This window comes from Natator depressus, chromosome 1 (assembly GCF_965152275.1).
Source record: "Natator depressus isolate rNatDep1 chromosome 1, rNatDep2.hap1, whole genome shotgun sequence".
Classification (NCBI taxonomy): Eukaryota; Metazoa; Chordata; order Testudines; family Cheloniidae; genus Natator; species Natator depressus.
The window spans coordinates 342,428,764-342,499,206 of record NC_134234.1 but is presented as its reverse complement, the minus strand read 5'-3'; the positions used below and the strand labels follow the sequence as shown (position 1 = coordinate 342,499,206).

Genomic DNA, 70,443 nt, shown 5'->3' with positions numbered 1-70,443 from the left:
CCTTGAGGGGGCCATTTAGAGGTCTGGGGCAAAAATAAGGGACGGTACTTAGTCCTGCTGTGAAAGCAGGGGACTGGACTCGATGACCTTTCAATGTCCTTCCAGCTCTGTGAAATAATAATAATCAGGAGATATACCTAGTATAATAAAGCAATTGGAAAAACACGGAAAGGAAAAGGGTGTATGAAAGTGGTTGCTGGGGGAGAAGGAAAGGGGGGGGAATCAAACCATCAGTTCTTAAGTTTTGGGGGAGGGATAGCTCAGTGGTTTGAGCATTGGCCTGCTAAACCCAGGGTTGTGAGTTCAATCCTTGAGGGGGCCATTTAGGGATCTGGGGCAAAAATTGGGGATTGGTCCTGCTTTGAGCAGGGGGTTGGACTAGATGACCTCCTGAGGTCCCTTCCAACCCTGATATTCTATGATTCTTTGGCAAGGAACGGGGACAGGAACAAACAGGTCTGCATCTTAGCAAACAAGAGCAGGGAACCTTTATCACCACCAGACTTTTTGCATCCATCCTCACAGCAGGAAAGAACTTTATCTAGGGGTAACCCTCAGGAAAATGCATTTCAAAAGGGGAATGAACTATAAAAGGGAGGGGCAACCCCCCCCAAGGGATCTCTCCCTGTCCATTTCGCTCTCGTTCAGGACAAAAGGAACAGCCTATACACTTTGGGAGCAGATCCTGGCCTAAAACGTAGTCAGCAATGTTCCTGGGAACCCGTGGTAGGGATTTCACCTTGAACCAAGTCTAGTTTGTTAAGCTTAGTACTAGGAAGCCTTTTATCTTTATTTTTCTTGTGACCATTTCTGACTTTCATGTCTTAATATGGGCGCTCCCTTAAAACCTCTCTCTCGGTAGTTAAATCAACGTGTTTTATTCTTTCACCAAAACTAATCCAATATGGTGAACTGTGTGGTTAGCTCCATTTAGGGTGGCAGACTGTTGTATCTTAATCTCCGTAGAGAGCAACGGACCTACTATATCTGGACTGTCCAGGAGAGGGCTGATCAGTGCAGAACACACTTTTGGGGGGAAATCCAGGACTAGGAGTGTGTTAGGGCCACCCTGCCGGTAGTAACCAAGGCTGGTGGAAGCCAGAGTGTGGCTGGTGTTTGCTGACAGGCAGCTGGGGTCACAGTTGCTGGACCAGGGCTGTGGCTAGACACAGACACTCAGGGTGTGACCTGCATGCTGTTTGGCTGCTTGTGTGGAGCCCAGGTTGGGAGCTATAGCCGCAAAGCATTGTGGGACACCCCAGGTGGCAGGGCAGGGATGACACAGCCCCTCACTGGTCTGGACTGCACCCCAGAATGTCATATCAAGGGCTTTAAAAGAAACCCAGGGGAAACCTGTGTGTGACTCACAAGCCAGGCAATTCAAGGGATCTCGGGGAGAGTCAAGGGCTGCAGCATTTTTTAATTAGCAGTGTTCAGCTAATGAATTAGCTGTTTGCTTCTCCCATTAGCAGTGGCGCTGGATTCTGAAAGTAACCGCAGCAGGTAGAAAGCTCCCTGCTGGACACAGAGAGAGCACACAGGCCATGACATTAATGCAGGATTCTTCTTAAGCCCTCCTCTCTTCAGTGCATGAGGGCCCCCACCCCAAGCCTCCCAAGAGCACCTAGGAGAAAGAGAAAGTCGCCTATACTCAAACCTCAGCCAGGATCGCAGGCCTCAGACTCAGATGAGTCACAATAATGCAAAGCTCCGGAGTCCTGCTGGGTTCCTTGCTGCATCTGGGTGCCCACTTCGCCCTAGGCTTGAGGAACACCTTCTGTATGTACCTGCCCAGAAGACCAGGGCCTTTTGTCTAGGACAAACACACAGCAACTTGGACCCACATTTCTACCATCTCCAGGGTTCGGCAAGACAACTCCCCCTGCCTGGAGCTGAACGCACCTGCTCCAGGTGACACGGCTGCAGAACTTCAGCACCGGGCCTCAGAAGAACCAAAGGCCGATGTCACTGTTTTCCATGCCAGCTCCACGGCACGCTGAATTCAGCGCTCTGGGTTCAAAGGATGTGGAAAAATTGGAAAACATCCAGTGGAGGGCAATAAAAATGATTAGGGGACTGGAACACATGACTTATGAGGAGAGGCTGAGGGAACTGGGATTGTTTAATCTGCGGAAGAGAAGAATGAGGGGGGATTTGATAGCTGCTTTCAGCTACCTGAAAGGGGGTTCCAAAGAGGATGGATCTAGACTGTTCTCAGTGGTAGCAGATGACAGAACAAGGAGTAATGGTCTCAAGTTGCAGTGGGGGAGGTTTAGGTTGGATATTAGGAAAAACTTTTTCACTAGGAGGGTGGTGAAACACTGGAATGCGTTACCTAGGGAGATGGTGGAATCTCCTTCCTTAGAAGTTTTTAAGGTCAGGCTTGACAAAGCCCTGGCTGGGATGATTTACTTGGGGATTGGTCCTGCTTTGAGCAGGGGGTTGGACTAGATGACCTCCTGATGTCCCTTCCAACCTTGATATTCTATGATTCTATGAAAGGCCCTAATGGATCAAAACCTGGCTACCTCAGCGCGCAGCTCATCCTCCATGGGGCAGGGCCAATGCAGATAGAGCCCTAAATACGGGGAACAGGGGTGCTCAGCAGCTGGTCACCTTGCCAAAGGTGGAAGCAAGGGAGGAATTCCTTGCCAGCGGAGATTGGACTCGGCTCAAACCTGCCGGTATGCAAATCCCACCTTCTCATTCTAGCCTGTCCCCAGGAAGCCCAGGAGAGACCAGCAGTGGATAAACCATAGTCCAGTTCTTGCTCTGGTGAATCGGCTCATGCACACGAGACGAACCGCAGCATCATCAGGAAGCCAGTCCCTAGGTGACGTTCCACCTTTCCGCGAGAGCGCGGCGTCTTGCCCCTTCCGAAGGCACCAAGACACTTTGCGCCTGACTGCGCCCTCACTGGTGCTGTGCTCTCCCACGGGCGTGGCTGGGTCTTCTGCGGGCACATCCCCTGGCTCTTCGCGCCACTGTGAGCTGAGCTGCTCTATGCTTCTTTCCCCCCATGAATTGTGGGACAACTTGTTCGTCCTGCTGGGCATGCAGGGGGCATGGTGGGAAGGCGCTGGAGGACCTCAGCGCTGGAGTGATTTACCTTTGCCCTCATTGCAAAGTGGGCGGGTTACCCATCCGAGTGGAAGCCACGCCCACGCTCTCACCCAGCCCCACCTGGGCCAGCTAGCCCGGTTTGAAAGCACCACTAAACTCAGGCAAGAGGGTCTTAGGTAGGGGTGGGAGGGCATCCCCCCAGGTAAGCGCTATTTCTGCAGAGACGACAAACCATGGAAACTCTTTGGGACAGGGGTTATGGCACTTTGCTCTGAGTTTGGCAGCACCCAGCAGGATGGGCCCCTCTAATCCATGACTGGGGCGCCCAGGTGCTACCACAACAGAAACAGATAAAACCATGGGGAGAGAAGCTGCACGTTAGCAAGAACTCCCCCGGCTCAGCAGAGAGGGTTTGCACCGGTGATGGTTTCCAAGCACTCTCGCCTCGGGCTCACCAGGACCAGCAAACAGGGTTTGGAGCCCCGCTGCTGTGTCTGCATGGGGAGCAACGGCCATTTTGGTCTGACCAAAAAAAAAAAAAGGCTTTTTAACCCAAACCAAATATTTTCAGTGACAATTTTCATTTTGATCAAAACTTTTTGTTTTTTTAAAAAAACGGGGTCGGGCAGCCAAACGTTTTGGAGTTTGGGGGATTTCCCCACCTTTTCCGGAGGGGGGAAACCAGAAAATGAAAGGAGGGGAAAGAAACGTTGTGGAATCCCCATCACTGGAGGTTTTTAAGATTAGATTAGACAAACCCACATCAGGGGTGGTCTTGGTGGACTCGATCTGGCCTTAGCATGGGAGGATGGACCAGATGACCTCTAGAGATCCCTTCCAGTGATGAAAAACTGGAAATTTGTCATTTTATTGAAGAAAAAACCACAAGGAATTCAGGGGAAAAAGTCAAATGAGATGATTTTTTTGGTTTATTTTGAAATGCCAGCCCCTGTGTTAATTAACATGCTTAACTAACATATTTGCGAAGGACACATCAATGTTCTAGTCTGGAGAGAGTCTCAGATCTGGGCATAGGTTAGCATCCCCTTGTTTCAAAGGTTCAGCAAGGCTAACTTGGCGCAATGCACATGACTGCAGGCGTTCTCCTGAGTTCAGTGCAAACAATACTGACAGGTCAGAGCGGCCGATCCCTACCTCTGACTGCAAAAAGAAAAAAAAAGAGTAACCCCGTTAAAAAAGTGAAATCCAGTGGTGAATGATTAACAAGCAGCTGGTGGGACAGCATGATGTGGATGTGGCAAGTCCAGCTCCCATCTGGGTGCATCAGAAAGGTTGAGACACTTAAAGATGGAACATTCTCCTGTGCTTAGGGTGGAGAGGAAGGCTGGTCTAATGATTAGGGTGCTTGGGAGACATGGGCCCAAGGGTCTCCTCCACCACAGATGCCTGGTGTGACCGTGGACAAGCCACTGAGGCTGCATTGTCTCAGGTTGCCATCTGTACAATGAGAATAACAGCACTGCCCTAACTCACAGGGGTGCTGCGAGAATAAATACACTAAAGAGGGAGAGGCCCTCAGACATGATGGTGATAAAGGTCAGACCTAAGATAGACAAATGAGGTATGACCAGGGGGCAGTTAGATTACTATGGAGCTTTGATGTTCAGTGAACATAAGAACGGCCACACTGGGTCAGACCAATGGTCCATCTAGCCCAGCATCCTGTCTCCAACAGCAGCCAATGCCAGGTGCTTCAGCGGGAATGAACAGATCAGGGCAATTATTGAGTGATCCATCCCCTGTTGTACACTCCCAGCTTCTGGCAGTCAGAGGTTCAGGGACGCCCAGAGCATGGGGTTGCATCCCTGAGCATTTTGGCTAATAACCATTGACGGACCTGTCCTCCAGGAACTTATCTCGTTCTTTTTTGAACCCTGTTATACTTTTGGCCTTCACACCACGCCCTGCTAACTAATTCCAGGGTGTGTCTGTGCTGCAATAAAAGACTAGTGGCTGGCCCGGGTCAGCTGACATGGCTCGCAGGGCTGGGGCTGCAGGGCCATAAAATGGCAGTGCAAATGCTTGGGCTGAAGCCCAAATGGCTACACTGCTATTTTTAGCCCTGCAGCCCGAGCCCCGTGAGTCCACGTCAGCTGATCCGAGCTCCAAGACTCGGTGCCACGGGTTTTTTTTATTGCATTATAAATGTAAGCAGTGTCAGGGTGAGCTCCACCCTGACATCTGGTGGTGAGGTGTGGCAAGTTGTGGAAAAAAAACTTTAGGGGCTGATCTCATTTGCATAGGCACACCCACCCCGCCTAGACTGAGGCCATAGCTGCCCAAATGGTCACTTCGGCTGCTGTGGGATCCTCAGTGTCTCTGTTATTGGGGCAGGAAGAATAAATTGTTATTACCCTGATTATGGGAACTGTGCTTGGAACTGTACTTGGCCTTTTGCTATGATGGAGGGACTCACCATCAACTAAGTAGCATTCGCTAGGCAAGGGTCATGGGTTCCAAAACTGTGTGAATTGAGAGAGACTTGAGATAGGTATTAGTACCTGGTGGTGTGGGCCCCTTTGTGAGGGCCTGAAGCACCAATTGCACCTCTGTCTCTCTCCACTGTGGAATGTCAGAGCTAATTTTGGGTCTATTAAGAGTCTTGCTACAGGTACTGTGCTGCATTCACTTTGGCCTTAAGGTGCACCAGCACTAAGGCCCCCACTACTATGAGCTGAAATCACTGAGCACTGTGTCAAGTAGTGGGGAGCCAGAAGATCTAGAGTGCAGCGGTGTGTTCGTGAGACGGCGAGCTGTGCGGAGTGGAGCCGGTCGTGGTGGAGCGGAGCCGTCTGTGAGACAGCGGTGTGTTCGTGAGACGGCGAGCTGAGCAGAGCTGTTCGTGAGACGGCGAGCGGTGCAGAGCGGAGCCGGTCGTGGTGGAGCAGAGCCGTTCGTGAGACAGCGTAGCAGAGCAGAGCCCTGTGGGGCAGTCAGCTTCAGGACACGTAAGGTGCCCCTTACCCCTTTCCCCCACACACAGGCACATTTTAGCCAGACTGGGGAGTAACACTATGCAGATGAACTTTTGAACTCTGGGGCTGGACTTTTTGGACTTTGGGTGATTTGTGGATTGCTGGACTCAAGAGACGTTTGGGTGCTGGGACTCAAGAACCCGAGGGAAAGGGGCATGCCCCAATTTGCTTGGGGTGGTTTTTTTTGCTCATGGGTTGTGTTATGAATCCTGTTGGTGGTGTTTCCCCAACATAATGCCACATTGTTTCTCCCTGTTATTAAAAGGCTTTTGCTACACTCAGACTATGTGCTTGCGAGAGGGGAAGTATTGCCTCTTGGAGGCACCCAGCGGGGGTGGTATATATTTGTCCCAGGTCACTGGGTGGGGGCTCGAGCCGGTTTGCATTGTGTTATTGGAATGGATCCCCTAGATATTGAACCCGGCCCTTGTTGCTGCCAACTCTGATGGGCAGAAGGGTTACATAAACATACCCTCAGTGCTTAAGGAGCTTGCCAGGGATCTGCTTTATTCTGTGGCTGGTTCCAACTGGCTGCAAGTAACAAGAGCTTCACAGCACCTTGGCAAGAGCCTGTGGGTGAAGCTCGGCTGTTAAAGGCCAGGCCCATCCGCGTGGTCGGAGCCTAGGAACAGAGGTGTGGGAGAGCTGCTGCCGTGCAGCTGAGGCAGGGGATCAGCGCCAGGGGCCGCACGGCCGGAACTGGGGGCCAGAGCCGGGGGTCAGCACCTGCTGACCTGCGACCAGAGCCAGGGGTGGGTGCCCAAAGCCCCGTGGTTGGAGCTCGATGCCGTGCGGCTGCGGGTCGCCACCGGGGGCCAGTGCCTGCCACTGCGCGGCCGGAGCTCGGGACTGGAGCCAGCGCCTGCTGCCACGCAGCTGGAACCAGGGGCTGGAGGCTGAAGCCTCGCAGCTGGAGGCCAGGGCTGTGTGGCCAGAGCCGGGGCGGGGGGTCAGTACCCACATGGCCAGTTCCTGACGTCCCGCTGCTGGGGCCTGCCGCCCAAAGCCCCTCCCCACAAGCTGGGTCAAGAACTCACCTTGCTCCTGCAGTGCTGTGCCCCACCTCTCCCCAGAGGCGGTGCCGGGGGCACATCCAGGAGCAACAAGGAGGGGGGGAGGGGCCGATGCTTCGCGCCCCCCATCATCGCCCAGAAGGCTGTCGGGATGGCACAAAAACCCCGTTGGGTGGCAGCGTGCGGCCGCATTTGAGAAACGTTGCATGGGAGCGTGTGCCAGGAAAGGGAACAGTGGCAGAGGCAGCCAGGGGTGCCATTCGGATGCATGGGCCTGGCACGGACTCTTTGTTTACATGCCAGGAAAGTAGGTGAAAGGGCCTCGCCGGTGGCCTGTATGTCAGTGCAGGAACTTGGGGGAAGGCTGGGTGCTTTGTGTGGGGGAGAGCGGGGTGCACGGGGGTGGGGGAGAGCCATCTATCACTTTGCTACAAAACAAATCGGAGCTGGCCCAGTCCAGGCTGCGGCCAGCCCCGTGCAGTCTGTCTCTGCTGCAGAGCTGGATTCAGTGGGTCTGAGCTGGGCTCTAGGGGGACTGGGGGCGCCAGTTCCCACCGACCAGTAACACTTTGCAGCTCCTTTCATCCCAGGAGTGCCCTCTCTCAGCTGCCTATCACCCTGGGGGTGTCGCAGAGCGTTCAGAGGCATTAATTAAGTCTCTCTGCCCACCGTGGGAGGTAGGCAACAAGCTGGGAGATTTGAAGGAACTTGCCCAAGATCATACAGTGAGTGAACGGCAGAACAAGGAACAGGAGTTGTGACTTCTCCTAGCTCTAACCACTAGACCCCACTCCATCCTCAGAGAGAGAAAAAGAACCCAGGAGTCCTGACTGCTATGCCCACGCTCTAACCACCAGCCCCCATTCCCTCTCCTGGAGGAATTGGTAAAATAGTTTCTCCCTCCTGGGATTTATTCCCCATCCACACCCCCAGCCCTACCATGCTGCCTAGTGCTAAAGAGAAGCCAGGCAGACAGGAAGTGGGACCAGGATTTCAACTGTATGGCAGGCTGCTCTGGTCCTGCTTAGTACAGACTGTTCTCTCTGTCATGCAGGGGCAGCCCTCTGTCCCGCTCGAGTGGCTAGACAACATATAGAGCAGAGGTGGTCCGCGGATAGTCCCCTCTAAGGTGCCTGCCTGGGGTGGCCGCACACGAGAGAATGAAGGGCCACCCACCTAATTAGTGAAGCCATGCAGGCTTGGCTCCACTAATTAGGTGCCTGGACCCTGGAGAAGATGCACATGTGAGGTGAGGTGGTGGCCTCGGAGGGAATGGGGGTAGGTGGGAGGGAGCAGTAGGGTGAGAAGAGGGGTGGGGGAATTTGGGATGTGCAGGGCTGCAGCAGCCAGAGAAAGAGGCGACTTTCCCCAGCTCCAGGGCTGCCCTCCTTCCCAGCCCCAGCTCTGTGGTGGGGGAGAGACCCCCCTCCTTCCCAACCCCAGCTCGGGGGCTGCTGCGGCGGGGGAGAAAGGGAGAGACCCCCCCTCCTTCCAAACCCCAGCACCGGGGCTGCCGCGGTGGGGGAGAGAAGGAGATAGACCCCCCTCCTTCCAAACCCCAGCTTGGGGGCTGCCGTGGTGGGGGAAAGAGGGAGAGACCCCCCCTCCTTCCAAACCCCAGCACCGGGCTGCCGCGGCGGGGGAGAGAGGGCACATCCATCGCATTAGAAAGGGGAGACTACTGATATTAAAATATGAGTTGTCTGCTTTTATTTGTAGAACAAAAAAGTGTTAATTATTATTAAGGGTTTTTTTATAGCCCTTTTACCCAAAGCACTTTACAACAGTTAGCCAATGGTACAAACAACATTGGGAAAGATCATTAAGCTGCCTGCCAAGACCCACAGCAATTTTCAAGTGTTCCGTGGAAAAAAAAAAGTTTGAGAACCACTGATGTAGAGGTCTGTGAGCCCACTGATGGCCCGGGATCTTTCGCTGTTAGATCCAAAGGTCCTGGGTTCAACTGCCACACATGCTCCAAACCCCGGGGTGTTGCTGCCCAGGCTGGATCTGCCGCCACAATGAAGCACGAAGAAAACTTCCCTGTAGGTTTGCCCATTGCTCACGCTCATCTGGCCCTCTCCCGGACAGGACATGCCATTACCCAGAGCCCAGTCCAGCACGGGGGCTCAGCTGCCACCGAGGCAGGTGGCTCCCAGTTACACATATCCCTGCACGGCCTGGGAGGGGGTTGCATGGGGATTTGGCTCCCCAGCCTGCCCTTTCTCGTCCCCACGCCGCTGAGCCAAGGGGCGGCCAGCCATGCTCCAAAGAGAAGAGGAGCTGCGCTGTCATGCGGCTCCATCTCGAGACCACCAGCCGTCTTCCAAAGTGGGCAGGTACTGGGCCACATTCCCCCGCCCAGCTCCGCTAGTTCACTTTACTTGTGCCCTGTGACCCTTTCCCTTTCCTTTCACCCCCTCCTGGCTCTTGTCACACAGCCAGAAAGCAGAAGATCGGACGTCCAAAGTGCAGGCAATGCCACGTTGATTGGGGTTAGTTTTAAGCAAGCGTCTCCATAGCTCTGACCCCGCAGAGCCTTGTTTCCCGGGTCCCAGTCCCCAGCTTCTTAGCAGGCATAATTATACCTGAAGTGCCTGCCCTGGGTCCCACCCCTTACCGTTTATGGTCATGTTCCGTCTTGGGGGGTTGCGAGTCTGGGAGCCACCTCTTTTGGATCCCATGGGAGGGGTGAGGAAGCAGGTTGTGTTTCGATCAGGGACAGGCATTTCTTTAGCTTTTAGTGTTTCTTATGCCTCCCCCACATCTCCCTGGCCCCTCCTAACTGGTTGCTTGACCTTGGCTTGAGAGAGGCGCCAGGCAGCCTTCCAGTGTACACTTGTAGATTACACTTCCACCATACCCAGTGATAACTTTTGTTCTGTTTCTTATTTTTACTCTGATTCTTGTTGGGCAGGGCCTCGAAGGACAATGGGCTACCTGCAGCCCTGGCAGCATGGCAATGAAAACGAATGGGTGACCAGCAGCAGGGTCAATAAATCATTGGAATGGGTATTTTCCGGCTCATTGTCCCTCTGGCCTGTGCTGCGCCTTTCCACGGCTTTCAGCACAGACACAAATAAGGAGCTCGTGTTTATATAGGACCACGAGCGTGCTGGCACGTCACAGACAACTGGGTAAGCAGGGCACAGGATTGGGACCCAGCAGAGACCTGGGCTCTGTTCCCTGCATAGGCAGAGAGCTGCTGTATGACCCTGGGGAAGACACTTCCCCCTCCCACCCCCAGTGCCTGTCTCCACTCCCACCCCGTGCCTGTCCTCTGTTTAGCTGGGGAGCTCTTCGGAGCAGGGCTGTACAGCACAAGGGGGCTCTGAGCTTGGGCGGGGTCTCGAGGAGCTTCGGGTCAGAAATCAACAGGACTACTCCAGGAGTAAGGCACGACTCAAGGTGAGCAAGGGTATCGGGCACAGGCTCAAACAGTCTGAATAGACAACGCAGGGAGACGGACGTCCCAGCATTTCGCTCCCCTCAAGCCACCCCGGCTACAGGAGAGCCAGGTGGATTCTCTTCCTCCTTGCACATCAGCAGCCCACACGCTTGCTGCATTCCAGTCTGGGAAGGCAACTTGATTCCTCGGGATGACGTGAGAAGGAAAGAGCCCAGCTTGGCTCTCAGCTTCAGGGGCAGGGCATGTTAGGAAAAGAATCTTTTGACTTGTCAAGTGACTATTGGAGACAAACATGGACTCGGACTCACTTCGGGGGCAGAGCCAGCCTTTAGAGGGGCTGGAGGCTCAGCGGACCGATCGGGGGCGGGTGCTCCAATCTAGCACCGGAGGCAACGTGGAAGGACACAGATGACAGCAATACCTGGCTACTTGTCTGCCAGCTCTAGGCCCTGATCCTGCTGTTGGCTTTGATAGTGAGCACCCCAGTGGGGCCCGGGCCATACCCATCGCACCATGGAAAGAAGCTGCGAGTGATTTAACAGGGAGCTTGAAAGGTTCACCTCCCTCCACGAGGGACACAGCAGAGGCGTGGCTGGGGAGTTCGCTATTAACAACCGTTAATTACACATTACAGTCCTCCTCCCATCTCCTCGGCTCAGAGGATCACGCATGGAAGGAAGCGTCCCCTACGGAGAAGCATCGGGGGAACAGTTACATGCCAAGTATCGGAGCAAGAGCTTGTTGCTGACAGAGCCCACAGCCTATGAATTTGCTGGAGGTTTTTTGAATAAAACAGCTGGTTCGCTTGGTGTTTGTGGTTTTGGCAAAATCCCAAGCCGAGCTCCCTTCCCCCTGCTGATTTATCACTGGAAGGCAGAGCCCTTGCAGATAAGACATCAGGCTTCGAAAGGTCAGACACACCCACTCACCATAGCGTGAACCTGCTCAGCTTTCGAATCCAGGAGGGTGCCAGGCGAGCCCAGCCCCAGGAAAGGGAGCTGAATTTGGATCACCCAAGCGAAGCTCGACCCCAGGAAGGAGCGAGAGGAGATGCTGTCAAGTGCAAAGGTCTAACATTAACAAAGCCAGTCTCCAGCGGGACAGGAGGTTAAAGTTCAACTCCCTGTTTCCGCTCAGTCCAAACTGCTGACCCCGAGGAAGTCACGCCTGATGGAATTTGTTAAGCGTTTTATTGTAACTTTACCCTCACAACAAGCTTTTATAAAAAAGTAGGTGACCTCAAATGCAGAGGGAAGAACAATATTAGTCTGAACCCGTCCCACGGAGTGGCTGGATCAGGTAGCTGGGAATCAGGACTCCTGGGTTCCAGGCCCGGCTCTGGGCAGGGGGTTGCTGGGGCCTGATTTTATTCACAGCTCGTGGGGGTTTGTTTTCGGTCCCTGGGCTAACCTTAACTTCTCTGGCTCAATTTCCACAACTGTAAAATGGAGATAATATAACATGACCTACCTGACAGGGGCATTATGGGTTTTAATCCACGTTGGTAAAGAGGCTAGAGGTGGACATAGGAATAGTCAACCTCAGCTTGTAGTTAACTGTGAAAAAATGTTGGCGACAGCGTCCCATTGGGGTGAGAGGAGAGGAATCCCCGATAGAAACGAAAGGGAGCACGGCACGGGTGGGGCGAGTTGCGGGGGATCCCCTAGAAGGGACACGCATGGCGGGACAGCGACAGTAAGTGGTGCTGGCGGGCACCAATCCTGCACGGATTGTGAGGCCTCTGCTGGGGTGGCAGCACCCAGGGAGATGTCATGTGGCCAGCGAGCCGGCTGTTTGATCATGAATCAGCCGGAGCCAGGTCTGTCTGTCACCACGCCCCTTCTTGTGAAAGAGGTTTCCGGGGGAGGGCGGTGTTTACTCTGCTGGCTCTTAGGATTTGTGGTTGGCTGCATTCAGGGGCTCGAACACAGGTAGTTTCCATCGTGTATTTTGGGGGGCCTGGGGGCTCTCGTGCCACCATTTGACCGCATATCACCTTGGCACCTAGCCATATTCCAGAGCTGGGTGGACCAAAGACCAGTGACGACAGGTGCAGTGGGCACCTGGGGCAGGCAGGAGATACATCAAGGGCACATGGACCCTTGGCCAAAAGGAGCTTGTCAATGGACTAGTCTATAAAAGTCTTTCAAGACAGCTGGACATGCCCAGATTCCCTAGAAGCAGGAGTTCAGATCCCAGCAGGGGCAGCTTAGTTTGTCGTCCTCCAAGGCAGAGTTCCATGTGGGGCAGATGTGAAATGCAGAGGTCCCATCTGTGCAGTGTGGCTATTAGAGAGCCTTACAACTTCCTTCTCAAGAGGGTTTGCTCAGTGTCCTTGAACAGCCTCTGCCAGCGCTGTGCATTGCACTGGCTGGCTGCCTTGCGCCACACCAGAGGTAGCTGCATTTTAGTAATGCCAGGGGTATAACAAGTGAAGCATCCTGGGATCTATGGGATGAGTGGCACCATATGAATTCAGAATTATTACCACTTGCCAGAGCGAAAGGAGCGGGGGTAGATTTAGGGAACCAGTTCTGGCTACAGAATGGCCTCCTCTTTCTCTGCATTGACCTGCTGGAGAGGGGTTAACCCAGCAGGGCTTGGGCAAGCTCCTGCACGTTCAGACGCTTCTTCAAACTTCTTGGGTTGGCCAAACTGGGCTGGATGCTCATGGTGCGATTCCCGGGTCACCGTGAGCACGGCGTGGGCCTCCCAGTCCCAGCAGAAGTGCGGTCAAGGCATCACAGGTTCCATGGGGCCTTGTAGAAAATGACCTGTGCAGCCATGATTGGATCCTCCCCCTCCTCTAAGCTCCCTCATGCCTGCCTGGAACCCCCAACCTGTGGACAAAGCCAGCCTGGCTCTTTCTGAGGTGCCAGAGCTTCTGGTGCGACACCCTGTGCCTGGTGGTGGAGCAGGAAAGGTACTGTGGGTCTGCAGGCAGGGAATTGGGGGAGGTGTTGTGCCCATGTGTGGGGAGCAGGGACCCCCGCAGAACAGAACTGTGTAACACTGCCCAGGCCTAAGACTGCGTGTCACTGGTCAGCCCCACCCCTGAAAGGAAGGAGTGCCAGACAGCTGAGGGGGAAAAGAAAAAAAAAAAAGTGAAAGATTTTATTACTACCTGTCATCACATCCCCAAGCCAGCAGGGCCCTGGCACATAGGCCCCTGTATGGTGTGCATAGAGGGACAGGCCTCGGCCCCTCTGCTGCACTCACCAATGAAATGGACGTAGTTCCTTGGCAGAAAAGATCCTCCCCGCATGGAGCCTGCTCTGGTTGGAGGTGGGGGAAATGCAGACCCGGTGGGGGGCTATCCAAAGCCGGTGGCTCCGAGAGCTGCAGTGGCAGCTTGCAAGAAGGGTGTAGGCTTCGGCAAACGTGCCCATATGCTCACCCGGGATTTCAAATCAAACTGCCGTCGGCTGCGGTTTACAGCCAGGGCCGAGTGTGGCCTTCACACCGTGCTTTGGCCACCCACAAATTACCTGCATCCCCAAGGAAAGGGCTCCCGCTGCTCGCTGGGCCTGGAGGAGCATCTCCAGGAGCTGCCTGGCAAGCAACTGCCAAGCAGCTCTCTCTCTAACCCAACCCAATGTCCCATGCTGCCCGTCTGGCAGGAATTCCCTGGCCAGGGCCAAGCGTCTTCAAGAGGAGCACGCGGCTTCCCACTGCCGGAATATCCGGAACACCTTGCAGGATTTTACCGAGAGGCTCTGCAACAAGAAGGAAACAAGGGGACAATCAGAGGTCAAGTCACTCCAGCAGGGAGTCGCACCCCAATGGCCCAGCTGGGGGGGTTCCCTCTAAAGCCACAGGAGAGAGGATAGACCGAGAAAGTGGTACAGGACGGAACCACCAGTCCTTTCATCCAAGGGTTGCACTTGCTGTACAGACACAAGCCCTTAGTAGATAACCCATTTTACTGAAGGGGAAACTGAGGCATGGAATGGGGCAGTGATAGAGTCGGCGCCACGAATAGAACTGAGATCTCCTGATTCCCAGGCCTGGGCACTAACCTCCAGCCTATGCTTGTTCCACCAGCCTGATAAAGTATCTGTCAAACTCTGTCCAGCTGTCATCTGGGCAAGCCGCTGAAAGCTCCTAGACACCCAGCAATTCTGCCCATGACACAAATCGCTTGAATCTTCAAAGACAAATGCTGAAACCCCAACCCCCCCGCCCCGCCCCAAGCTAGAACAAAGGCCATTCTCTAGCACAAGCGGTTTGTCAGTTTTACTCCCCCCGACGCCTCTCTTTTGGGGTAGCTCGGGCCGGTTTTGGCTAAGATAGAGGTAGATATGTCAAAAAACAGGCTTATAATGGGAAGCTAGATTCATCCTTCTCTACAGAGACTATCATCTCTCCATAGCTATGCCGACAGTCCCTCTCTGACATGGTGGATTTATATACGCATGTGTGCTGCGTACGGGGTTGCTGTAAATATCTTCAGCACCTTCTAAACTGTCCAGGCTCTGGTTCCACTTTCACTTTCCCCCTGGATAGACAGACTCACCTGACTCCATCTGTGTAAGTTACTAGCAGCTTCAGGCTCCTGCTAATTCTTCCCTTAGAGAGCTGGGGCAGTTTGAGTCAGTGAGTTTGTGGAGCTGGAAAGTGGATGACGCTCCAGCTGCTTCTGAATGGGCATGTAGATGCCAGCCAGCGTGCGTCAGTCAGGGCTACTAGAATCAAAACCCTTTCTGGCGGATCAGAACCAAGCTGCCCCAATTTTGTATGTAGGATCTCAGCCCAAAGTAGAATTTTAATGCCAAGTTTGGAGCAAACTGGAGTAGGCCTTTGGGAGATCGGGGGTGGGGGTTCAAAAGTTGAGGTGGGTTTCAGTTTTGGGATCTCAATTCATAGAATGTTAGGGTTGGAACAGACCTCAGGAGGTCATCTAGTCCAATCCCCTGCTCCCTTTGGGAGATTGGGGGGGTTCAAAGATTGAGGTGGGTTTCAGTTTTGGGATCTCAATTCATAAAATCATAGAAGATTAGGGTTGGAAGAGACCTCAGGAGGTCATCTAGTCCAATCCTCTGCTCAAAGCAGGACAAATCCCCAATTAAATCATCCCTGCAAGGGCTTTGCTAGAGCTCTCACCACAAGCTCTGCGTCAGCTGCTCTGTTTGATTTCCTGGCGGCCAGGAGAACATTCAGCACCACCTGCCAGCCAGGCTCCGCCTTCACAGACGTCAGCTCCAATTGGTTGCTGATGTCCCCTGAGACAGCCTTCTCCTGCACTGGGTTGACCCAAGGGCACCAGTCGCGGTGCTGAGAGCTGGGATCAAAGAAGTTTCTAGTGGGAGTGTCCTGCAGGGAGAGGAGTGACGACTTGTTTTAAAGAGACGTTATTAACAATAATACAGTCAGACACTGATTTAAAATCACCCCCAACTCCAGCCTCCAAAGCCATGCTGGGGAGCCCTCTCCAGGGCAGCAGAGAACAGCAGAGCACCACCACCTAGGACACGGGTGTCATTCAGCTCCAGGGATGTCTGGGGAAGGGTAGGTTCCACCCCACAGCCTGGGTGGAAAGTATTTGATAACTGCCAGTGAAAGAAGCACATTCAGTGGACCCTGCAGCAGCCCTCTCACATCTCCCATTCGTGCACCTGAGCACTGAGCTGGAGGGGCCGTCTTTAAGAGTGTTTCCATGGCCCCTCTGTTGAGGTTTAAGGGAGCAAATTCACTGCAATGATGGTGCTTTGATAAGATGACACCTGTCTCACCAGCAAGGATACCACTCCATGACCCCGATTCGTTACACAAAGGCCACCAAGCAGCCCCCAGAGGGAAGCGACTTCCCATCACAACCAGGCCTATCTGGATTCAAATCCACAACACAGAGGTATCTTCCTCCCAATCCCGCCTGGGCCTGCAAAAGGATCTGACTTTGCCAGATTTGAGAAGAGGCAGAAGGTTTAATTTCCCCAAGCTGGATAGAAACATAGAAACTAACTGGAAGGGATGGTGGTGATGTTCTCTCTGCTTCAGGGGATGTAGCCAGGACAGAGTAACACATGGAAGAGGAAGCCAGTTGCAAAGACATTGCCAGCAGCAGGGAAAACCTGACCTGGGTTCTTGAGAGAGTGGCAAATCCTCTTGGGCGCATGGCCAGGCACTCACCGAACTACTGGAAGAGCAGAGGCGTGCCCGCTTGGCTCTCCTTTGGGGGCTGGATGGCACCTCCACGCTGTCCCCCTGCCCCATGCTGCGGGTTACCGGGCGGCTCCTCGTTGACGGACTTGATGCCTCTGGCTCGGCCCGGTCCACGGGGCTCGAGCTATCCCAGCTCCGCATACGGGCTGTCACAGGGGATGGGCTCTTCTCGTGCTACCAGTGGGAAGGAGGGAGGGGAAAGTTAGCTCCTGATGGACAGCAGAGTTCCCATGGCCACCAGCACTTCCTCAGCTGCTGGAGGAAGGGACCTGCACTCGAAGCACAGGAGATCCTCGCGCCTAGTACTGCTCAGCCCAGCTCTAGAGCCTGGTTAGGTGCTGTAGGGAGCAGATCCGAGTGGCTGGCACATCACTTACCTCTCTTCCCCAGTCCAACCGATCCATACACAGCCAGCCTTACCCAAACGCAGCTTGACGCTTTCGGGGAGACCTTTGTTCGGAGAGCACATTTCCAGGGCTGGCCCCAGACAACCAGCCTGAAAAGACCCATGAGTGCGGGACGAAAGACGGCACAGGCCACTGCCCATAACAAACACGGCTTGCTGCCCCTCGCCTTCCACCTGCAAGGCCCTGCGGAGGCTTCCTGACCTCTGGCGCCAGCACCATTGCAGGAGAGGTGGACGTGCTGCACTGAGCCTAGCTGTCATACTTCCTCCCCCACAGGAGGTGGCGCTGTGCCCAGGGTAAGGGTTTTAGCACTTTCGGCAGAATCCACGCCCAATTAGCTTGCAGCGACGTGAGTGACGGATCCTAAGGCGTGCAACTGTAAAAATGCATCAAAATGCAACCACCACCCAGCCAGGAAATGAGCGTTTACACGGGCGCTACAGAACGCCCTGGGATTTATTCCGCACTCATCCCCAGGCATCTGAACGCGGCTAGCCTTCGACCTCCCTGCGCAAACGACAGCACTCGCATCCCCACTCCGCAAAAAAACCCGCTGGGGCTCTCGAACAAAGGGGATTCTCCCCACCCTCTAGGCTTTGCCCCAGCTACCTCACCAATGGCCTGGATACAACTTCAGTGCTATTCCCAAAGCGGGCAGACACAGCTAGACTGAATGAGCCTGCTCGCTGAATTTTCAGGGGTAGCTCTGGGATGACGGACAGAGCGCACGTTGGGGGCATTTTCCTCCTGACTCACTGGGAGATTTTGACCGTCCCAGAGAGGTCTATAAATAAAAACAGTCAGAGGCCAACATTTTCAAAAGCCGCATTGATGGAGGTGCCTGGATTTCAGAGACCCATGGGGGCGGATTCTCATTGGCGCTGAGCACCTACAGCTCTGAGTAAGTCACTGAGAGCTGAGGGTGCTCAGCGCTTCGGCAAACCTGGCCTAAGATGCAGGCAGTCGATGGCCACTTTGGAAAGTTTGGGCCGTAGAGAAAATTCCAGCCTGTGGGGCCCACAGTCAGGCACCTCCCACCAGCACTTTAAAAAGAGACAGAAGTAACCCCTTCCTCCTCTTCCCCAGTGGTCTCTCCCAGGGACCCGGCTTCAATCTGCACAGGCGAGAGGGACCGGTGCTCACAGCACACGATGCTCCCTGATTTATAATGAAATCCTTCAGTCCTGCTGTTTTTGCAGCTTCATCTCCCGTTACTCTGCAGCAGCAAAGCTGGGGCTGCTCTGTGAACTTGGCCTTGATAAACTTGGCCTGGATAATGGCACCAAAGCTCTCTTTCATGCCATCACACAAGAGAGGGATGAAAGGATGTAGGTCCCACAGGCCTGCAGGGGGTCGCCCCAGAAAAGCAGCGGGACTGGAAACACAGCAGCGCGACAGAGCCCAGGCTGGGGGAGAGCTGCCTTGGAGCCTTGAAGAAACTAATCCGACCCCGAGCGCAAAAGCGCCAGTGTATCAGTAACCTGCTTAAAGAGATGCCTGGTGCTTGGGCATCGGAACCAGATTCCACTGGAAAGAATGCTCATGTCTGCAGATCTGGATCAAACAAGGAGCCATCTTCACTGGGGGGCAATGGCAAAAGGAGGCTGCCAGCGACTGTGTTGTAAATCAGAAATCCACCCCAAGTACCCACCTGGGACCAGATCCTGACTCCAGTTAAAATGGTGCAAATCTGGAGTAGCCACAGAGCACGGTGCTGTAATATAGTCAGACACTTCTCTACCTGCAGAGTCCAGGCCAAAATTTAGGGAGACCCCCTGTGATTAAGCAGCACAGGCTAGGTTTAGTTTCTGGAGTTGGGAGCCAGAGAAAACCACTGGGTTTTGTCCACGTTCAGTGGCCTCTTTAAAGAGTCCCCGGCACGTTCATCACAACTGAGCCCAGCTTCTTGTCTAGCACAAGGGCCAGGACAGTGGCCATTTGGGGGGATTTATACTCTCAGCAGAATGCGTGATTCCCACAGCCTCCCCCCATCAGCCATCCCCACCAGGTGGCACTTGGAGGCTGCTTGCCAGCAGGATTACAGCAGTGCTAAGTTTCAGAGTAACAGCCGTGTTAGTCTGTATTCGCAAAAAGAAAAGGAGGACTTGTGGCACCTTAGAGACTAACCAATTTATTTGAGCATAAGCTTAAGTGAGCTGTAGCTCACGAAAGCTTATGCTCAAATACATTAGCAGTGCTAAGGGAAGTCCCTACCTGGCCTTAAACTACCTGATCATGTCGCTTTAACATTCCCAAGAGGGATGTTCTAATTTCAGATCTATGCAGGGAGCTCCACCCCAGCAAACCAACTCGCTGGTGGAGGGCTGCCTGAGCTCTTTGCAGTCAGGGACCTGGCTTCAGTTGGCCAAAGCAGAGGGGGGTCACTAGAGTGTGAGAAGCCCACTCGTCTTTTCTGCTGCAGCCGTCCCAACCCACCTGGCTCAGCAGCCATGAGCAGGACCCAAACCGAGATCCCATGAGTGGCAACACATGGGGCTGTCACTAGACCAGGGGCGGGCGAACTTTTTGGCCTGAGGGCCACATCGGGTTTCCAAAATTGTATGGAGGGTTGGTTGGGGAGGCTGTGTCCCCAAACAGCCAGGTGTGGCCTGACCCCTATCCGACCTCTCCTGCTTCTCGCTCCGTCGGGACTCCAACCCCATCCACCCTCCCTGTCCCCTGACCGCCCCCGGAGCCCCTGCCCCTGACTGCCCCCCACCACCCCATCTAACCCCTCCTCTCATTCCTGACTGCCCCCCCGGACCTCTGCCCCATCCAACCACCCCTTCTCCCTGACCACCCCCCACCGCCCCATCCAACCCCCCCCATGACTGCCCCCCCGGGACCCCTGCCCCCATTCAATCCCCCTGTTCCCTGCCCTCTGACCCCTATCCACACCCCCTCCCCCGACCACCACCTCGAACTCCCCTGCCCTCTATCCAACGCTTCCTGCCCCCTTACCGCGCTGCCTGGAGCGCCGGTGGCTGGCGGCTCTGCACCTGCGCTGCCCGGCAAGAGCTCACAGCCCCGCCGCCCAGAGCATTGTGCCAGCAGCGCAGTGAGCTGAGGCTGCGGGGGAGGGGGAACAGCGGGGGAGGGGCCGGGGGCAGCCTCCCAGACCAGGAGCTCAGGGGCCGGGCAGGAGGGTCCCGCTGGCCGGATGTGGCCCGTGGGCTGTAGTTTGCCCAGCTCTGCACTAGACCATCATGCTGGCCCAGACATTTTTCTCCTTCCCTAGGACATACATCTCACTCTATACAAACAGCACGTCTGAAGCTGGGATAGTAAATACACTGCCATGAAGGCCTTCGATACACATTGCAATCACAGGTCTTTTCACAAGGCCACAGGGCTTCAGCCCACACAGATTTGCTAGTTGTCTCCATCTCTTTCCAAACCTCCTTCCCAGAGAAACCTGGAGGGACCTCTCTGACCGAGAGAGGTGAAGCTTACCTGCTCTGAGCCCGGAGGAAACGTCGTGTCCTGGCTCCTCGTGATCATCCTGCGGGGAGACGTGGGCACCAGTGGGGCTCGGTCCGTGCGCGCCTCTGTGGGCGTGGTGGGAGTGCTGCCGAGTCCAAAGGAAGAGTCCAACTCGAGCATGGAAGACTCAATCTGATGGAAACCCCACAGCCCCACCTTCCTCATGCAGCGGGAACACGTGATCACCGGGAGGTGCATGGACCCTGACGAAGGGCTGTGGGTTGGAGGCAGGTAGAGCGGGGTGAGGAGAGAAAGTCAGGAACAAATCTAGGCACTCCCTCAAAATGGATACCGATTTTTAGAACAAGCAGCTGTATTTGATCGACTAAACATTTAGTCCAGTGGTCCCCAAACGTCTGAAAGCTGAGCTCCCACTTCCGGGAAACCCATCGCACACCCCCGCCAGGCGTTGTTAAAAGCCTACACATTTTAAATCTATACACCAACTTGCACACACACCTCGGTTAGCTCTTCGCATGGTCCTTCCTTTCCTTTCTTTCATGCTTTGATGATCAGTGAAATAATCAGCAGTGTTGACGTCTATTTGAAATACCATCATTGGCATCTAAGTTAACGGGGCAGTTGACAGCTCAGAGCAATTGTTTCAGGCTCTCTGCAAACTCAGGCAGATGTCTATCTCTGCAGCAGTTACCTCACTTCATTGTTTGTTTGGGGGGTTTTCTGTGCAACCATAGCAGCTAGAGGATGACACTTGTTAAACATTGGAAGCTCAGGCCCTGGAGAGGCAATATTGGAGAGGACAGTCCTTTGTGTTCTAGCCCCCTCAGTTTCTGACAGGTTTCATAGCAAATTACAGCAAAGTGCTACCTAATTTTGAAGCACGTGTATGACATTTACAAACAGCATTTTAGCTTTCACCATCAGATATTAGTCACCTACTGACCTGTAAGCCCAGCCACAGAGGGCCAGGATGCAGGCGGGGACATGTACTTGAAAGATGTCAGAGCCCAATTTCATTGGTGTTTTCTCCCCTTCGGTTTTGCATTCAAGTTCCTCCTCGATCAGATGCAGGAGAAGGCTGATTTTATCTTCTGTCAAGAACTGCAGAGGACACACAACTCAGTCACGGTCTGGGCGGGTCACGAGCCATGCTTGTGCTCCCTCAAACAGAGTTCCAATACAAGGGGCACACTTGGAGCAAAGACTGTCTCTATTTGTACAGTACCTAGCACAGTGGGGCTCTGATCTCAGTACTACTGTACTATAAATAAATGATTATAATGTTGCAATCAGGAAAGTGGCTATGGAAAAAATGGCATCTTCTTACTCCTCAGATGAGTTCCCTGGGTGTTTCCAGAATCAGAGCGGCTGACATTAGCGACCATTGTAAGTTTCTACTCCTGTTAGCTCTTCAGAACCAACACAGAGAGGGAGATGGCCTCCTCCTTCTGCCTCATGCACGATCAACAGAATCATCAACAAAGTTCTGATCGCTGGACTAACCTCCACCCCCCAGAAGGCTGCACAGGTGAAATGGAAAGTGGAATGTGGCCTGCAAAATCTTCGTTACTGGCGATGATGCAGGAGCCAGAATGAACCCAGTTTGACTGTCAGATCCCAAAGGGCAGGGGCAGTGTGTGTGTGTGTAACCTGAGTACATTGATGGGGAATTGTGTGTGTGTGTGTAACCTGAGTACATTGATGGGGAATTGCTGAGACACAATGAGGAAGGAGCCCCAGGGTCCCATTGTCAGGGAGGCCCTTTTTAGAACAGAGCATTAGAAAGGGGACAGATGGGATACAGAAATGTGTTCATTGCCCACTGCCTATGTCCCTTATGGATTTTAAGCCTAAGCCAATATATATGCTATCCATGGAGGTAGTGAGGTCAACCATTTCCACTGTTATTCCTTTCCACCCAACTGATGAACCCTTGGTTCCAGCAAATAAGTTCCACCCTGGTGTCATACTGAGAGACAACCAAACACCTGACTATAGCAACGGGCCTTAGTACATGGCTGATGGGCACTAGACCGAGTGCTCTGGGCAACCATTAGAAGATGAGCATTTATAGGCTGCTACTTGCTGGTTGCTCTACCTTACAATCCCCATACAGCTAACGAGACAAGGCTGGTGGCTACTTCCTGCTCAGGACACCTCACTGATTCAGGCAAGTAACTGTTATCGAGGTGAGGGTCTGCTGGTAGGCCTGGCCTCCTTCCCTCTGCAGCTAAGAGCATGCTGTACAAAAAGGAGTCCACGGCTTCCTTCCCATGAAGCGTTTCCACATGGAGCAGTGGGAACCTGAGGCTGCTGACATTTTTATGCACATTTGCAACATTGTGACACAAAAACCCACTTTCGGGGGCTGCCTCCCCAAACTGTGCAATTAGTGAACACAATTTTTAAAACCATCTTGAAAAAACCTGAGGAAATTCCACACCAAAACCTTTGTTAGGAGAACGCTGCGGTTGCAAAATTAAGCGCTCAAACATCAGCGAACACCTCGGGTTACCCATGCAGACTATTAAAACTGTAGGATGATGCATGCGCAAGGGGCAGAGCTAAGGTTACCCAGGCAACTCTCAACTTTAGCCTTTCTTGGCTTCTGAGGTCTCAACCTTAATGACATTTTTTATATGGATTTATATAATGGCAGCACGCCAGGCACCTTCATCTAACCCCCGCCCCACCTTTCTCCCAATGGTGAACGCAAACTCACCATATTTTTCACATCCTCTGGTTTCAGAGAGGGCAGCTGAAGATCTAGCTGACACAGGCTTTGAAAGCGATCCAGGAAGTCACTGACAAGGGCTATGGGCTCGCCAACCAGTAAAATGGCAAAGCGATCTATTGGGAAGCAAGAAGCAGGAGGCTTCAGTTTCGATACAGATCCCTGCACGCTCGTCATTTCAGACAGAAGAGGAATCAGTGATGCCAAATTAAAAATAAGGGTCTTCCTGCCATTAGAAGGCCAAGCACAAAAAGGAGCATGGAGCTACTATTTTGCTCTTTTTCAGGTCACCTTTAAGCCTGATCCATTGCTGAAACGTGGCCCAACTTCCTAGTGAAGCGAGGGCTTTAAAAAAGATAAATTCTCTAACCCCTTTACAAATGCCCTGAGTCCCGCAATCCCCGCCACGTCCCGATTACAGTTTTTAACAGTCATCTCTCTCTGTAAAAAGGGACTGTAACAACCTTGAAGGTAGGTGCTATTGAAGGCAATGCTATGAGAAGGCCAATACAAAAGGAGAGGGGAGTAACACTAGAAAGGAAGAAAGAGAGCACATTCTTGGACTGTTGCCCAGGTTGGACTTAGTGACACCTACCTGGGCAGGGGCTGTCGGGCCAGAAACAGAACTTCTCATGGGCCGTACACAAAGCTTTCTTCAGCTCCGCACACCTCTCCTTGTCTGAAAGGCAAACAGCACTGAAATTTACGTAGCTGCGGAATAATCTTCCACAGGAAGCATGCTGAATGTTTCAATCTAGTTGGACAAAGCTCAGGAGAAGAGGGATGGCTGGATGACAGCTAACAGGGTGTCTGTAGCTCTAATGTCTAGGGTGCTGTCATTTTGATTGATATTTGAATGGATGGCTGCATACAAATCTGGCCTGCAGAAACCCTGAAAAGTTACTTACTGCAGATGTTAAAATCTCATCTTAAACCATCTCCTGTTCCCTTCCCCTTGTCCTATAGCAGGACCCCATCCCGTTGGGGGCAGACTGCCTCATACTCTCTGACCCACCAGCTCTTCTTCCCTGCAGATAACTCTACTGGGCCCCACACTCATTTCTCCCTGCCCTGTCTTACCTTCGGACTTGCTCTCTCTTCCCACACTGGTTCATGCTCTGAGGGAGCAGTCAGGAACCAGCAGCAGTGGGGAGCAGGGCAGGTTACGAGAGAAAGAAGGGGACATTCTCAGCCAGGCAAAACCTATTCCACCTCCCTGCAGCCACAAACCCTCCCTCTCCCTTAGGACATTGCCCCCAGTGCTCATCATGAAACGGTAGGAGTTTGCCAATGTCCAGGTGATGGGGACTTGGAAATTAAGAACTTGACCAAAAGAAGCAGAAAGCTCCAGTTTCAATTGCAGGTGTAGGTTAATATGGTCTCAAGACAAAGGAATGTACAGGGAAGGAGAGCAAGTTAAAGGGCGGTGAAACCATCGTACTCCAAGGCTAAGGGAAAAACTTGAGATTGGTTGCTAGACTAGAAAAAACATAAAATGAACATAACAAGTAGAGAGAGTTTAACTGCTAACAACTCCCCATAAATTCTTTGTTACAAAGGAAATGCCAGACTGGCTCAGAGCAGTTGCCCATTATTATTTGTATTGCCATAGCATCTAGGAGCCCGAGGCATGGACCAGGATATCTTTGTGTTAGGCGCTGTCCAAGCACAGAACAAAAAGATAGTCCCTGCAGTGGGCAGTACCAGCTGCTTTAGGAGATGGTGCAGAAACCCTGCAGTAGGCACTCATGGAATAACCTGCCCCCAGGGAAATCTCTTCTCAGCCCCTAGTAGTAGAGCTCAGTTGATGCCCTAAAGCAGGAGGTTTTATGATCTTTAAAACCCAAGGGTGTTTTTAAACTTGGGTGCATGAACTTAAACCTGCTAAATAAGTGGCTCCATTTTCAGAGCTACCGAATACCCCCAGCTTCTATTGAAAATACCAAATGTAAATGCCCAAGTATGAATTTAGGGGGCTGCTCTAGGTACTTTGATGTGAAATCTTTAATTTTATTTCCAGATTAGGAACTAAGCAATCATCTGTATGGAGAGACTGTTGTACGTACACTTGTTGAAGTCAAATGCCAGCTGCAAACTTGCACAAAGGAAGGCCTGGCAGCTGGAGCACTTCAGCATGTCACTCTCTATATTGGTCCATCCATATTTGGCACATATCAGGGGGGACAGGTCATGAGGTTTGCCTGCCCACTTCAAAGAGTGCTCATGTTAAGGACAACAATACAGAGACATCACAACTGTATTCAGCTAAATACTTGGGCCAACCAAACAATTCACCTGGGTCTTTATTGAAGGACACCTTTTCCACCTTTTAAGAAATGGAGTGGCTGGGTGAAGAGACATGCATGGAGGTTGACTGCCATGAGAAATTCAGGGTTGGTTTTTGGGGGGAGTGTACAGGTAGGTCAGCTTTTGACACAGAAAGCTCAGCACCAAAAAGGATATAGTAAACGTTTCTACTCTGCTGAAGAAGGCTTCTTTACTAGTTGTCTCCAAAGGAAGAGCATCTGTTTGAGAAGATCCATTAGTTGATTCTGACAAGGCAGATGTGTCCTTTCTAAAATAAAGCAACAGGTCAGCAAGCAAAGTCCCTTTGCCTTCTGTGTAAAGATTTAATTAACGTTCTAGGAAAATGCATATTACAGAAATGAGTCCACAACACCTCTACCAATCTCACCCTTCAAGTTTAACCTCAAAACAAATTTCTTCCAAAAGTCCTACAAACCCTAGATTCTAAGAAGTGTTAACAAAACAAAGGCCAATTAAGTGGAACAAAGATGTACACTAAACATCAGCGCTCAATCTCCTGACACTGATCAGTAACAGCTGGTGACACGCATTTTCCATGAGGGTTCCCACACCTCTTTTCCAAATCTGGTGAAGTAATACGGAAAGCTGAAACTAAATCTGAGAACTTTGCGAGGAAGCAGCATGATTCTGTGGCTTAAATTGCAGCAAGGGAGGTTTAGGTTGGACACCAGGAAAATCTTTCTATCAGGATAGTTAAGCACAGGAACAAATTGCCTAGAGAGAGTGGGGAATCTCCATCATTGTCTAACCTGTTCTTAAAAATCTCCAAACACCTGTCAGGAATGGTCTAACTCAGTGGTTCTCAAACTTTTGTACTGGTGACCCCTTTCACATAGCAAGCCTCTGAGTGCGACCCCCCCCCCTTCTAAACATATAAAAAAGTGTTTTTAATTTAACACCATTATAAATACGGGAGGAAAAGTGGGGTTTGGGGTGGTGGCTGACAGCTCGTGACCCCTCATATAATAACTTCATGACCCCATGAGGGGTCCAGACCCGCAGTTTGAGAACCCCTGGTCTAGCTACTACGTAGTCATGCCTTGAGTGCAGGGGCCTGGACTAGATGACCTCTGAAGGTCCCTTCCAGTCCTACAGTTCTATGATTCTATGACAGGGCACAAGACTGGGAGCAAGATGACATTGTTCTCGTCCCATCTCAAGGCTACATTAGCTTCTGGGGTGAACAGAAGACTGAGAGAAAAAGTGTGAATTTCGTATTTAATATTTTCTTTTGGTAGCATCCAGAGGCCTTGACTGAGCCTGGGCTGCTTTTGACACCACCAATAATGCCCTCCTTCTTAAAATCTTGTGCTCCCTTGGTTTCTGTAACTCTGTCCTCTCCTGGTTCTTCTCCAATTTCTCTAACTTTTCCTTTCGACACCTCCTTTAGTAGGTCCTCCTCCTCCACTCTCCACGTGAGAGTCCCCCGTTGTCTTGTCCTCTTCTCCCTTTATATCTTCTTGCTAGATGGTTTCAACCACGATCTTTTCACTGATGAATTACAAACCTTTTTCTTCATTTGTGAGCCTACATCCAATTCCACATCAGAGCCTAATGCATAGACTTCACCTCCTTAATACGTTGCTGCCAATTTTAAATTAACTGTTGGCCAAACCTGAACTTTTAATATCCTCTCTGAAACCTTCCCTACTCCACCCATTCTTGGTCACCTTTAAAAAAATACCACAACCCTCCATGTCACCCCAGCCAAAAACTTGGGGGCCATCTTCAGCTCCTACATTTCCTCACCACTCATAACCAGAGCCGTGCTTAAGACTAGCCACGCAGGGAGTCAATTCTGATTCACAATGGGAAAAGAAATCCACTTGAGAGCCAGCCACTGTAAACACAAAGGCTAGTGCAAACTGGACCCAACCATGGGGCTGCGCTGACAACGTGCCAGCTACAATCGGGCCCATCGCAAGGCAACCACCGGCCTCCTCTGCGATGCCAGGGATGGACGGGCAGACGCCTGCCTTTGGCCAGGCAAATAAGAGGCCCAGGCTACAATGCTCCTAAAGCCTCTGCCGGGTTCATCGCCCCCCCGCACTCCCCGGACCGTGAGGGACTGGACCACCCGGGGGCCCTCGCTCCAGCCCGGCTCGAAAGGGACACCTCGCCTGCCTGGGCCCGTGTGGCCGTAACGGTGCCCGCGCTGGCGGCCCGGCTGACCCGGTGTGGGGCTGCTGCCCCCCGCCAATGGGCCCAACGCAGGAGCCACGGGGGGTAACCGAGGCGATGAACCGGGGCAGCTGTTGTGTGTCCCCCCCAGATCCCCGCTCACCCCTCCGGGCCGGCCTCCTCCGGGGCGATCCCCCCGTCTATCAGCTCCCGGATCTTCTGGGGGGTGACGGCTGGGGACTTCGGTTTGCCCCCCGAGCCCTCCTCGCCCTCCGGGGCCGCAGCGCTGGGCGCCGCCATCTTGGTCCCGCACTGTGTAATCCTCCCCCGCGGAGGAGGGAAACAAAGAGCCGGGGAACTCCCGTTCCGGCCCCACACGGCAGGCGCTCCAGGGCCCTCTCATCTCCACCCCCACCCCCGGAGTAAGGGGAGTCGCCTCCCAGGGCGGCCACTGAGCCAGATCCTCCCGCCTCCCTTGCCTAGGGTGACCAGATGTCCCGATTTTATAGGGACAGTCCTGATATTTGGGGCTTTGTCTGATATAAGCACCTATTACCCCTCACCCCCGTCCCGATTTTTCACACTTGCTGTCTGGTCACCCTACCCTTGCCAGAGGGGGAAGACTCCAGATCCATCCCCACTACAGGGAGCCTCCCTGAAAAGGAGACAGGGCTTGGGAGGAGCATAAGGGGAGTAAAGAGGAGGGTGCGTCTACACTGCCGGCTCTACAGCGGGGAGCGAGGGTTACTGGGGGTGCATCTACACTGCCGGCTCTATAGCGGGGAGCGAGAGCTACTGAGGGCGCGTCTACACTGCCGGCTCTCTAGCGGGGAGCGAGGGTTACTGAGGGCGCGTCTACACTGCCGGCTCTATAGCGGGGAGCGAGGGTTACTGAGGGCGCGTCTACACTGCCGGCTCTATAGCGGGGAGCGAGGGTTACTGGGGGTGCGTCTACACTGCCGACTCTATAGCGGGGAGCGAAGGTTACTGAGGGCGCGTCTACACTGCCGGCTCTATAGCGGGGAGCGAGGGTTACTGAGGGTGCGTCTACACTGCCGGCTCTACAGCGGGGAGCGAGGGTTACTGAGGGCGCGTCTACACTGCCGGCTCTACAGCGGGGAGCGAGGGTTACTGAGGGCGTGTCTACACTGCTGGCTCTACGGCGGGGAGCGAGGGTTACTGAGGGTGCGTCTACACTGCCGGCTCTATAGCGGGGAGCGAGGGTTACTGAGGGTGCGTCTACACTGCCGGCTCTATGGCGGGGAGCGAGGGTTACTCAGGGTGTGTCTACACTGCCGGCTCTCTAGCGGGGAGCGAGGGTTACTGAGGGCGCGTCTACACTGCCGGCTCTATAGCGGGGAGCGAGGGTTACTGAGGGCGCGTCTACACTGCCGGCTCTACAGCGGGGAGCGAGGGTTACTGGGGGCGCGTCTACACTGCCGGCTCTATAGCGGGGAGCGAGGGTTACTGGGGGCGCGTCTACACTGCCGGCTCTCTAGCGGGGAGCGAGGGTTACTGAGGGCGCGTCTACACTGCCGGCTCTATAGCGGGGAGCGAGGGTTACTGAGGGCGCGTCTACACTGCCGGCTCTATAGCGGGGAGCGAGGGTTACTGGGGGTGCGTCTACACTGCCGGCTCTATAGCGGGGAGCGAAGGTTACTGAGGGCACGTCTACACTGCCGGCTCTATAGCGGGGAGCGAGGGTTACTGGGGGTGCGTCTACACTGCCGGCTCTATAGCGGGGAGCGAAGGTTACTGAGGGCGCGTCTACACTGCCGGCTCTATAGCGGGGAGCGAGGGTTACTGAGGGCGCGTCTACACTGCCGGCTCTACAGCGGGGAGCGAGGGTTACTGAGGGCGTGTCTACACTGCTGGCTCTACGGCGGGGAGCGAGGGTTACTGAGGGTGCGTCTACACTGCCGGCTCTATAGCGGGGAGCGAGGGTTACTGAGGGTGCGTCTACACTGCCGGCTCTATGGCGGGGAGCGAGGGTTACTGAGGGTGTGTCTACACTGCCGGCTCTCTAGCGGGGAGCGAGGGTTACTGAGGGCGCGTCTACACTGCCGGCTCTATAGCGGGGAGCGAGGGTTACTGAGGGCGCGTCTACACTGCCGGCTCTACAGCGGGGAGCGAGGGTTACTGGGGGCGCGTCTACACTGCTGGCTCTATAGCGGGGAGCGAGGGTTACTGGGGGCGCGTCTACACTGCCGGCTCTATGGCGGGGAGCGAGGGTTACTGAGGGTGCGTCTACACTGCCGGCTCTACGGCGGGGAGCGAGGGTTACTGGGGGCGCGTCTACACTGCCGGCTCTACGGCGGGGAGCGAGGGTTACTGAGGGCGCGTCTACATTGCCGGCGCTACAGCGGGGAGCGAGGGCTACTGAGGGCGCGTCTATGCTGGCGGCTCTATAGCGGGGAGCGAGGGTTACTGAGGGTGTGTCTACACTGCCGGCTCTCTAGCGGGGAGCGAGGGTTACTGAGGGCGCGTCTACACTGCCGGCTCTACAGCGGGGAGCGAGGGTTACTGGGGGCGCGTCTACACTGCCGGCTCTATGGCAAGGAGCGAGGGTTACTGAGGGCGCGTCTACACTGCCGGCTCTACAGCGGGGAGCGAGGGTTACTGGGGGCGCGTCTACACTGCCGGCTCTATGGCAGGGAGCGAGGGTTACTGAGGGCGCGTCTACACTGCCGGCTCTATAGCGGGGAGCGAGGGTTACTGAGGGCGCGTCTACACTGCCGGCTCTACAGCGGGGAGCGAGGGTTACTGGGGGCGCGTCTACACTGCTGGCTCTATAGCGGGGAGCGAGGGTTACTGGGGGCGCGTCTACACTGCCGGCTCTATGGCGGGGAGCGAGGGTTACTGAGGGTGCGTCTACACTGCCGGCTCTACGGCGGGGAGCGAGGGTTACTGAGGGCGCGTCTACACTGCCGGCTCTATAGCGGGGAGCGAGGGTTACTGAGGGCGCGTCTACACTGCCGGCTCTATAGCGGGGAGCGAGGGTTACTGAGGGCGCGTCTACACTGCCGGCTCTATAGCGGGGAGCGAGGGTTACTGAGGGTGCGTCTACACTGCCGGCTCTACAGCGGGGAGCGAGGGTTACCGGCACTGCAGTGGTACAGCTGCACTGCTGTAGCGCTGTAGTGTAGACACTACGGCGATGGAAAAGGAGTTTTTCCATTGCTGTCGTACATCCCCCCGAGAGGCAGTAGTTAAATCAATGGAAGAATTCTTCCATTAACCTGGTTGTGTCTACAGCTGTATTAGGTCAACCTAACTATGCTGCACTGAGATGTTTTACAGCCCTGAGCAATGTAGCTAAGTCAACTTAAGTTTGAGGTGTAGACCAGGCCTTAGAGTCACCTGTGCCTCTAGGGACAGGAGGCAACCTGTTTCTCCCACTGCTGTCTGTCCGGAGCAAGATGTCTGACTCCATCATAAATTGTCTCCATGACAGCAGCATCCTTTTTGATAGGTCATCCCGTGTCCTCCATGCCTTCTCTTCCCTCCAGATGGGATCCAATCTAAGATGCACCTGGTGCTTTTGCCCCAAGGTAACCTGATGACAGGCCCAAACCACTGTAGCCATCTCTGTCTAATTACTGATTCCACAGTCTGCTGACCTGCTCTGCACAACACTTCCACATTAATTACACAATCTCTCTAATGAATTCCCAACATTCTAGACCCACAAAGGCGTTCTGGTTCCTAAGTTCCATTGAGATCAGTCCGTAGCTCTTCTTCAGGTCTGGATTGGTCCAATAAAAGATATTACCTCAACTACCTTGTCTCTCTCATTGAAATCGGTGGTACTAAGGAGCCTAAATACCTTTATGGATTTGAGCTGAAGCCCCTAAAATCTCCTCCTGCTTCCTGGCCCTCTCCTTTTGTGGGAAGATCGCTCCCCTTACTTGTGATTAAGGCAGAAATCCCCAGATCCTCTCGATCCCAGTATTGCTGACCCCAAATCATGACTCAGGCCCCAAAAACTCATGAGTTTTAAAAACGATAATACATGTTGGATTTGTTTTATTTGCCTTTTGGTTTCCGTGCTTTTAGGCATCACATTTTCAAGCTTTTCCCTGCAATCACAAAGGCTAAAAACTTAAAATTTTAAAAAGAGTCTTGGATAGTTGCATGTCTCCAGGAGCTGGGTGTTTAAGACAAACAGCAACTATCATGAGACTCCCAATACAATCAGAGGAGTTTGTGACACTTTGGAACTTTGAGGCATTCAAAATCCAAACCTGGATTCTAATTTTGCACAACCCCAATTTCCTGAACCAAAACTAGATCAAAATGTCACTGACTTTGGGGAATTGGAATCCTGGACACACAGCTAATTTATTTGTTTGTTTGTTTGTTTGTTTAGCCTTTTAAGCCCATTTCTGCTGTCAGTGAAAGGAATTTGCAAATATCTGCTCATCAGTTTTAGCCTTCCTCCATTCAAATGGTCTAGATAGAGTATCCCTGGAATACAGTGTGACCAGAGTCAACTTTGTGTGGGAGCTGAGCTCCATGCAGGCTGAGATGCATAGAACTAGGGAGATTTTAAATGTCATTCAGTGAAATACATGACAAAGATCCTTCCCCAACAGAAAGAAAGAATGTTGAAAACTTTCTTAAATAAATAAATTCTTTCAGAGCTTGATCCATTCATTGTGATATTTTACTGCTGATGTAGCAGCACCGGTGTGTTGTTGTGCCTTATGGACTTGTTAGAAGATACTGTCCCTGACCTGAAGAACAGACAATCTAAGGCCCAGATTTTACAATGACCTCAGAAAGGTTGGACTTCTGAGATGCACATGGAACCCCTTTGACTTCAGTGTGGCTTTGTGGAGGGGTCTGGGTCTACCAGCATGGAGATCCTCACAGGGTCAGGGCCTATAAAGATAGATAATACAGCAATGTGGGCATCGAATAGAGGCAACTGAAGGATAGAGGTGTTGAGTTTCTATGTCAATGACTGCTGCACAAACGCATTGCTAGATTAGATTAACTAGGCAGGCAAGGAAGGAGGAGAGATGCTGCCAGATGCTTATGCTTTCAAATCCCAGGAAGTTGAGAGCATTCAGTGCTTGGCAAGGGCTGTTCACTGCTAGCATCACAGCCATTACTGCCCCAGGGATTCAGTTTCTAGGAAAAGACAGGCAGTAGGAACAGAATCTTGTATCTGCAGTAACTCGCTACCCTGGGGTATCATTGAGGCCAGGAAAATAGTTGGATTCAGAAAAGCATTAGACATTTATATGAATAACATCACAGTTGTGTAAGAAAGGATAACAGTATATAAAGGATGTAAACACTGAATCTTCATGGCATAAGTCAACCACTAATGAAAAGATTAGGAAGAAGCTTCCCGTACGGGCATTTGATTGCCTAAAGGTCAATTATAGGGGTTTTACACTTTCCTCTAGAGCATCTGATGCTGGCTGCTGGGAGACAGGAGACCAGATACAGCTGTGTGACTAATGTATTGCAGGTATTTGCAATATTTTTCTCTTCCCTCTCCCATGGAATAATTATTAGTGAATAATTTTTTCCATCATTCGATCAGCTCTAATATGGCAACTACAATTAATAATTATTTTATTTTTTTATTATTTGCATTGTCGTAGCCCCTAGGAGCCACAGTCATGGATGAGGGCCCCATTGTGCTAGGCACTGAACAAACTCAGAACACAAAGATTGATCAGGCTGCTGCTTTGATCAGACCTATACTAGGCCTACACAGAGTGTGGCATTATATACGAATATATATTCAACAACCGCCACAAGGCAGGAGGGAACCCAGTGAATGCTGCTAACAGTGCTTGGTGTGGGACATGCCCCCCTGCCTTAGCACCCTGGCTCTCCTAGATAGATACCAGCCCTACAGCTGAAGACAAGGTTCTATGGTTGGTGAGCATTCAGGAATCGGCTGTGGATTGCTCCTGCCTGATTCCGTAGTGGCGCCTGGAGGACAAGAAAGAGTCGAGCGGGGCGGTTCGAGGACCTCGGTTATCAATTGCTCAGGACTGTCTCTACCCCTCTCTTTGGTGACGTTCCTCTCGTTCCCGTCCACCTGCCAAGACGCCGGTCTCCTATTGGCTCCAGCTATTGAAGGCCGCTGCTGATTGGCCTCTCCGTGGGCGCAAGCGAGCGAAGCCCTTCCATCCTCCCCCGGCGGAGGAGGGAGCGGGTGGGGGGCGGAGCCCGAGCGGTGCGGGGAGCGGAGTCGGTCGGGCCATGTCGGCGGCGGAGGGCGGCTGGGACGGGAATCGGCGGCGGGGGGGCGCTGGAGGCAGCGGCTCGGGCGGAGGGTGCAGCGGGGACGGGCCCGGGGCGGCGCCGGCCGGGGGGCTCCTCAACCGCTTCGTCCAGCTGCCGGGCAGGCCCCACCTGGCAGGTGAGTCCGCTCCGGCCTCCCCCACAGCGCCTGGGACAGCTCCGTCCCCCCCCCTCCACCCCGCGCCCGTGGGGCAGCTCCGCCCCCCCCTCCGTGGGGCAGCTCCGCCCCCGAGCAGCCTCCAAGCGGGGGGGTGACCCCATCTGGGGGTCCCTGATAATGCGGAGGGGGCGCCCCACCGCCATGGCACTGCCCCACCTGGGGGGGGGGTGTCTTTGCTGCCCCGAAAACGGGGACACGCTGGGGCGCGATCGGCTTGAAATGGGGTGGGGCTGACCGTGCTGCACTCATGGGTCCCTCCATCTTTCAGCGGACACAGGCCTCCCATCCTCTCCCTGGGGTGCTGTTGGGGTCCTGGTTTCACAGCCGGGTCCAGGGAAGTACTGAGAGGTCCAGTCACTTGCCCAGGGTCTCTCACAGAATCATAAAAACAAACCGTAAGGACTGAGTCAAGCCCTTTAATTGCACGAGCTGTGAACAGACTGTGTTTGATCTCAAAGGTGCTTTGCTACTACAGCGATGGACCAAGGGAAAGTGCCTGGTTAGAAAACCAGACACTGAATCTGCGCAGCTGGAAGCAGAATCTATAAGCTCTGACTTTAAGACTGCTCTGTCTTTGGCTACAAGATCATTCTTTCATTGCATTTGTCATCAATGTAACTGACACCAATTCAAATGATCTCTTTCTGATGCCAGCAACATACAGTAGTAACATTGACAGTACCAGTGTGAGCTGCAAATTTAGGTGTAAAGGATGTTGCATCTACCAAAGAATGAGTAAAGCTGCTGCTAATTACCTTCATACATACTACTGTTTAAAAGGCCAGCACTTTTCATAAATATTTTATTAAACTTTAAAATCAGCTGTACTAAATTTGTCTTATAAAAGAATCATATACGTTTGGTTCCGTTTAGGAAAAAGAAGAGAGAATATCCCTGTTTCTTTCAGTTGAAACCAATTTTGCCTAATAATATGAAGCCACTAACTTCCATTGTTTTCAGTGGACGTTAGGAGCCTAAATACCTTTTGTGGATCTGGGCATAGGTGGCTTCAAAAGAGTTAATCTGTTTGTAAAGGCATTCCCTGTCTTTTAAAAACAAGACTTATTTTCTACAGTACTATCTGTTCTTTGCAAATGTCAGAGATCAGGTTGAGCTGTCTTGGCAATGCACTCTTCTTACACTCTTCCGATGGTCCTGTTGATTTCTGCTGAATTTAAGCTTTTATAGTTTTGGGGGAAAAAACTGAATGTGAACTGTTGGAGGGCTGTCTTCCTGAATCTGTAGAAAGACAAGCAATCATTATGGAGAAGTGTGAACTATCCCTATTCATCTCAATGTAGTATTTGCTCTGAACGTGATTGGTAACAAATGTCAAACTTTTTTTGGCTGATCGCTCTTGCAGAAACATCCAGTGATTGCGGATATGGTTTGGGGGAAAGTTGTGATAACCTACTCAGTCTGATACCTACCAAATGTTTCCATTCACAGATCTCAAATGTTGGCTGGTATGTAACTATTTGCTTTGAGGTGTTTGTACATCCACCCAATTTGCATCTTCTCTCTACCATGACATCATCTGCCCTGATTTAACTGCCCTAGATTTCCATAAAGTATGGTGTGATCCTTTTTTGTGTAGAGGTCATTGACATGAATTTATGCCAAAGGCTCTTAGCACACTGTGGAAGGTGGCACATTTGCTAAGGCTTTGCAAATCTTTCTTCACCTTCAGTAAGCCCTGTATTCTGTATTATTTCATACAGTTGTGTGGTTTTTTTTTTTTTTTTTTTTGCTGGGGGAAGGAGCTAAATTGCAGAAAGTAGAACTAACATTACAAAAGTGAAAGTGCTCTGGGATATTTTCTATTCCTGGCTCAGCTGCTGATTCATTGTGACCTATGGAAAGTCTTAACGTTTATGCCAGTGTCTGCATCTATAAAATGGGAATACTTTTCTCTTTTGAGATCCTTTTCCTGAAAGGAAAGATTAAGGGGGGAGGAAGATTAAAATTGTACTTATAAAAGTAACTTGTTCAACAAGGGAAAAACTCTTTGAAGTAATAAAGTAAAAACTCTTTAAAATACATTGTAAAAGGATTATAAAAAGTCATATTGTCTCTAGAATCTGATGCAAGAGTCATGCTGATAGACCCGTATTAAGAGAGCAGATATTTGTCCATACAGCAACTGCCAAAAGCTGTACTCGTAGCTTACCAGTTAAAGCTGACTTGAAAAATTAATCCTTTTTGCTTCTCTTACATATAAAGAAGGCCTGAGGTCTTAGAAGGTGGGGGGGAGGGTTTGGGGGGTGTGTATGTATGTGTTTGTTTTCTTGGAGGATTTCTTGGCTGCGGGTTGGGAATATGAGTTCTTGTATCTTAATTGAATGTTTGGCATGTGGAGAAAAATTGTCTGTGTTAAAGATTCAGGTTTTCGCTAGGCATGGGAGATTGAGATATTAACAAAGAGTTTTAAATGGTCTGATGAAAATGTCTTCCCTTCCTCAGACTTACTTGGCTTTCACTTTCTTGTGATGACACGTCACTAATTCAGTAGTCAACATAGTCTTCTGTGGCAGACACAATCTGAATATCTAATGTGTCTTAAAAAAAGAGAATGTCAAGCCTTTCAGACTTTCTGTATATGTCATAAGGAAGGAGGACAATAGAGACCACCTTGTTTGCAGGTCCGGTTTAACATTCACGATACAAATTCTTCCCTTTCCCTCTTTTTAGACCCTAACTTACTCCTGTTTATTACTGTATTTACTTGGTCATTCTTTTTGTAACTAAGCATTACAAATACTGCCTGACCTGCTTTATGACAGGATGCAAGCAGTATCCTGTATGATCTGAAGTTTCTTGTTTCTTTTTTGTTTCCCATATTTGGGATTTTGCCAGTGGAATGGGATTATATAAAATTTGTGGAAAGCAACTTAAAATATTCTGTGCAATGTTGCATTTTTTAAGTAACACAAACACAAGCTTTGGGTGAAAAGTTTTTTCTCTTTCATGCACTGGTATTCTGAAAAAACACAATTCATACATAATGATGATTCTAATCTAAATATCCTATGAGATTCTTATGTGTGAGGCTTATGGCCAAGCTGATCAGTCAGTCAACATTGTTTTTGGAGGTTTCCTTTACTCTTAATGCTGGGATATTGTGTCCACTATAGTCCTGTAACTATCTCACTAATCCTGGAAGGTACTCCATGATCAACTGCACAACTTAAAAATTGCCAAGGTGTCCAGCTGTGATGGAAGGTTTGGAAGATAAGTTTGAGGAACAGAATGGAGAAATAAGCATGTTCACCAAGTCTTGAAGTGCTGCTTCTGTAGCCTGATCAGATTCAGTGGGGATAGACATCTTAGAAATAACATAAACAGAAGAGACAGTTACAATTTCTAAAAGGGATGAGGTATTGAAGCAGGAAGGAGAGGAAGTTGAGTCTTAGGCCTTGTCTGCATGGGACTTTTGAACGTGTTTGCATTCTCTTGAATGGGTTTTAACTAAAACAGCTTCAAACTTTGTTTGTCTGGCCACTGTTGAAAAGCTGAAACTGCCTTAAAAGGTGGAGATGGGACCTAAAAGTCAGTATCAATTTGCCCTTTAATTGGTGGTTGCGAGGGCTAAAACTTTGGTTTTGTCTTCTGTAGGGGTCATGCTCCACAGACCTTGCTGATGTCCTCCAGCAACAAAGAAGGAAGTTGGAACTTGACATTCCAAATTTTGAAAATGTGGGTGGGGAAAAGAGAGTATTGAGGACATGTTTATGCAATGTAAAGAAGCAATAAAATGCACAAACAATTTTTACTTTACAATTAATCTTCGAGAGGATACTACACCTGGAAGAGTAGGTTGAGCAGTGATGCAAGTTGTGAAGGGAGATGTTGGAATTGCCATCCTTGGAGCTATATGAGGCAAGATCCAGACAACTGTCTGTCATGCTCTAGGAATAATTAAATCCAGCTATGCTGGAGGGGGGTTGATCTAAATGATCTCTTAGAGGCTCATTCCAGCCCAGATGAATCTGATACTTGCTTGTAAAGTATAAAGGATTCATGGTTGTCCTTGGAAACCATGGGGATCCATATTCAAATTGTCTTAAAATATATTTGGACACTGGTCCCTCACAAGAAAGTCTTCAGATGTTTCAGATAGAGCTTAACTCTCCAGTTAAATGTCAGTATTCCTCATCTGTGTCCAGTTGTTTGCTGGATACAACTTTAGGGAAATGGGAATGAAGTGGAATGTGAATACTGAAAACATTTGCATCATGTGACACTTACTAGGGCTGAAAGTGAGGGTTTAATGCTCTTTATCAGTGTGTGCTGTCTTTAATTGGAGTCCAGCAGCCTCTTTTTGAATTCTCGTGCTCTCAGTTTTGGCAGTCTTCCCATTCTAGGCTGGCAAAGTGTGAAACTTACTTTTTATTTCACTGACCACTCTAAATGCTTCGACTGGAATAAATCCTGGATGTTGATCCATTTCAGCTCAAATGCACAAGACTCTTGTATTCCATCAAAGTGAGGAAACATTTGTAGCTTTGTTTAAAGCAACTAAAACTGATTACAAATTTCACTCGTTTATACAATATTGTGAGCCTGAATCTGGATTGCCTCTCTTACAGCTTTTGGGTGGCTGCCCTTCCATGCTTCTATTTAATCATGGAGTTGCTCTAAGAAACTCTCCATTTCCCGATAGTTCAGTCTTTGGCTATACCAAACTTTCACTTTTGGGGCAAGTTATCAAACAGTCCACTGTCTCCTAATAGTGGAGGAGTCAGCTAGACCTTGTCTAACTGAACATTATAATGCAGCACTTTCATTTTATGTTAGTTGGAACAAGAATGATGGCACCTTGGGTCCATTTTATGCTAGTGTCTTCATCACAAGCAGGCAACACATATGGTAGAAATCAACCTCCAGCTGTTTGTGTGTTGTGACTGCAGATAGCAATCACTGGGATAAGATTCATAGAATCATAGAATATCAGGGTTGGAAGGGACCCCAGAGGTCATCTAGTCCAACCCCCTGCTCGAAGCAGGACCAATTCCCAGTTAAATCATCCCAGCCAGGGCTTTGTCAAGCCTGACCTTAAAAACCTCTAAGGAAGGAGATTCTACCACCTCCCTAGGTAACGCATTCCAGTGTTTCACCACCCTCTTAGTGAAAAAGTTTTTCCTAATATCCAATCTAAACCTCCCCCATTGCAACTTGAGACCATTACTCCTCGTTCTGTCATCTGCTACCATTGAGAACAGTCTAGAGCCATCCTCTTTGGAACCCCCTTTCAGGTAGTTGAAAGCAGCTATCAAATCCCCCCTCATTCTTCTCTTCTGCAGACTAAACAATCCCAGCTCCCTCAGCCTCTCTTCATAAGTCATGTGCTCTAGACCCCTAATCATTTTTGTTGCCCTTCGCTGGACTCTCTCCAATTTATCCACATCCTTCTTGTAGTGTGGGGCCCAAAACTGGACACAGTACTCCAGATGAGGCCTCACCAGTGTCGAATAGAGGGGAACGATCACATCCCTCGATCTGCTCGCTATGCCCCTACTTATACATCCCAAAATGCCATTGGCCTTCTTGGCAACAAGGGCACACTGTTGACTCATATCCAGCTTCTCGTCCACTGTCACCCCTAGGTCCTTTTCCGCAGAACTGCTGCCTAGCCATTCGGTCCCTAGTCTGTAGCGGTGCATTGGATTCTTCCATCCTAAGTGCAGGACCCTGCACTTATCCTTATTGAACCTCATCAGATTTCTTTTGGCCCAATCCTCCAATTTGTCTAGGTCCTTCTGTATCCTATCCCTCCCCTCCAGCGTATCTACCACTCCTCCCAGTTTAGTATCATCTGCAAATTTGCTGAGAGTGCAATCCACACCATCCTCCAGATCATTTATGAAGATATTGAACAAAACCGGCCCCAGGACCGACCCCTGGGGCACTCCACTTGACACCGGCTGCCAACTAGACATGGAGCCATTGATCACTACCCGTTGAGCCCGACAATCTAGCCAGCTTTCTACCCACCTTATAGTGCATTCATCCAGCCCATACTTCCTTAACTTGCTGACAAGAATACTGTGGGAGACCGTGTCAAAAGCTTTGCTAAAGTCAAGAAACAATACATCCACTGCTTTCCCTTCATCCACAGAACCAGTAATCTCATCATAAAAGGCGATTAGATTAGTCAGGCATGACCTTCCCTTGGTGAATCCATGCTGACTGTTCCTGATCACTTTCCTCTCATGTAAGTGCTTCAGGATTGATTCTTTGAGGACCTGCTCCATGATTTTTCCAGGGACTGAGGTGAGGCTGACCGGCCTGTAGTTCCCAGGATCCTCCTTCTTCCCTTTTTTAAAGATTGGCACTACATTAGCCTTTTTCCAGTCATCCGGGACTTCCCCCGTTCGCCACGAGTTTTCAAAGATAATGGCCAAGGGCTCTGCAATCACAGCCGCCAATTCCTTCAGCACTCTCGGATGCAACTCGTCCGGCCCCATGGACTTGTGCACGTCCAGCTTTTCTAAATAGTCCCTAACCACCTCTATCTCCACAGAGGGCTGGCCATCTCTTCCCCATTCTGTGATGCCCAGCTCAGCAGTCTGGGAGCTGACCTTGTTAGTGAAAACAGAGGCAAAAAAAGCATTGAGCACATTAGCTTTTTCCACATCCTCTGTCACTAGGTTGCCTCCCTCATTCAGTAAGGGGCCCACACTTTCCTTGGCTTTCTTCTTGTTGCCAACATACCTGAAGAAACCCTTCTTGTTACTCTTGACATCTCTTGCTAGCTGCAGCTCCAGGTGCGATTTGGCCCTCCTGATATCTTTCCTACATGCCCGAGCAATATTTTTATACTCTTCCCTGGTCATATGTCCAACCTTCCACTTCTTGTAAGCTTCTTTTTTATGTTTAAGATCCGCTAGGATTTCACCATTAAGCCAAGCTGGTCGCCTGCCATATTTACTATTCTTTCAACTCATCGGGATGGCTTGTCCCTGTAACCTCAACAGGGATTCCTTGAAATACTGCCAGCTCTCCTGGACTCCCTTCCCCTTCATGTTAGTCCCCCAGGGGATCCTGGCCATCTGTTCCCTGAGGGAGTCGAAGTCTGCTTTCCTGAAGTCCCGGGTCCGTATCCTGCTGCTTGCATGAAGTGTTGCAGTGTTGTTTTTCTGGCCTAAGTATTGCTCAATTTCAACAAGCCATTTACAATGCTTGGTGGGACAGATTACAGTGGTTTAAACAACTCATCTGGAAAATGGTGTATTTCACCAGTAATAAACGGTTCAGGTGCCTTTCGTGAATTTAGTTAAGCTGCCATGGTCATAATCCTGGATTGCCTTTTTACGTGTCTGAAGAAGTTTTGTTATCTACCTATAACGAATCCATAAGCGTTTGCAAGTCGCATACTGCACCAAGGCACTGTTTTGTGCTGCCTTTCGAAGAGTCGTGATATATAGAGCACCCACTTCTGCCTGCTCAAGCCTTGAAAAGTTAATTGAAAATAAGCATGCTGCATGTGTACAACATGCCTTTCAAATGCTTACCTTGTTCAGATATAATGAGGCCATAGCTCGTCCTTGAGAATTAAAGACCGTGACAGCTTGCGTTGGATGCACTTTTAGGGCTTGTCTTTGCTGCAAAGTTAACTTTAGTGTTGCCTCAAACTAGAGTCTTGTCTACACACACAAGCCCTTAACTCAGGCCTGGTGGTGCTTTTAACTTGATTTGGCTTGCCCAAGAGGGAGGATAGGCTAAAACATTAGTGAGCACAACTTGTCAGCTGATAACATAACCACTCTGTAGTGTAGATGTAGGCTAGTGCTACCCAAGTGCTGCTCATCCTCCCAGTTCCTTCACACACTTTGCCCCATGTGCTCAGAAAAGACAGACCAGTTATCTCATGATTTGGTGAGAGAGAATTCACTGAGCAGTTCTGTTTGTTGCAACACACACAGCCCTGGGATGTGTCCCCAGAAGTCTTAGTGTCGCAAACAAATGAGTGCAACACTGGTGGAGATGCAGCAATTTGAGTGCTGTAGCAACCAGTGTGGTTGCTCTGACTCAAGGTAGATAGCCTGAGTTAACAGCAGCAAAGACATGCCCTAAGAGGGAGTGTCTCGCATGTCTAGAGAATGAGAATTCTTGTGGCCAAACTTGATGCAACTTAATGGGGAAGACGTTCTTCAAATGCGCAAATGGCAGCTAGAAGCCTAAGTGCTTCTGACTTTGAAAATCTCCCTCTATCTTTCTGGGACTGCAACTAGGGTGACCAGATAGCAAGTATGAAAAATCGTGACATACTTTTTCCGGGCGGGGGTGGAATTGATACCTATATAAGACAAAGCCCCTAATATTGGGCTGTCTGCTCACCCTAACTGTAACAAGTAGACCTTACAGGCTGCTACTGACTCTTATCTTGCCCCTATTCTTTCCTTTTTACAAACTGTAGCTTCTTTCAAAGGCGTAATGAACAAACTGTCAAGTGAATTGTCTGAAACCTACTGTCTATGCAATAGATCAAAGCAAACCATAAGCATTTTGTGTCCTGTACACACAGATCTGGATAAACTCAGTGGATTGTGGGGAGGGGATGTTGAAACTTGAGAACTAGAATTCCAATTTCAGGAATTGCTTCTGTAACACAATCCTTTCTAGGCCAGTAACTGAGTCTCCAACTAGAGAAGGTGAGTGAGGTAAAATTCTAAAATGCACATGGGAGGGGTTGGAAACTAAACTGATGTGATTTATTTGCAGGGGAAATGTCTTTGTTTAAGCCTGTGAAAATAAAACAGAACAAAAATAATCTAAACCCTCCGCTTTTGCTTCCATGGTCAGAGGAAAACTTCCCCCACTTTGATCACCCCTCTGGTAAGAGTGCTTCCAGAAGCAGCACTCTTTACGGTGGCGTGGCATTTTTTTTAACCAGGTGTGCTTAAAATGCAGTTAGCATTTCTGAGCCTAGAGCTGCAGGCAGCCATCTTGCTGAAAAGATTATCACCTGTGACTGGCATTCTGAGGGCCCTATGAAAGAGATACTAACCCAGTCTCCATCCTGCTTCAGCAGTGAGTTCTGACTGCTTAAACCATTGTTAACCGTCGTTAAAGCGAGTTAAAAACTGATTTAGCCTCGCCTGCCTGCCTGCAGCTCTAGGCTCAGAAAGAACTGTATTGAAAAGCCTTCAAATGTGTTTTATTTGCCGTGACAAGGAGTTCTTACCGTGTGAACACCGATCCTGCTTGGCTGAACAGAGAGAGTGCAGCTTTCCTTTAAAATTGGACACCTGTGGAAGTTCTACGTCAGCTTCCAATAAAACCTGATGATTTAGAGCAATAACATGGCTGCCTTTGTGTGGCTCTTAGGGCTATTTTTCATTCCTATCCTGGGATTAAACTCCACCACACTGCATTCGAGTTTGCTTGTTGACTAATTTCTAATCCCCTGGACTCTTGATCAGGAGTATTTTTCATTCTCTGTTTACAGACACCTGATAGCTACAGGGCAGTAAGATGTAAGTAGAGTGTCCATCTGTGAAGCTTGGGTAATATCTTGCTGAGAAGCTCCTCCCTCTGGCTGCTGGGAAGACAGTGTGTGTTGAGGCTCCTATCAAGGTGCTGTTCCCTGGACCCTGCTCAGGGTCTCCATCTTCTGTATCTGTCTGCAGCTAGTAGCTGGCTGGGGATGGAGAAGTCACGTTTCTGGACTGGACAGAGCTTGCCAGAAAGAGCTTTATTCCTTCCCCACATCCCAAGCCTCACATCCTAGATGTGGGGTTGGCAACATCATGCCTCTTTGGGGAGAAGGGGGTGTATCCTCTTCCCCTGCAAATAGCTCTAGCCACTTGCACCTCAGCTCTTCCCAACAAGGGGATGAAACAGATGTGATTCTGATCAGTTTCACTTCTGTCCACAGGGTTCCCAATAGCAACCGTGAAACTGACCAGGTTCTTGTCTGCGTCTTGGGACAGCTAAAGCACAGTAGCAAGCTGGAGTGTTGTCTCCACAGATTTAGGAAGACAGCACTGCATCAGTTCCCTATGTGACGATAACTACCAGGGCACTAGGCTTAGTAATTCAGTTTAAGAACAATAAAACTTAAGTTCTGCAGAAATTGATGGTTTAGGCCCCTTTCACTCACTAGGAAAAGTTTAATTTGAGTCGATTTAATTATTGTTTTTCAGTTAAGCTCTGCTTTAACAACTCAGTCCTGTTAAAGGGACAGTGACTGGATTTCCGGCACTTGGTCTCAAAAACAAGATTAAAGTGGCCTCTCTTTTGAAAATGAAAATCCTAATGGAAGAGTTAAGGGATACTACGCAAACACCATATAGTACCTCTTCGTAAATCCTAACTAGGGGAGAGATTGTTAGCTTATGGGGCAGTTATTACTCTATTGTATATGTCTGGCCAGTGGCAGGATGCCAACATTTCTTTTCCTGAGATTAAAAAAAGATAATAAAATGGAAGGCAAATTGCTTTGTCCACTAAACTTGTCGTCTTGCTGCTCTGCCTGAGGTCCCTCTTACTGTACATTTTTGCTGCCTGTATTCAGTGGTTGAGTTGCTTTTCTTTGTGCCTTGCAGTTCAATTATATATGAGAAAAATTATACAGAGTGGTTGAAATATGGGTGGGAAAAAATCCAGTTGACTTTAGAATGCAGTCACGTCATGGAAAAGTGACTTGATTAGTCCTAACTTAGAACCCTTTTGAGGTATGGCCATGTGGCAGTATTTCAATGTCACGCTGTTTGCCTGAATTCTTCTCCTCCTCTGAAAGTTCCTGATGCCTTGCTTGGTTTTATGTCAACCAAATTAGCTTTGGAGCCTTGAAACTGGGAAAGCAGAACTGACAGTCCGCTCTGCTGTTCAGAACTTTGTACTTTGAAGCTATTTTGTGTAAATCATTTTTTTCCCCTTTGGTGCATAAATTTCAATCACTTCCTTTTCTGATATTCATTGCAATGAACCTAGCAATATGATTCATATTATACTTGCATAATGCAGGTGACAGGGTAAAAATTGGAAACTTTATATCCGATGTCTCGTACTGGAGTTTTCGTCTCTCTCGTACTTGGGTGCAAATTGATCTAAGGCTTAGCAGAAATGGTGTTTATCAGAGGATATGAGTCAGTTTGTTCTGCATAGCATGGCTATGCCCTGTCTTTTATACCCCCATTGTATTGTAATATCATGCCATCTTTTCCCAGACATCTGAGAGTAGAAAGGGCTAGTACATTATGAAGGATTGGTTGCCAAAGGAGCCCAGGCGGGGAACATTCTTCTCTCCAAAGCCTTTGGCTTCACATATACTTGAAGCATACTTCTAAGCAAAGTAAAGAGGGGCTCTGGGTTTCCCAAGCGTTACCTGTTTGCATAGAGTGGCAATCCTGTACTTTAGCTTCCAGACTACTGCTCTAACAAGATTTGCTAAAAGAAGTAAAGGAGATAATGGTGAACTGGCGCTAGTCTAAGATTCAGTTATTGTCAGCTGGTGGGGTGGTAGTTATATTACTAGAGTACGCGGAGGAACCAGTCTGAATTGAGGTCCCCATTGCAGTGGACTCCATCAACATAGTAAAAGCCAGCGCTCTGCCCTAAAGAGCTTTCTAACTCCTTCAAAAGACAAAGCAACCAGGTAGATGCTGTCCACAATGGAGAGGGTATGGGTGAGGGGTAATAAGAATGGGAATGCATTGGTATCCAGATTAGCAGTGTGTATGAGGGATAGGTGTCAGGGTGTTTTAAAGATGCAAATGAAAAGTTTAAGGAGTAGCTGTATAGTCCGAAATTGAACTGTTGGTTCTGAACTGGCAAGAACCTATTTGGATGGTAATGTTTGCTTCTGATGTCTTTTTCTGTTTATCTTGGCAAATAAACCTCTCTCTGTTTTTAATCTCTTTATGAGAGAGATCTTGGAATGACTCATACAGATATGTGGATCCAATCCTGCTGTTGCTTATTTATGCAGAATACCCATTAACTCCATTGGGTTCTGCGTATGCCTAACCAAGGATGGAATTTGGACTCCAATCTATTTGTATCTAAGCACTCCTTTGACAACTTCCTGGTTGATCTGTAGTTAATCTGGAGCTTTATTATGGGTTAGTGAGTTTTATTTTACTAACTTTAAAGGTGAACTGGAAAGAATGTTTGCTTTTTTTATGTTTGCTTTGATATTCAAAAGTTTGAGATTTTTAAAAAATTTTCTTTTCTGCTTGTCTTTCACATACAAATACAGGTGGTTTATCGTCTTCTTTTCCCTGGAAGACTCTATGGACAAATGGAGAGATGGTAGAATTATGTTGTCAAAAATACCGGGGAAGTGATATTTATTCAAGCTCTAAAACCAATTTAATTCAATGCGTGACAAGCAGTTGAAAGACAAGTTGTTTTTTTTTTTTTGTTGAAAAGATTCCATGCCCTGGACCTTCCAGTTCTTTGTCCTCTAAAGAAACCTCCAGCAAAAAAATGAACAAGGAAGAGAAGATGCTTCTGACTTTAAACAAATGAATCAAAAAACTCCTGTTAGACTGAATTCATTATAAGCAAACCAAAATGATCGATGTTTGTTTTTCCTTTGCAGATCACCTTTAAAGTATCAGATAATCTTAATTCAATAAAGTAATGTAGATTTGAGACCTATAGCCTTTTGGTTACTGATTTAATACATGTATCAAGTGACTCTTGTTTGTGCACTAACATTTGGTATAGTTTCTTCATTGGCTAATAAAATTTTATTGAACAAGGACAGCAGTATTGTATAGGAGGCCAGTCCTGGTAGGCAATTGTCTTTCATGGTGGTAATGGCCAAAATGCAGCCTGTATGCAATTTTCAACTTACCACTGTTGCGTGCAAAAACCTCTTACTTTGTTCAACACACATGTTAGTGTATGTTACTCAGCTCTGCAAAGCATTTAAGTTACTGTAAATGCTTCCTTTGCAGTTCCAGAAGCATGAAACCTTGTCAGCAATGCAGAGTAAAATGTTAAGTGTGAGGGGGAATTGAAAAGGGAAGTTGGTCACATTTGTTCTGTTATACTCAAGCTTGGGTCTCAATATCTGGAAGAGATTTGATAGATGGTTAAAATGGGAGCCATGTCTGTATCAACAGAATTTGAATGAATTTGGCTTGATGTTTATTTGGCTTGACTGGTATCATCTGATAATAAGCGTGGATCAAACCCACTTTTTCTTTGAGTAATTCTCACCCCAGTGCTGAGATCACATCGCTAAACCTATTTGTTGACTAATCCAAATTTAACCAGTTAGCTTGGATTAGCATCACACATTAATCCTGTTGGCCCTGTAACATAGGGTGTGTTAAAAATACATAACTGCATCAAACCATTCCAATGATTTGCTGTAGGGATACAAATGGAACTTTTAACAGACTGTCACATCTTGTTAATTTCCGTAATGCTGCCAAATTCGTGAACACATTGGAAAGACACCTGGGGCTGGTGAACTTGAGATATGTTCCAATAACTGTAGTTATTGAATGTGTCAGGATTATACTACTTTCCACTAATCTAGTCCATATCTGGTGATTTCTCCCTGTGGTGAAGAGATTGATTAATGCAGATAACTGAAAAACATGATTCAGAATACAGAGTAGCAGCTGTTAGTCTATATTCACAAAAAGAAAAGGAGGACTTGTGGCACCTTAGAGACTAACCAGTCTATTTGAGCATGAGCTTTCGTGCCGCAAGTACTCCTTTTCTTTTTGATTCAGAATAGTATCATAGGGATCTCTCTCATCAGTGTAATGCACACCTGTGCCACAGATGGAGCTAATGACAAGATTTTTCACCAGTTCATTGGGTTTTATCTCCCACTTGCTGCTCATTGGCTTTGTGAGTGATGAGTGCTATGAAAAGCAGTTTGAATCCTAGAAATAACATAAAACAGCTGATGAGTTTTAGCCACAAGATAGCAGCACTCCACTACAGATTACTGAATTTGATCAGAACAAGTGAAAAGAAAAGGAGGACTTGTGGCACCTTAGAGACTAACCAATTTATTTGAGCATAAGTTTTCGTGAGCTACAGCTCACTTCATCGGATGCATCCGATGAAGTGAACTGTAGCTCACGAAAGCTTATGCTCAAATAAATTGGTTAGTCTCTAAGGTGCCACAAGTCCTCCTTTTTCGGATACAGACTAACACGGCTGCTACTCTGAAACCTATCCGAACAAGTGTACGCTACACAATAGTTGTACCTTAATCTGGCAGACTTAGAACCAGTTTAAGCACATCTGCTTCTTTTGGGTGATAAAACCTGTTAACCTTTCTGGACTGATAGTTTACACCATCGTTAGTGATGATGCTTTATATTTTTCGTGATTCTTAACTTGCTGCTGTTATTGCTGAGTGTATGTATCTGACTCATTGCTGGTAATTGTGGTAACAGGCTCTAAGAAGAAAATACGATTGGTCCTAATTAGACGCTTCCCTCGATCTCGTCCCATCCTAAAGGTCCGTAAGAGGTCTTTCAGAGCAGGTGGGTGGCGCTGATCACCGATCACTGTGTGGGTGATGGGAACCTCTTCTAAATTCTGCGCTTTCCAAATGCTGCTTAAGGAGTGCTTGTGGTTTGGGTGTGTATAAGCACAGGTGTTTAAAGGTGTGCTTGGTTCATATCAGTATGTTGCTTGCTGATCTGACTTTCTAAAATGGGGAGTTTTGTGAATTGCATCTTCGAAACGAGCACTTTTGTACTCTTGTCAAATCACCTTGTATGTGACCTCTATCCTGTGTCGAAAACTGATAATTGAAATGCGCTAGATCCAGTCGTCATAAGACCTGCTACATGTGCCTTAGGACCTTGGCTTCATTCAGCAAATGGGCAGTTGTTCAATGTTTCTCTTAACTCTCCACATTCAGTATCAGGCCCCTGCTCTCATTTACTGTACACTATCCAAAACCTGCACTGAATACAAAATTAATCATTTCCTCTTGGGCATCTCTGTGGCGGTCTCCCCATAGGATTTGTGATTCATAAACACTGATGAAGTTATCTTCATGACGCTCTTGTGAGATTACATGGTGGCATTCCCATTTTGCATGTGGGAAACTGAGAGATTAAGGCCAAAATTGCCAAATCTCCCTGGAGCTGCTAGGAAGCCCAGAGATGGAGCATCCTCAATAAAGAATGTTTGGCGAATGTAGCTGCTAAACTCTGACTCTCTGAGCATGTGTGAACTGGAGTTTTTTTTCAGTTTAACTTGGTCAGATTTGGGCAAATTCTCACAGGCACGGAAAAAGGCACATCCTTGACCCAGGGTGACCTTCCTGCCAAATGTCATCTCCCTGTGCCAAGAGCATTGTGGGGCTCCAGCTTCTCAGTGATGGCTGGAAGAAATTTTTTTTTTTTTTTTTTTAAAGGCCCAAACACTGTATTTTTCCCCTACTCTCTTTCTTGGAAACAGCTGAACTGTTCTAGCTGAAGTTTATATATAGAAAGGCCAGAGGCAAACGCCTGGCATGGGAAACTTCAACTCGAAGGGCTAAAATTAAGTCAAGTTATCAGACCCTGGTTTTGGTTATTTATAAAGGAAAGTGTCAGGCAATCTGAGTTATAGGTGATACTATCTTCACTGCCTATCCTAGTGTCAGCAGGCTGGGACTTCGCTTTTATATGGGTGTAGTTCTTGTATGTTCAGCTCCAGAGCACCTGACTGCTGGAATAAATTGGCCCACTGAGTTAGAAATGCAGTTAAAAGGCCTTTCCCTGGGTAACAGCCCTTTATTCTGTACTCTTTCTACCTTTGCTTATCCAGAATGTTGTTGGAAGAGGGGCTCCTAGGGAGAGACTTCCTGCAGTTAGCTTTCCTTGCGACAGGCGGCTCTGGGGATGTTTTGAAAGCCACAGACAGTGATGCTTACCAGTGGGCATTTCAGCAAAATGGTGGAGTTAGAGAAACACAACCGGCTATTTTAGCCACGTCGTCCGTGGCTCCAGGTCATGAGGAGGAAGCACCCTGTCTGGTCATAGCTGCAAGGCTAGGCCTGATTCGCCGTGTGTATTGAACTAAAACAAGCTGAGCATTGTTTTCGGATCGCTTGTCCATGGGCAGTGAAGATTTCTAGTGTCACTCTCCAGGAAGAGAGTGGCTGTCCCAAGTCTTAGCCTGTGGTCTTTAATCTGTCAGGAAGATGTAAAATTGCCTCTGCTACCGAGCTTATTTTGTTTAGCACTCTCCTTCCTCACCCCCACATTTTAGCCACTAATCTGAGAGGGATTCATGTGTTGGCCTGTGCTGGGGTTCCCTTCTGTGTGAGTGTGGAGTGGGGCACAAGGGCAAAGGGGGGCGTACAGGAGAGTGAATCTGAACCTGCGTTAATGACAGCTCTGTTGCATGGTGGCAAAGTTGTTGCTGCCTAGTAGTAGGAATGAGGCCTACGCAGAGCATGGAGATCCAAATTTTATTTGGCACCAGCATGATCTTCAGTATGTGGTGTCGTCTTGGATTTGCCCGCGCCCTGCCCTTTTTACCTTCTGCTCTAGGGAAGGAGCAGGCATGCGAAGGTCTTCCATTTGGGGAGGTACGTGGCCATTGCCTACCCTTTCCTGTAGCCTGTGTTCTCTCTTGGGTTCCCGACTGTGCTCCAGGCAGTATTATTAAGGCCTTTGTGTTGGTCTTCCAGGGGATTGTTACTGTGCTGTTCTGAAGCTTAATTTAGTTAACTGTTTAACTCCGTCCCATAGATGTGCAAGGTGCTTCACAGACACACACAAGCGACAAGTCCCTGCCTGAAACACAGCCCCACAGGAGCGAACGATAAAGCGTAGTGTAGGAATTAAGGAAGAAGTGAGGCTAAATCATGATGTGTTCACTGTTCCCTCCCAACATTTTACTGTAAACCTTTGGGACAGTGTCTGGAATGAAATCCGAGAAAGGGAGCTCTGAGGGAGGGTTTGAAAGATCATGGAGGATGTCCTGTGTACAACAGAGCATCTGAACAGGCAAGGTCCGATTGGACGAGTAGAGTAGTCTAGGATGAGATGTAACATGCAGGCCCTTGAAGACAAGGTGTTGAGAGAAGACCTTTTCAGAGAGGTGGATCTTCTCATAATGGAAATATCAACTCCTTAGCACGTGCACGCAAACAAAAAATAATAATAATTGCCATTTAACTCTAGCTGTTACAGTTGGAAGCTGAAATTTCATCCACTGCAGCGTCCGCCTTTGATCCCCCAAAACATGCAAACCTAGCTCCTTCCTTCCTTGGCTCCCCAAACCTTGCTGACCTTGCTTTCTCCCTTCTGTATATGCTTAGTAAAAATAACTTCTTCCTGCTCCAGGCCACCGAGCCCCACCAGCAAGGAGCGGCCATCGTTGTGTAGCAGATAACGCCAACCTGTACGTGTTCGGAGGGTACAACCCGGACTACGATGAGTCTGGCGGTCCAGAGAATGAAGACTACCCTCTCTTCAGGGAACTTTGGCGATATAATTTTGCAACAGGCGCATGGCACCAAATGGGCACCGAAGGCTATATGCCTAGAGAACTAGCATCCATGTCACGTGAGTACAAGAATCCAGTTGCTGTATGTGAAATCTGTTCTAGTGGAATGCCCTAGTGCTGTGCAGATCCAACTGTGTAAAGACAACGTGGTGTAACTAGAGCACAAGAGAGAAGTGAGAGAGCTGTGCTCTGTTTTGACTCTCCCATGGACATGCTGTGTGTCTGTGGGCAGGTCACCGTTACTGTTGCCCTCTTTCACCTCACCCACCTGCTTCCTAATCAGCGTTTTTAAAGTGCCTGCCATAAATCTAAAACGAGTAATGATTCTGGGTGCCCACTTGAGACAACTTGACAGGGCCTGACTTTCAGAGGACAAGTGCCCAGCGCTTGCTGAAAATCAGCCCTCTCTTAAGGCATCCAAAAATTGACCTCCCAAATCACTAGCTGCCCTTGAAAATGTAGGCCCCGTCACCATAGCATGCAGGCACTTAGCCTGGGCCTCCTTACCTTTCTCCTGTGCAGCACTCCAAGAAACGTTAGCTCTTCGTCCTCTCAACAGAGACAATAATAGCGCAGTCCCTTTCCATTCTCCCAGAGCGGCGTGTGACCCAAACCTGTGCTCCTTTTTCCTAGTTGTGTTGCATGGGAACAACCTGTTGGTATTTGGCGGCACCGGGATCCCATTTGGGGAGAGCAACGGGAACGACGTCCACGTCTGCAACGTGAAGTACAAGCGATGGGCCCTGCTCAGCTGCCGAGGGAAGAAACCCAATCGAATATATGGACAGGTACCAAGTGAAACTTAGGGTGCAAAGGCAACCCTTATTAAATAGCCTTCTAATGCCCCAAGTGGATGGGGTGCAACTCTGCCCCACTTCGCTTAGAAGATATGCATGTGTGAAGCTGCCTGTTCGTTGGACGTTCAGTGGTTCTTTGTCTAGTGCCTCCCCCCCTCCCCTCTGCTTGTGGCCAGGCCTGTTGTCCTTCGAAGGGTGTGTCTACACTTAAAGCACTACAGCAGCACAGTTGCAGCGCTTCAGGGTAGACACTCTCTACAGCAACAGGAGGGGTTCTCCCGTTGCAATAGTAATTCTCCTCTCCAAGAGGAGACGGTGTGAGGTGGACAGAAGAATTCTTTCGTCGACCCTGCTGTCTACACCGGGGGTTAGGTTGGCATAGTTACGTCTCTCAGGTGTAAAAAATCCACCCCCTCTACCCTCCCCCCCCCCCCCCCGAACGACAAAGCTAGGCCAATGTAAGTTCCCAGTGCTGACCAGCCCTTAGACTTTGTCAAAGATCAAAAGTATAAGGTCAGAGGCTCGTCGGTGGTAGAGCAATAGGAATTGACGCTTGGAAGTTTTAAAGGAAGTTTTGATTGGCCAATGCAGTGTTAATGCATCAAAGTCGACCAATGGAAGGGAGCTTCTGTGGCTGTTTTTTGTCTGTTTCTGTGGTGTGGGAACTTCAGAAGATTTTATGCTTGCAAACCACAATGTCAGATAGAAAAATCTCTCTCTCATGCATCTAATATTCTTATTTGTAAACCACTCTTGTGGTACCACTCGTGATAAATCTTGGATTAAATAGCCTGGTATGGATGAGCACAACCGATCCCCATATGCGCACACAGAGCAGATATCATCTCCACTTGCATCTAGGTACTGTCCCCAAGTGAGGGATGTGTAAAGCATATTCACCATCCCCAGTTCGGCACTCACTGAGCTGCAAGATATTGCCTGTGTGCCAGAGAAGCGTCCACATCTCTGCTACGGCCTGGGATCATTTCTGCCACCTCCTTCTGACCACACCTTTGCCCAACGCTGTAAATGGATGGACATTTAAAACACTCTTGAATTGTAAAGGCTGCCTCATCTGCTATCTTGCATGTGTTGTTTTCCATGCCCAGGGTTTTCATCCTTGTCACTGATACGTGCTAACTATATGTATGTGATAAAAAGCTAACCATTCTGGTCGTTGGTCAGCCCTGTATGGACTCACAAGGTTAACCGTGGTTGGACTTGAACATTCAAACAGCCCCTAGTGCACTGATCCGTCTTTTTTTTTTTTTTTTAGTGCATTCAGAATTCAGCAGTTCTCAACGCCTTGCTTGCTATTCAGGCTGTCACTTTCCCTCTTTAAATCCTTCCACTTCATTTTGCCTCTCATATCAAATTTAAGCTTCTCAGTGTGACACTGGGAATGTTCTGTAATATTTTTTCTGAAGCCGGTGTGTGCCTCAGTTTCCCCAATGCGCTGCAGGGTTTCCTGGGGGTGGGAAGGCAGAGGCTCAGAGACACAGGTTGGAATGGCTTCTAGCTGTCTGGAGCTTAGGTCCCATATCAGTGGAGTATCTGAGAAGACTGGCAAATCAATCATCAGGACTTTGATACCTAGCAATCAACGACCTTAGATGGCCCACCTCTCTGCAGGAAGCCAGGCAGTGTTTGCCCAGGTGGAGATCAAAGGACTGGGAAGGCGCTAGGGGGTGGTTAAGGGTTGGGTGCTGAGGGCTTCTGGGGACACACACCTGAGCTGGGAGAAAGAGGTCAGATGGACTGTGCTGTACTTGCTTTTTTCTGTGCTCCCCATGTTCTCATCAACTAGTAAACTCTTCGGTGTTACAGTGCCAGCTTAGTGTCACTGCAAATGCTGATGGAGGAGGTTCTTTGCTCCCTACGATTGTGCAAGTCTCCCTTAGGGGTCTGCCTCAGTTGGACTCGCTAAACGGAGCTCCCATTGTGCAGCAGAGCTGCTGATGGCCCTGCTGTCCAGTCTGAGGAGGCGGTGAAGCTCTGGAGCAAGCGTGAGACCCCTAGAGGTCTAGCACACTGAAGGGGTTCTGCCTAGAGACTGTTCCAAAGCTGGGGCCGTAGCATCAATCTTGTGGATCTGTGACACTCTTCTTCCCCTTCAGGGCACTGCTCCATATTACTTGCCTACTCTCATTTCTTACCATTCTGCCAGGAATCCTGTCTCATGCTCCCCATCGCTCATCTTTGCCTTCTCCCATGCTGCTCCATTGGCTCAGAACTCCTTTAGCCCCATGCTCCAGGTGCCCCTCTCCTTTCAAGTCCCCTTCAAACTCCCTCCTGCTATAAAGCCTGCATACGATAACCTCACCCTACAGTGTGCTTCAGGATAGAACCAGTGCAGTAGGGGGTTGCCTATTTAAAATGTAGGCCCCTCTGGGTAGGACTCAGTATATTGGTGATTAACTGCTGCTGAGGGACCAGTCTGGAGGGCCTCAGCGTTACACTAAAATGAAAAGCCTTGTTCTAAACCAACTTCTCGCCTTCCCTTTGTTGGGTCTGTTCATGCGAATGTCGTCATTGACTGACCAGTACTGAGCAAGCGACATGCTGGTTTATGGGCTTTGATATGGGTCTTTCTCCATGAAGGCGCACTCATTTCCCTGTGTGGAAGCCACCCCCACCTGCTTTTCTCCTGTCCCCATTTTCTGGGAAGTAGCTACCTGGCCACCTCTACACTGACTCCATTAGGCCCTGTTGAGCAGCTCCTGGCTGCCTCTTCCCCTCTTCTGCTGCATCACTTCTGGAAATGTGGTTTTGTAAGTGATAAAGGGCCAGTTTTCTAGCGTATACATGGGTCATGAAGAACGGGAAATCTCCCCTTCCTTCACTCACTGAACTAACACATCACTTCTAATAGGCCTGCCTTTCTTTCTTTCCTTATCTTCCAGGCTATGGCTATCATTAATGGATCCCTATATGTTTTTGGAGGAACAACTGGTTACATTTATAGCACAGATCTACATAAATTAGACCTTAACACTAGGGAATGGATACAACTGAAACCAAACAACATGCACTGTGACATGCCAGAGGAGAGGTGAGACGCTGACGGTTTTATATTCCCTGCGAGCTTTCGTTTGTTCCAAGATGCGTATTTTGAAAGGAAGTTTATGGTAGACTTGATACGAAAAACTACTCTCTGCTCTAAAGGCAAATGCATTATCTCAAGAGGGCTTTGACTAGGGAACACACTGTAACTTGTCTGAGGTGGAAGAAATTGAAAGAGCTAATGGACACGTTTATTAGCAATAGTCGTGTGTGTCTGAAGACTTGCACTTCTGGTGTATGGATCCCAGGATGTGGCAAACACCTCAGTCTTGACACTAAAACTAGACTGTGCAACACAAGAACAGTTGCAGTGCTCTGGGCTGGCTGGTTGGTGAAGTGTGGGGGAGGGAAGGAAGCTGTATGTGACCCATCTCTCCTCTGATCCTGTAATGTGATGTCAGAGATCAGAAGAAGATCAAGCTAGTTTTATGCAGGACAGTTGCAACAATACCTTACTTCTCTCAGGGTTTGGGTTTGCGGTCTGGGTTGCTTGTGAAAGATCCCAAAGCACCCAAGTAAAACTCCTGCCGCTGGAGACTGCTTTAGGACAACAGGTAGGCTGTATCAGCCTAAGCCACTCAAGCTAGTCATGTTTAGAATAGCTTTTAGTGCTGGACTGCAAGGGAGTTATCAACTTCTTGTGATGCTAAATGGATCTGGCTTTGCACCCTCAGGTACAGACATGAAATTGCACATGATGGGCAGAGGATTTATATCTTGGGAGGTGGAACTTCCTGGACCGCTTATTCCTTGGATAAGGTAAAGAGATCAAAATAAATAAATGAAAAGACCTAGGCATTTGGCAGTGGAGGGTTTGAGACAGAGCAGGGCACAATCAGCACTCTCTCTTCATCCCCAGCATGCCATCCTAGTTTGACACTAGGGAAGGTGATAAGAACTGGGATAACCAGAAGAAGGGAGAAGAGCCTGTTATAAGTGTACTCCTAGGGAAATTCGGTGCAGCTATGCATGCGCAGAATTCATGTCCTGTGCAGATTTCTTTGCTTCCCTGCGGATAAATGACATTCTGATGGGGAAGCAAAGGGAGGCCACCAGAGCGGTCATGCGCCCCTCCCCAGCAGCATAAGCGCATTGTTTCAGGCAGCCAGCAGAGACGTAAATCACTGCGGGGGGATGCCCCGAGAACAGGCCCGGCACTTGCACTGTGTCAGGGTCAGGTGCAGCCTCACTGCCAAGTCCATGTCCTGGGGGGCGGAGGGACTGCAGGGTGATCTCCCACCTCTGTGCAGCCTGTCGCCTGTGCTCCCCACTGCCATGTTGGAGCCTCCACATTTATTTATTGACCAATAAAATTTGCAGAATTTTTCTTTTTTTGGTGACGAATTCCCTCGAGAGTATAAATGGCGGCGTGATTAAAATGTTGCCTTGTGAAGGAATGCGTGTACTACCAATTTGTTGTGTTGAATCCCAAATTAAGAAGTCATTTGGTAGATTCTCAACAACCACAGCAATTTCCCAAAGTAACTTGTAGTTCTGTTGAGAAGGATCAACTTAATGTGGTTAAAGGGAAATGATGTTCTGCTCGAGCATCTTTTCAGATGTACCATCTGTGCCAAAATAAGGAGGCATTGATTCATTAAAAGCAACGGAATGATACTGGGATTCAGGTGTGTGTGTCTGACTCTCTCCTATACTCCACCCCCGACTTGTGCTCCGTTTCTAATGGTAAATACTTTGTCTTCACTTCCTCTTTTTGTGGAGCAAATAGGTTTTAGATGCCAAGACACTTGATGGACAGGGAGAGGACTCTAAATGATGCTACATTTTCAAAAACTTTTTCTTTGTCACAGTTCAAATGATTTGTCCTCATCTCCCTGTTCTTTGTGCTTCGTATCTTTCTTCCTAGATAAGTATATCTTGATGCAACTAACTACTGCTGGGAGGGGGGAGAGGGGGAAATGATGTTAAACTCTGCACTTCTTGCCTTCAACTGTAGGATTTCCTCCCCCGCCCCCCTCCAGACTAGATTTAACTATTACAGACAGTCACAACACACAAGTTTGACAGATACTTTTCTGCCTGGGTTTTATTGTGGGCACTGTTTTGTGATATCTTTTTGTGTCAAAACCAGGGTGAAAATGATTTAGAGTGGCTGGCAAAGGTAAACCATTCTTGGCACTGTTTTCAGAGTAACAGTCTGTATTCGCAAAAAGAAAAGGAGTACTTGTGGCACCTTAGAGACTAACCAATTTATTTGAGCATAAGCTTTCGTGAGCTACAGCTCACTTCATTGGATGCATACTGTGGAAAGTACAGAAGATGTTTTTATACACACAAGCCATGAAAAAATGGGTGTTTATCAAATGCTGGAAATGGCCCACCTTGATTATCATACACATTGTAAGGAGAGTGATCACTTTACGTAAGCTATTACCAGTAGGAGAGTGGGGTAGGGGGAGAGAAAACCTTTTGTAGTGATAAACACCCATTTTTTCACGGCTTGTGTGTATAAAAACATCTTCTGTACTTTCCACAGTATGCATCCGATGAAGTGAGCTGTAGCTCACGAAAGCTTATGCTCAAATAAATTGGTTAGTCTCTAAGGTGCCACAAGTACTCCTTTTCTCTTGACACTGCGTATGGCAGCTGAAGATGCTTTAATGTGTTGCATACCCTCAATTGTTTCTGTCCGTGTTCAGTGGGACTGAAGGGTGCTTAGCACCAGACCAGGACTGGGTCTTGTGCCGGTAGCTGCCTCCCCCTATTAATTTTATCCTGACAGCACCATATGAGCTAATGTGTCACCTTTGTCCTCCTTAAGATCCATGCGTACAACCTTGAAACAAACACCTGGGAAGAAATTGCAACGAGACCTCATGAGAAAATAGGTAAGTCTGGGATTGCAGACCTCTTACTCTTTTATGTAAAATGGATGGCAGGGAAGATTGCCTCCTAGTAGCAGATGGCACTCAGAAATTCAAAGCCTTTTGTAACGCGGCCTTGTACAAACGGGTCTGCTGTACCTAACTCCACTCACTTCATTACTCCAGCAGTTGGAACGAAGTGGTCTGAAGTCTTTTTAGCAGTTTTAACCTTGTCGCAAACTGGTAGAGTTGTAATGGTCAACCCCTCCCCGGAGACGGAGCCAGCCTGGCTTGTCATTTTCCCGCTCCTCCCAGAAAAGTCACCCCCCCACTTTAGCAGTAGGGATCATCCTAGCTTACAGAGCTCTGACTCCTGTCCTCTTATAGCGATCCAGAGATCAGAGCTCGAGGTGGGGGGCTGTGAGATGTTCTCCCCTGCCCCTGGAAAGTGGATTAGACTCACATTAACCACGTTGGCCCTTGTGGCCTATTGCTGAAACCTGAAAAGTGGAGAATTTGGAGATCATGAATGTGGCAGCCATGTAGTGGGGATCTTAAAAAATCAGATTTTTTTTTTCTCCCCCAAATAAAGGAACTGGCTTATATCTGTATGACCCAGCACTGAGCTGTTCAGTGGCATTTAGATTTCTCAGTTTGATATTCATGACCATGCTCTTTTTGCAGGTTTCCCGGCAGCCAGAAGATGCCACAGTTGTGTACAAATAAAAAATGGTAAGAATAGCAATTGATCTGTTTCGATGCCTCATGTACACTTAAAGAGAACTTGCCCCAGCAGTGGTAAGAAATGGGATGGTCTGGTCACTGTAATATGGGAAATGCTGTCTCAGATTCTACAGGAGACCCCCAAAAAAAGCAACATTCCGGGGGGCGGGGGTGTAATAAAGGGCCCAATCCAGCAAAATACTTGCCATCTTCTGTGGGACTGAGGACACAGCACCTTGTGGGACCAGCACCAGAGACTCTACAGTTTATCAAAAACCTTAACTTTCAGTGTCAGTGAAGTGCCACCAGCAGGAGGCGATAATACACATGTTCACGAGAGAGTTTAGTTACTCCTTGTGCTCAGTGGAGCCAGCTGGATGGAGCTTAAGGAGTGTCTCTTACTACTCCCGGTCATTTTAATTTCTGGAATATAACATACTTTATTTATTACAAATATGATTCTGAAGAGTCCAGAGCTATAATTATATGCAGCATATAAACTACCGTTTTAGGTGGTGATTTGTCTTTGAGTGTATTACAGCCTCAATATACAGCACTTTACAACGTAGCTGATAACATGATCCACACTTACCAATGAGAGCCCTTCCTCCGATCTGTCCTTAACCTCTCTGCCCCAAGACAAGAGGCAGAGTCAAACTTTGAAATGGAGTTCTTTAGAGGTAGAATAATTTTGGGGTTTATCAGGCACAGGGGCCTTTTCGTGATGGCCTATAAAGCTGTGTGCAGATTAGATTAAAAGACAGTATCAGAGTTGAGCCTGGAACCGCTCATGCAGTAACAAATGAGAGGCCATTATATAAGCTTGCAAAGAAAACGCATTGAGCTTTCTTGGCCTGTGGTGGTGGAGGTTTCTGCTCTCTTCTCTCCACCCCCTCCAGGTGATCTCACTAGAAATCTTACTTTGCTCCATTGCACAGTTTGCAATGTAGCCTTGGAGAGAGGGGGGAGGGCAAGCATATGAGATCCATACTCACTCCATGATGAGTGTTGGCCTACAGCCATGATCCGCCTTGTGAATTGCCTCTGACAAAGTTGAGATCCTCTCTGTAGCCCCAGCTGTCCATGTAACGCTTCTGCACTTCTAGTTCAGCAGCAGCAGCCATGCAAGCTGGTTAAGTAATTACTCACGTGCAACTTCTGAAGAAATTAAAGTCAAAATAGTGACCCTCGACTTCCAAGTCTTTCAACTGAGGCTTACATGTTAAAAGAAATGGGAGCCTAATCAAACCACACCACAATTAACCTAGTCTCAGGTTGATTTTAAGACTTTTTTTTTTTTTTTAAAGCAGCAACCCTTGAGCATGGGCGCTGCACTCGCTTCTCAGGCAGGGGCGATTCTATCTTGTACCTCACCACGTAAGCAACTGCTGTAATTGCCATCTGGCTGTTGTGGGCGCAAATGGGGTGGGAGGTGAAATGTGCATAAGTGAATGGCAGGGGAGGTGTCCATACAATCTCTGTTAGCTCTGGTCCCTACCGTGATAGTTCTGAGAAGGTCTTCAGAGCTCACGTTGATTGTAAAGTGGACATTCTTTCTGGAGCTGTTCTAGAGGACAGGTTGCTGATTTCAGTTAGTGTGTGTGCTGTAACTCTTAAATGAATTGGCCGTGGCTGATCATCATGCTAGATTGGTCTCTAAGCATTGTGTGGTTGTTGTCCCTTTTCTATAGATGTGTTTGTCTGTGGGGGATATAACGGAGAAGTGATATTGGGAGACATCTGGAAGCTAAATCTTCAAACTTTCCAGTGGGTGAAACTCCCAGCTGTCATGCCTGAACCAGTTTATTTTCACTGTGCTGCTGTCACACCAGTAAGTGGCTGTAGTCTGTCTTTCCCCATGTGCCTTGTTAGATACAGCTTAATTCATGCACTTACCTGTTCGGACACTTGTGTGGGTCTGGAATATAGATGCCAAGGCCAGAAGGGACCATTGTGATCATCTAGTCTGACTTCCTGTATAACGCAGGCCAGAGAACGTTCCCAATAAAACTCCTAGAGCAGAGCTTTTAGAAAAATATCCCGTCTTGATTTAAAAATAGCCAGTGATGGAGAATCCACCACGACGCCTGGTAAATTGTTCCAGTGGTTAGTTATCCTCACTGTTAAAAATGTACACCTTTATTTCCACTCTGAATTGGTCTAGCTTCATCTTCCAGCCATTGGCTCATGTCAGGCCTTTCTCCGCTCGATTGACGTGCCCGCTATCCAATATGCGTTTCCCACGTAGGTACTTCTAGACTGCAGTCAAGTCAGTCCGCAGCCAGGCTCTAGCCTTGACAGGAGTCTAGCTTTACAATGTATGGCATGGAGCCACTGGCATCAGTAAAGAGGAACATATTCAGTGGGCTTAAACAAAATCCAGCATACAGGGCCAGAGATGAGTTCCGGCCTTTAGAAGAGGAACTCCCTGTCACTCTGACCGCGTACCCAGCGGGGTGCTCTCTGGCTGCCACGGCACACCGCATGCTGTGCTTCCAGAAAGCAGCGAAGCTGTCAGACTGCGTTAGCCCAAAGTAATGATTCTTCTCTGAACATCAGTTGCCCGCTCTATGCAAACCAACCTACTGCTGTGGCCTTTGGCCCCCTGAGGGCCTGCAGGGAGTTGAAGGTGAGCAGGTGTATAAGTGTCTTGAGAGGACTTTCGCTGCGTTAAGTGGGCGAGCATCGGAAAGCAACCTCCAAACCTGCTGGACAGGAATTAGAAATCATGGATCAGCTGTAGGATCCGTTTCTAACTAGCTATTGCATAAGGATGATTTGGTATCCTTTAAATGACTCACTGACACAGTCTTAAAGGGACACTCTCAGGACTTCTGGTGATATTAATACGTTATCGTATTTGTAAGATTCTCTTACAGGTGTTACCTTTCTAGCTTGTCTCTCTCACCAGTAGAGGTTGGTCCAATCAAAGATATTACCTCACCCACCTTGCCTCTCTAAGCTTACCTTTGTCCTATGCTCTGTAGGCCTGGTCATTATCCCTTAGACATAAATCTGCATGACTTTAGTGGGACATTTGGGAATAATGGTTGCAGGAATAGGTTCCCCTAGACATAGTCTGACAAGCTCTTTCTTCTAATGGCCCTCAAAATTACATCGCCTTTTGACAGGTTTCAGAGTAACAACCGTGTTAGTCTGTATTCGCAAAAAGAAAAGGAGGACTTGTGGCACCTTAGAGACTAACCAATTTATTTGAGCATAAGCTTTCATGAGCTACAGTTCATTTCATCGGATGCATATGAGTATGCATCCGATATGCATGTGAGTATGCATATGAGTATGCATCCGATGAAGTGAACTGTAGCTCATGAAAGCTTATGCTCAAATAAATTGGTTAGTCTCTAAGGTGCCACAAGTACTCCTTTTCTTATCGCCTTTTGAGATCAGCAACATTGGTGTCCATACCATCCCTAGAACGTAAGTTGTGCTCCCTCTGCTGGCTCATCAGTAGCACAGCACAGACCTTTTCTTGAAATCAGAATGACTCCTTGGTTCTAAGAAAAAAGAAAAGGAGTACTTGTGGCACCTTAGAGACTAACCAGTTTATTTGAGCATGAGCTTTCGTGAGCTACAGCTCACTTCATCGGATGCATAGCATATCGTGGAAACTGCAGAAGACATTATATACACACAGAGACCATGAAACAAAACTTCCTCCCACCCCACTGTCCTGCTGCTAACAGCTTATCTAAAGTGATCATCAAGGAAGGCCATTTCCGGAAATGGCCTTCCTTGATGATCACTTTAGATAAGCTGTTAGCAGCAGGACAGTGGGGTGGGAGGAAGTTTTGTTTCATGGTCTCTGTGTGTATATAATGTCTTCTGCAGTTTCCACGATATGCTATGCATCCGATGAAGTGAGCTGTAGCTCACGAAAGCTCATGCTCAAATAAACTGGTTAGTCTCTAAGGTGCCACAAGTACTCCTTTTCTTTTTTCTTTTTACGAATACAGACTAACACGGCTGTTTACTCTGAAACCTGTCCTTGGTTCTAAAGATCAAATAGAAATGTAGGGCTGGAGCAGCCCGCAAGAAGTCAGCTAGTCCATCCTCTCACACTGAGGCGGGACCAACTATGCCTAGACCATCCCTGACAGGTTTTTGTCCAACCTGTTCTTAAAAACCTCCAATGATGGGAATCCCACAACCTCCAGTGCTTAACTACCCTGAGAGTCGACAAGTTTTTCCTAAATCTCCCTTGCGGCAGAGTAAGCCCATTGCTGCTTGTCCAAATGCTTGGTTCTCTCCAGATGTGGATGGCAGGGTTCTTCTGAAAAGCACATGAGCTTCAGAAGCGTAGCCCCACACGCAGTGAGTAGTGAGCTTAGCTGTGTGTGTGAACATGAGTAACTTCCCTCTTGTCCTGTTTCCACCCAGGCTGGCTGCATGTACGTCCATGGAGGGGTGGTCAACATCCACGAAAACAAACGGACTGGCTCCTTATTTAAGATGTGGCTAGTAGTCCCCAGCCTTCTGGAACTGTCATGGGAGAAGCTGTTGGGATTTTTCCCTCATCTAGCAACTCTCTCCAGATCGCAGCTTTTGCACCTTGGCCTCACACAGGGACTCATTGAGCGACTGAAATGAGAACTCCTCGCTGTTCTCACTCTGCCCTAGAAACACTAAAGAGACACCCCCGCCCTTTATGGATGCCGCTGCTAAGGAGACGGGAGGACCCTGCTCTCAGCGCCTTACTCAGCAAATACGTCGGATGCCTTTCTGTGAATGTTTATTTGGTGTTTATGGAAATCAGCTTTTTATTTATGGATCTCTCTAAACACTTCAGGAACGAAGATGCTGTTCAGATCTCGTTCATAACGTACAGCCACCAACCTGCTGTTAGCACATGCCTGTAGCCTAATAAATGCAGGGAAGGGGCTTAGAAATTGTGGCAGCTCCTGCTTACACATGGTGTTTAACTTATTGTTTCTAAAGATGCATTTAACTGAGTAGGAGACGCTAACTGCACCAATTCAACCACATGCTGAATGAACAGTCCAATTCCCCTTTGCTCACAGCAGCATCCATCCTCTGAATGCCCGAATTGGCTCTGCCTCTATATAGCATTCGCTGCCTGAAGATTTGCATGTGTGTTGTGGGCATGTGATCATCGTCTTTGAGTTCTGGGAGATGGCTGGCACGTGGGAGCAGCAAACGAAGATCGCCAGCGTAGTTTAAAATTTCGGTGCAGGGTGGCGTGGTTTTAAGCAACAGTGTAATTGTTCCTCACCTTTTTCATATTGAAACGTCTGCCTGGAAGGGTGGTTAAAAATCGCCGCTTATGGACTACTGTGTAGTTTTCTCTAAACAGGTGGTGGGAAGGGGCAGTGTGTTATGCTGCACCTTCCCCTTTCTGCCCATGTTGCACTCTGAAAAAGCGAACTGAGGAAACTTACTATAGCGATTTTAAAGCTGTCTTTAACCTTAAGTATGTCATGCCCCTCTGTATTCAGGGTCTAGTCCATCTGTGCCAACTCAACATTAGTTACCTAAGCATAACTTGGCAGCCTGTTTGTTCTCTCAGGCATTGGAATTTTTTCTGAATTGCCTGTCCAATGCTTTGTTTTATTCCTTTTGTGTGTGGCTTTTTTTTTTTTTTAACTTCTGTGGACAGTTGCTTCTGGGGAGCTGCAAAATTAACAGCTCATTTTTTCACAGTGTTGTCTCTTGCCTTGCTGTGAATGCTGTTCGCCTTTCTACAAAAGTGGGAAAGGAAGAAATGTCGATTTCCTGGGTGTCTGTGTCTTCGTGCTCCATGTCACTGTGAAACCAGCTCGAGAGAATGTACAGAACTGGCCATCAAATGTGGAGCAGCTGAACTAGGCTGAGACGTTGGGTTTGAACAAAACAATTATATTTTGAAGACCATTTTTGTTAAGTGCCTTTTTTAGTAGTTTTTCCAAATGACTCTCCCCCTCCAATGTCTAAAGCCAATTTTAGAGGTTTGCTTTTCTTTTAAGAGGTTGCAGTAGTGTTCAGTAAATCCCAATAGCAAACCCCACAAGATGGATCTGAAGGCTGATGAGTCTCTGCGGCTACTTTGTGCTCCCAGCTCCACTGCTCAGTAACTACCTAATAATATCTGTTGTGTCGTAAGGTTCCCTAAGTTTCTTTTGCAGATTCCCCTGCCCTATCATTTTGGGTCAGTATTTTACCATAATTTAGCTTCTTCCTTTCATGGCCTCAGCGAAATAAGGGATGTGGCAGCTTTTCAAATGTAAACGTCTTTCAGTGCCTTGTAATTCAAACCCTGTTCGTTTGCTCTGTGCTTTTAACGTTGTTAACCATGCTGTCTCAGGCCCCCTTCAGTGCAGTTTAGCAGGATGCCCTCGGCTGCAAGGAGAAGCTAGATGTCTTCTGAGCCTGCTGGATGGCTGATGATACCCATGCAGAGACCTGCTTAAGACCTCCTATGTGGTTTCTCCTTATACCCAGGTGGGATGGTGCTAGCGTCACTTGATGGCCAGCATGTTGGCCTCGCAGTCTCCCAGGTTTGTTCTAGTCTTGTCAGTCTTCGGAGGACGATCCCCGTGGGCAGAAAGTATGGGTTTGTGTGTGGAGGGCACGCAACAGCATTTCATTTCACTTTCTGTCCTCTCTCCGGGTACTAGGCTGAGCGACAGCAGCTGACGCTTCCATCCACTGGCATAGCTGTATGCTGCTGTCTGAACTGAGAGCTCCCAATGGAGCTGGATGTTGGGGACCAATAGCCAGATAAGCCCATCGGTATCTAGCTATGCAGGTTGTGTGTGCAGGTGGCTGTTTGTAGTAATAATGCCTAAGATGTCGAGCTGGTGAGCGCTCAGTTCCTGGGCTTCCAGTCCCTTTTCAGTGACCAAGGCTGCAGTGCGTGAGAGCTCACCAAGATGTCTGAAGCTCTTCTCCTAACCCCACTTCCAGAACGCTCTCTGGAGGCCCAGCTTGATGCTTCCATTCAGCTTCCATCCACCTGAGACTTTCCCTTTGGCCTAATTCTGGCGGCTCCCATCTTCTCTTGCAAAGATCTCACATCTACACCAAGCCTTAGGCTCTCCTGTTTTTGGCCAAGAGCATCATGTTCGAAGGGCAACACAGCACAAGCGCTGGCTCTTTCTTCCCGAGTCCCTGGCGCGTCTTAGCCTGAGCGCTCTTCCACTCCTCCAGCAATTCCAAAGGCAGCATTAAGAGGAATATAGTGGATCTATAGACACGCATGCTCCTGCTCTAGACGTTCTTGTCAGCTCACATGGCCTCATGGGCTCTGCTTTACACTGGCCTTCCTAAGCCTGTCCGTGATGTGATTTGCCTTGCTGATGCCGTTCCTGACTTAAAGCAGCACTGAAGACAACCCAAGTCCACCCCTGCCTCTGGCAGTCTTTGTAATCTACTTTCACTACTGCAGATTCTTACTTCTACTGCAGATCGCTCAGCGCAATATGGTCAATGCGACCAGACTGCATGTGGTATGTAGCGTTTTGGTGAAGCTAGAATATAGGTCCCTACTGCACCTTGAAACTTGGCGGCATGTTCACCTACCTCTTCTACACTAGCACCTGGGGCTACAGCTGCACATCCCCCTCTCCCAGTGACTTCCGTGGGAGTTGGATCATGCTAAGAACATCAAGGACCAAGCCCTGAGTAATGAGCCCATTTCATCCTCTCCATCGTAGACCTATAGTCTGATCTGTTAATGCTTTGATGGCCTCCCTGCATCTCCTTCTGATTCCTCAAAATAGAGTGGAGCAACAATGATTCTCCACTTGATAACAGTAGTCTCAGCTGAGTTGCTGAAATCGGAGACTTGTATTCTCTATTAGCACTGTACTTTCCAGTGAGCTTGAAATGTGACTAGAAATACCCAGTCTTGCTGGGGCGGTTTCCAACCATAAAAATAGTACTTGTATGTGAGGGGAAAGGGTTAAGATGAGCCATTTAACCTGCTTAATAAATTCTGCAGTTTGAGCAAAGGGGATTCTTGGGCAGAAAAAATACGGCAGTATCTGATTTTCGTATTACAAAAAAATCCTTCTGGACACTGCACTTCTGTCCCACATGAATGTCTTTAGGCTAGTTATTTTGATCTTTGGAGGAAAAATACAGTCTCTTTTTTGTGGGTTAAAAAAAAAAAAAGGACTTGAAGTACTGCAAACCGAGCTGCATCCTGCAGAGAAACAGTGTTCCTGCATAGTAAAATAAGTGTGGTTGAAACATTATTTTACCTCAAACAGCTTCAGCTACATTTTACCCTCCCTCCTGTTGCTGCTAACTTCCTTTGCTTGGTCCTCCTGCTTGTCAGGAGAAAACCAACAGTCAATAAAACAGGATCTCTTCCCAACTTCCACGCCTCATTTGCAGCCCTGATGGGTGAGATGTTTGGAGCAGTTTTGTGTAAGCGTTTAAAAGCGAACAGCAAAGCAAAGCTTTACCAACCAACTGAGCCTCTGAAGCGTGTCTGCACAGGCTTAAATAGAAGTCTGGTATTTTATAATCACAGGTCAGTAGTTCTTCCCTGGACAATGAAAATGCCAGGCTTCGGTTCCCCTGCGGTAACTGACAGCTTCACTGTGCTGCCTGAAACAGGTGCCCCTGTTCTGGGACAAACGCAGACTCTGGAACTCTTCTCCTCTCTCCCCCCGTTTTGCTTTTTCAATTGTGCCTCATTAAAGACGTACAGTTCCCCTCTGAGCTCATGCTTGTTTGCAGCTTTTCTGGTGCAGCTGGAGGATTTGAGTAATAAAAGCTGTCATTGTCTCTAAGCAATATGAACTTTGTCACATTAGAAAACAGCCTGGTACCAAACCCTGTGAACAGCCGGAGCAGGGCCTGTTGCGGGGGAGTTCTCTGGGGCCTGATAAAGGGGTAGTGGTACTGTACAAAGGGAGGATACATTCCTGCCACATCTCTGTAAAGAACAGATTCCAAGCACTGCTCTTGCTTTTCCTTCCCAGGGAGGTGGGCCAGTTTCAGGAGCTAAGTAGTGCTGGTAGGCCAGCCGGGGCAGATGGACTAGCGAATTCAGTCTCCGGTAACCTTCACTGGGTTGGTGCTGTTCCTACATGTTAGGAGTGAATAACCCACTAACTCCTGGGCTTTGCCATTGTTTAAAGAAACAGGGTTGTAAGTGTGGCAGCCTGTTACTCTCTTCTCTCTCCCTCTGCCCCTATGATGCAGAGTTCCCCCAGCTAATGGCTTGAGTGGGAGTTGGGGCTCAGCACCTCTGAAGCAAGCCCCTGTTGTGTAAAACAAAACAGGTCCCGTGTTGAAGTCCTTACTTGGCTTTTCCTCTGACAAAAAGGAATGAGTAATGACTGCAGTGTTTGGTCTCCTGGGTAACTAAAATAACCCTTTTAAGTCCTAATCATGTGACCCTATGCCAAAGACTTTCTCAGAGCACTGCTGTGACCCTGTGTTACAGCTACTCTGAATGGAGGTCTCCTGGGGAAATAACAAGAGATGCTGACATGACATGACAGCATCTTTTTAGATTCCAAGTGTGTTGTTTCAAATCCTGTAAGTGGTTCCCTTGGTGCCAGGCTGACTAGCAGCCTAGTAACAGAGCACTGAAGAGCGCTGGACCAACATGTATTCAGCTATGAGGGGATTGCTACACAAAACCAAACACTCTTTGTTGCTGTGTCAGATAGACCACACCTAGAACAATGGAGGATGCAGGAATCATGTTGCTCCTCCCATGTTTACAGTGTGTGCTGGCCATAGATCTGTTATAAAATGTCTTGAGTTCTCATCCCACAACACTAACTCAATTGCATGCTTCCCTTGCTCTGGCTTTTCTCCATTTATTGCCACTTTAACCTGGTGACTGAGCCTCATGGGTGATGATGGAACTGTTGCTGTGATTTTTTTATTTTTAAATCCTCCTCTGCATTATCCCCCCATCCCCCTTTGATCAAAAGCCATCGGCAGCCAGTTCTAGACACTAGTAGACCCAAGGGCAATGTTCTCATGCTATTTGGTATGGATGCAGAGTCCAATGTGAAGTTACCCTAGCTGTAGGGGATGAACTGGGGACAAGTCGGCTGTGTAAGTGCAGTTTCTTTCTTTGGTGTTGAGGAATGAACTTGTGCTCTCTTTCCAGCCGGGGAGTGTTTGGCCAGCCTCTGCCTGACATTCAGTCAGTGCCCCCCAGTCCTGTTCGTGTGTTTAGTGTGGGAGTCTGATATGCATGCAGCAATGGGTGGTCATCCCTTCTGTCACCATGCCAACATCCTGTGGTGTGAAGCTGTGCTGGGTTGGTGGGAGGGCGAAGGCTGACCAAGAGATGTACTTGCCTGTATTTATGGACCTTGTCAGTGTTTTTGCAGTTTTTTTTTTTTAAATCCAATAAAAAACCTCTGTCCAAATCACATGCTGTGTCCCTTCACCTCTCCTTTTCCTCTTCTGTTGGCCAGGGTAGAGACAGAGCCAATACAAACAGCAAAGCTTGCAGCATTCAACTCAATCGCTTCACAGCAATGGACACGTTGTTGCAGTGTTGAGGGAGAAGGGGTAGATTCTAAACCCATTTCTTACTGAGGGACTTTGTGCTTTATAGCACTTTATCATCTCAGGAGCTAAGCAGACAGCTCTTAGGAGTAGGGCTAAAGTGTGTTACTCAAAGGTAGTGCTCAAAGCTGCTTCCTATACCCCAAAGTTTAGCTTCCCACGTTGGTTGAAAGCTTAGCATGAGACTCCACTGCCTGTCCATAGTGGCCCCAGCCCTCCTGGTATCGTCCTTTCATTAAGGATGCTACTAGCATCCAGTGCAGATTTAGCACAGAAGCTAGTGTTGCAAGATTATAAATAATTCTGCACTGTTGAAAGTTGCTTCTAGTTTGAACCTCAGCGATCAGTCCTGATGCATTCTTGCTCCATCCCATTGTCTTCCATGCTAGTATCTGCATCTGCTAATATCCTTTAAAAAAAAAAATCTTTCAGGGCTATTGCATTAATAGCTTTTCTACTTTCACTGTCCCTTGCAACCAACCCTCTGAATGCTCCTGTGAAGTAGGTATTGTCCCTGTATGTGTCAAAGCGGAATTGGGAGGGGAGTTTTTGTCTTTAAATCTTAGGCCTGAGTCCATGCCTCACCCTTGCTGAGATCTAGAAGCTACTAGGGCCGAACTCTTGTTCCCAGAGAGTAGTTATTAGTGGTACGCAGTCATGATGGAAAGGCATAATGAATGGGGTCCTGCAGGGATCAGTTCTGGGTCTGGTTCTGTTCAATATCTTCATCAATGATTAGAAAATGGCATAGAGAGTACATGTATAAAGTTTGTGGACAATGTCAAGCTGGAAGTGGTTGCAAGCGATTTGGAGGATCGGATTAAAATTCAGAATGATCTGGGCAAACTGGAGAAACGGTCTGAAGTAAATAGGATGAAATTCAATAAGGACAAATGCAAAGTACTCTACTTAGGAAAGAGCAACCAATTGCACACATACAAAATGGGAAATGACTGCTTAGGAAGGAGTACTGCAGGAAGGGATGTGAT

The 70,443-nt window shown here is 48.8% G+C and overlaps 2 protein-coding genes across 3 annotated transcripts; one reads left to right on the top strand and one right to left on the bottom strand.

Annotated features, from left to right (window-relative positions):
* Window positions 1-11,618: 11,618 nt before the first annotated feature.
* ZC3HC1 (zinc finger C3HC-type containing 1) lies at window positions 11,619-27,996 on the bottom strand. The gene is made up of 10 exons (XM_074942728.1): window positions 27,841-27,996; window positions 25,692-25,803; window positions 25,295-25,445; window positions 23,824-23,907; window positions 23,217-23,344; window positions 21,438-21,595; window positions 20,504-20,747; window positions 16,611-16,817; window positions 15,585-15,794; window positions 11,619-14,197 (listed from the first exon to the last, which is right to left on the bottom strand). The coding sequence occupies exons 1-10, from the start codon at window positions 27,975-27,977 to the stop codon at window positions 14,129-14,131; spliced, it is 1,500 nt and encodes a 499-aa protein (XP_074798829.1). The 5' UTR covers window positions 27,978-27,996; the 3' UTR covers window positions 11,619-14,128.
* A 5,909-nt stretch (window positions 27,997-33,905) lies between these two features.
* Window positions 33,906-69,290, top strand: KLHDC10 (kelch domain containing 10). Of its 2 annotated transcripts, XM_074942726.1 has the most exons (10): window positions 33,906-34,065; window positions 48,486-48,575; window positions 51,381-51,602; window positions 52,177-52,331; window positions 55,244-55,392; window positions 56,078-56,162; window positions 58,186-58,252; window positions 58,913-58,960; window positions 60,643-60,782; window positions 63,350-69,290. In XM_074942726.1, the coding sequence occupies exons 1-10, from the start codon at window positions 33,906-33,908 to the stop codon at window positions 63,557-63,559; spliced, it is 1,326 nt and encodes a 441-aa protein (XP_074798827.1). In that variant the 3' UTR covers window positions 63,560-69,290. The 2 variants fall into 2 exon arrangements, with proteins under 2 accessions (XP_074798827.1, XP_074798826.1); XM_074942725.1 differs by lacking the exon at window positions 48,486-48,575 and having other exon boundaries at window positions 63,350-69,289.
* Window positions 69,291-70,443: the final 1,153 nt, after the last annotated feature.

Bases quoted from the DNA above. Each gene is read 5' to 3' on its own strand.
- ZC3HC1 (XM_074942728.1), bottom strand. From the start codon at position 27,977: ATGGCGGCGCCCAGCGCTGCGGCCCCGGAGGGCGAGGAGGGCTCGGGG. The intron at 23,345-23,823 runs GTAGGTGTCACT...GCTTCCCAATAG, and splicing joins GCCCGACAGCCCCTGCCCAG to ATCGCTTTGCCATTTTACTG. The intron at 20,748-21,437 runs GTCAGTAGGTGA...TCCAACCCACAG, and splicing joins CTCTGTGGCTGGGCTTACAG to CCCTTCGTCAGGGTCCATGC.
- KLHDC10 (XM_074942726.1), top strand. From the start codon at position 33,906: ATGTCGGCGGCGGAGGGCGGCTGGGACGGGAATCGGCGGCGGGGGGGC. The intron at 51,603-52,176 runs GTGAGTACAAGA...CCTTTTTCCTAG, and splicing joins AGAACTAGCATCCATGTCAC to TTGTGTTGCATGGGAACAAC. The intron at 55,393-56,077 runs GTGAGACGCTGA...TTGCACCCTCAG, and splicing joins TGTGACATGCCAGAGGAGAG to GTACAGACATGAAATTGCAC.